This window comes from Tamandua tetradactyla, chromosome X (assembly GCF_023851605.1).
Source record: "Tamandua tetradactyla isolate mTamTet1 chromosome X, mTamTet1.pri, whole genome shotgun sequence".
NCBI classification, from domain to species: domain Eukaryota; kingdom Metazoa; phylum Chordata; class Mammalia; order Pilosa; family Myrmecophagidae; genus Tamandua; species Tamandua tetradactyla.
This window is the reverse complement of record NC_135353.1, coordinates 14124819-14196907: the sequence shown is the minus strand read 5'-3', so window position 1 is coordinate 14196907 and position 72089 is coordinate 14124819. Positions and strand designations below refer to the sequence as shown.

Genomic DNA, 72089 nt, shown 5'->3' with positions numbered 1-72089 from the left:
AAGGAAAAATTACACAAGAACTTACACTTTGGTTTTTAACATTCCTCCTGAAAAAGGGGGCACACGAACACTTTTGGCTCACTAATGCCCCATGCAGTCAAAGAAACAAGGAATTAATTCAGGTGGATTGACAGCAACTGTCAGAGAATTCAATTTACAAGGAAATTGTAAATTTAATTGTAAATTGTAATCTAGTTACAAAGAAATCTTAGGAAACTCATCAGTGTGGTAATATATAACTGAGAAGTGTTGGGGTCCCATTGATCAACAATATTCCTTGATCTACTAGATGCTTGATTTTTTTATAGATTCTGAGTGTACAGAGAAGAATGAGATAGGCTTTACCTTTCAGAAATTAGAGAGGGGGAAAATGTACAATTACATGATATGTGCATTAATGGATTATGTAAAAAGTGATATGTGAGCAAAGAAAGCTTCCCAAGATAGTTATCCCAAGGGGACATGACATGTGGTGGGTATTTTGGGATAATTAAGCATGCCAACAGGAGAGACACCATATGCAAGAGTTCTGTAAAAGCTTGATGTCTCTGTAGAAGCATGAGAAGATTGCTTGGGCAGAGTCAACCATTTTTCTACTTTCTATCTATCCAATAGTTGTGGACAGCATCTGCCCGCTGGTGCTAATAAAGTGCTGACTAACTACAAGTATTTTAAATAAATGAATGCCTGGTGTATTAATCAGGGTTCTCCAGAGAAACAGAACCAACAAAATTTATACAAAATAATATAATATTAAGGGATTTATTACAGGAAATGTCTCATGCAACTGTGGGATTGGCAAGTTCAAATTCTGTAGGGCAGGCTGCAAGTTGAACACTTGATGAAGATGATTTTGAATTCATCAAGAAAAGCCACAAGTTGGAAATGCCAATGAAAGTGATAGTGAATTGCCCAGGAGAAGAGTGCTGGATGAAGTGGACATAGAAATTCTTTCTGACTGTTGAAATCCTCAGTTCTTGCTTTATATGACCTCCAACTGATTGGAAGAGGTGACTTCTCTCATTGCTGACGGCAGTCTCCTTTGATGATTTAGATGTAATCAACCATAGATACAATCAACAAATAATTTATATCCATCTATGAAATACCCTCACAATAACAATCAGGTCAGTGCTTGCTTGACCAACCAACTAGACACCATAATGTAACCATGATGACACATGCAATAAACCATCACTCGTGGAAAACCTAAGTATAATTGAACTGAACCCTCCCATTGGGAGACTGACAATCTTGTACTTCCTCAATCTTATTGCAGCTGTCTGTGACTCTCCAGTAGCTCAGTAATACCCATTAGTCACAGCAACAGGAAAGGAGAAAATCCACAAGTTTTATGTGTCAGGATCAACATCCAGATTAAGATCCAGGTCATTTATACCTATGTTCCTTACTTCTGCATGGAGAAAATGTTAATGTATATCCAGAAAGACGTGCCCATAGTTCATGTTTAAGAACATATCACTCTAGGTATCAGTCTACCTAGAGTGTAGGTGTATATGCAAGTATGTGCATTTTTGTATACACACACAGGCATGTGTGGTATCTCTCTGAAACCCTCAGGCCACTCTGAGACTGTCAGGGGTTCCTGTGATTATATAATGAGTGAACATATGAGTTTGGTAAATAGGAGGTATACTGGTTTCACTTTCTTTAGACAGCTTGCTTCCCCAAAGCATGTCCCATGTGCATGTCCCATGCACTCTGGATATTGCTACTGCATATTATGGGAGTAGCCTGTTCCTCAGATAAATGAATCCTATCAAAAGCATTGACAGATGAATATTTGTCTCCTGTGGGTCTTTTTGTTTGGGTAACTAAAGCCATCTGGAGAAAACCTCTTATTCTGGGAGGGTCTGCATAACTCCTAGGTTATCTATATCCAAGTCATTTAACTAAGCAGTAGCACGATGGGAAAGCAAGCATCCAAAACATTTACATTCTTAACACAGTCTTGGCCCTGAACTACTGGTCCTGTAATTGACCTTTGATCCTACTTGCTTCTGACCTCATGTTTTTTTTTCCCTATTTATATGCTCATTTGGCCTCCTTCTGCTCTGTAACCTTTGGTTTCTTAGGTAACATCATGTCCAATCACCCTTGGACAGACTACAGGCTTCTATATAGGTTTATCTTGACAGGATTTGCCTGAGACATAAGCAAAAGTCTATTGATGAGTGGACATCACTTAAGTAGTGGAATGCCTAGCATATTAGTGATGGAATAGTTAGGGGGTGAAGGACAATTTGGCAGCATCTGACTTGACCCACACTGTGTGTGGCATCTGCTTGTGTGTAATGCCCTGCCTAGCCATTTGGTCCAGGGAAAAATTTCCTAGTGCAATCTACAGACACGATCCTCCAAAGTATGCAAAATAAAAAAAATATATATCTGGTTTCTTTATTCTCACTTCAAAATAGTCAGACCCCTAACACGGCAGCAGGACTTGCCAAGTCAAAATTCTGGTAGCATAAGTTGCCACCACATGAATCCTCATTCTCTGTCAGTTGAATATCTAAAACGTATATCCATCCTGATTTTCCCTCTCTAACTAGGAGGCTCCCTTCCCCAGATTGCCATTCCTGTTTCTGAATATTACAACTTGTGAGTCATCTTTAGCTTTTCTCTCAACTTTCCTCCCACACTCCATTAATCACCTGCTCCTGTCATTCTTTCTATTCTGAATCTTAGAAGATGAAAGGTCCTGTCTGATGATATTGCCACTTCCCTAGACTCAGTCTTCTTCACTACACACTGGTGTTCTGTGTTTCATGGCTCTGCTCAGCATACCTTGCATTTGCTTGTCAAATTAATTATAAGCTTCCCCTTTCAGGATCCATTCCCCTGCCCTAGAACCTCAGAGGCTTCTTTATTTTCTATTCAAAATCTTCATTCAACCTGACCTTCAAGCCTTTCTCCCAACAGTCTCCATCTTATATACCTTTTAATCCCAATAGAACAATGTATTGTAGAGTTCAGGCATCAGATGGAGGGAGTTACAGTATCAGCCCCATCTTTTATTAGCAGTTGGAACTTGAGAAATTTGCTGAAGCTGTGAGTGCCTTGGTTTCCTCATTGGAAAAAATAAGATGAAAAAAATACATAAATGGACTCTTGTGAGAATTAAATTGGATGATATATAAAAAGCACTCAGATAATTTGCGTGCATGTAAATGCTCAATAAATTATTATTTTGCCATTTGGATCACATCTTCAAATAAGCTGTGCTTGTTTATTCATTTTTTGTTTATCAGTTTGTTGTATTCATTTTGCTTTTGAAGTTGTCTATTTCCTTGATATTAGTTTTCAAGAAAAATAAAATTATTCAATTTCAGTTATATCCCTTAGCAGCCTCAGATCACTTTGGCACTCTTAGAGGGTAGTTTTAGGCAAGAAATATCTGGAGCTCTAGAATTTTTCATTCTAACACTTCTGGTCAATGAGATTGTTACATTAGACACTATTTAATGGCAGTCTCTAACTCACCAGTTCAGAGAAAAGCCATTCACTGCCTGTAGAACATCTCTATGAACAATTGATGCTGATTGGGTCATCAGTTGAATCAGTGACATGGAGAAACAGTTTTCAAACACAGGAAAATCCTTGAAGATCATGGTTGGGATACTCACTGAACATGAACATGATTTGCTAACCTACATCCTGTAAACTGTGAGGACCCAGTCACAGCACATTAAACATTTTGGCTTGGTTTTATCAAAGCTGGAAAATGCAACGGGATGTTCTGGTATGAGGATTGAACTTGAATCAGGAGACCAGGGATTGTTTTCATGATCTCTTAGCTATTAAAATGTCAGAGTGGTAATTTGAAGCTGCATGTACCAGCTTCAAAACATGTAAAAGGCTATGTTCTTCTAGTTCATTTCTGTGGGTGCAGACTGTTGTACGTGGGGCCTTTTGATTAGGTTGTTTTGATTGGGATGTGACCTATCATTCAGGGTTGGTCTTCACCCCTTTACTTCGATCAAGACCTCTATAAGAGGAAAAAGTCCATACAGAAAACCCCAAGAGAGCTCAGAGAAGCCCTAGAGAAGCTGTGAAACAAAGATGTACCCACAGAAGCTGAGAGAGGAGCCCACAGAAGCCAGAAGCTGAAGTCAACGAAACCCAAGAAAGAAGGACCAACAGACACCAGTCATTTGCCTTCCTATGTGACAGAGGTGTCCCAAGTGCCAGCTGCCTTTCTTCAGAGATGGTATCATTCTGTTGATGTCTTAATTTGGACCTTTTCATGGCCTTAGAACTGTAAATTCAAAGCTAATAAATCCCCATTGTAAAAACCAACCCGTTTCTTGTATATTGCATTCTGGCAGACTTAGAAAACCAAAACAGTCAGAAACAGTCAAGTTTCTCTACCTCTCTGATCTTCAGTTTCTAAATTGTAAAACATTGGAATTTGAAGTTGGTTGAATTATGTACCCAAGAAAAACATGTTCTTCATCTTAATCTATTCCTGTGAATATGAACCCATTGTAAATGGGTTCTTTTGAAGATGTTAATTTTGGTTAAGTTGTGGTCAACTGAATCAGGTAGGGCTTTAGTCTTGACTTCTGGAGTCCTTTATAAGTAGAATGAATTGGGACATAGAGGGAAATCACAGGAAGAGCTAGAAGCTGGAAGTCTGCTGTAACCCAGATGAGAAAGGAGAGAGAATTGTCTTTGTGATGTGAAGCAGGGATACAAGTCAAGAAACCTGGAGGATCACCAAGAAGCCTGAATCTGAATGTTACAGACCTGGGGGATAAAGTATCACCTTGCTGATGCCTTGATGTTGGACTTCTCCTCAACACACTGAGCCAACAAATTCCCATTGTTCAAACCCATCAATTTTGCGGTATTTGTCTTAGTTGGGGAACTAAAATAAGGTTGTACTAGAAGATACTAAAGTCTTTTGCTAGCCTATTATTTACTTCTTCAGATTTCAGGCAGCATACAAATTTGGGCTGCATATTTCACTTCTAGTGAGGAATGTTTGGTATGTTGGTGGAGCAGTACTAACGAGGCCAAGACTGTGGGATTGAATCACACTTAGGCTCAGGCTTCTATAAATGCTTTTATGGGCACAAATGGGAAAACATCAAGGACAATTCATAATGCAAAAATCATGTAATAGCTGTATGAGGATATACATATATAAGATATATCTGTATAGGGTCCATACTTTCATTCATTTATTAACTTATTCAAAAATTTTATAAAGCACATACATAGTGTTAGATAACATGCTGCATGCTCGAGACAAAAACGATGAATAAGACAAACACAGTTCTTCATTACACTCCAGTGCAAGAGACAAAAAATATATATGATAACAAATTCAATAAATGAAGGACACAGGGGTAATAATTCCAAACCTGTTCTAGTTTGCTAGCTGTTGGAATGCAACATACCAGAGACAGGTTGGCTTTTAATAAAAGGAGATTTATTTCATTAGTTCTTCAGAGAAAAGGCAGCTAACTTTCAACTGAGGTTTTTTCTTACATGGGAAGGCACAGGGTGATCTCTGCTGGCCTTCTCTCCAGGCCTCTGGGTTCCAACCACTTTCCCCAGGGTGACATCTTTCTGCATCTCCAAAGGCCTGGGCTGAGCTGTGAGTGCTGAGATGAGCTATGCTGAGCAGCTTGGGCTGTGCTACGTTGAGCTCTCTCATTTAAGCACCAGCCAATTAAATCAAACATCATTCATTGCAGCAGGCATGCCTCCTAGCCGACTGCAGATGTAATCAGCAACAGATGAGGTTCACATACCATTGGCTCATATCCACAGCAAGAGAACTGAGCTCCTTCACCTAGCCAAGTGGACAACTGAATCTAACTACCACAAAACCCTTTCCCTTATATTCTCTTATATTGTTTTCCAAACCCTCGCAAGTTGTGAATTATCTTTCCTGTTTACTGATGAAGAAATACTATATTTCTTATAGCTTGGGTTAGCTTTGGCACCAGAAATAGTACAGTATGGTATGGTTTTGAAGTGGTCCAAGAGAATTAATGCAGTTTTCCATATTAAGTTCAAAAATATGGGGCCAATTGAATTATTTAGATATAATTACTCATCAGACCACTTGCCTTTTCTCAAGCATATCTCCATTCCTAGGATGATAGCATTCAACTTACTGGACCCTTATTCAATTATTGAAGTCCTAACCATCTTTCCAAATTCAAGCCAAATATCACACTCCCATGGAAGATATCTATAATCACAATGAATTATTATTCCCTCTACCCTTCTACAGAAGATTGTGTGGATGTTAATTATAACACTGATTATATTCTGTCTTATGTTATAGTCATTTATGCCCCATGTTCTCTACTACTAGTCTGCAATTCCTTGAGGGAAAGGACTATTCTTTAGGTACCCTTGAATCCCACATAGTGTTTTTCAAATAGTAGATGTTCAGTAAAATAAATGCTTATTTAAGGATAAAGATTTATTCCTAAATGCTCCAGACACATTCGGATATTTTTCTTATTTTGTGGAAGACTGTTTTTCACTATCACCCATATTTGCTGTTAGAACTTATTTTTTAGTTTAAGAAAAAGAATCAGGACAAAATATAGCTGGAAAGTGGTCAGGTAATATGCTTTTGACAACTGAGTACAGAGAAAATAACTTTGACCAGGGAGCAGGTATAAAACCTGTAAAGGTATATGCCCCATCTACTACTCAGTGCAAAAGCAAATGCATGGCCTGAAGATGCTGGGACCCTGGTACAAGAGTTACACAATATTGAGCTTAGCTATCATGACTATCTGAACTGAGATTACAGAAAACTCAAACACTGGAAATTTTGACTCAGGTACTCCGATGCTCAGCCAAGATGCTGACATTTGTAAAGAGGAAAGAGATGGAACCAGAGCATAGGGGACTGTGACTGCTTTAATTATGAAAAAGGTATTCTTTTCCCTTTTTATAGCCAAGATGTAACATTTTAAATATATGACCTTGCAAAGGAAGAAACAGGTCACTTTTCACTTAATTCCTCCTTTTTCTGAACTAATGGAGATATACTTGGTGGGGATGGGGTGAGAGGTGGTAAGGTAGAACAGAGAAATAAGTTAGAGAAAGAAGGAAGATGAAAAGCCAAATATCCTGGATGTCAGCGCCAGGAAGATGACCACTTCCTGGGATATAAACTTAATCAGCAACCAGCTTAAACAAATGGTAATTTAATATTAATCCTAATGAAGTGTGTATACACATGAACACTTCCAGGGATAGGTATAAACAAGCACCTTCCCTAAAGATTTATTAAGCCTGTAGACTAGTAGACTAAAGCCAAGTCATAAAAGGAAATTTTAGCACTGTGACTTGATTAAAAAATATCTTTCTGAATTTCTTATCAAGTACATTGGTGTATAAATCTCAGAGGTAGTGTCCAAATAAGCCTTTTTTCTAGAGCAAGTGCTCACCTCCATCTTTTTATTTGGGTCAATTGGACAGTCAATTAAAATTAAAAGTGATTTTTCACTGTATACATTATTATTTTTATGAAGGTAATAACACTTAATTTGAATTGTATTGAATCATAATTTAACTCCAAAGTAGGGCCCAATACTTCCTAAAATAATAATTCAAAGTTCACATATTGTCACTAATATTCATACAATTGCGTGGAAATGACCTTATTTTAATATAGGAGCAATTTCGGAAACTGCAAAATTCTTTCACAGGAAAGAAATGATTTGGGGGACATGAACAAATTTTCACAAAATTACAATCAATCCCGTCTATTCAATGTGAGAAGTAAGCCCTGAGGCTGCCATGACTGTTTTCTGAGTTTAGGCTTCAGAGCTATTACACTGGACCCCAGTGTCTTTCTCTTCTTTCAGCCCCATTTTCACTGTGTTAATTCTGATCCCCATTTCCTGTAGATGAATCATGAAAAAGAGTGTGGACTTAGACATTCTGTAGCCAAGGTTTGCTTCAGTGAAGCAAGAACTAGCTTGGAAAAGTCTTCAGTCCACTTGACTCCTTGGGACCTACTTTGAAAGGTTCCATACATGCATGCACACACCACACATGCATAAATATACATACATACATGTATATACACGTGCCTATGTATATACACATGTATATATTCACATATACACATATATATACACACACATTTATATATTATATTTATTTTTTAAGAACCGAACTCCATATGTTCTACATGCATTATTTCTTTTACTTTTGAGTGTGAGGTACATATTACATCATTTCATTATACAAAAGAAGGAACTGAAGGTCAGAGAACTTCAGTAACATGTCTACAATTACACTAAATGAAGTCTGACTCCATTCTCTGGGCCCCTAATCACTGAGTTATATTAACCAGAACAGGATAAGAAAGAAGAAAGGCACATACATTTCCTATATAAAGGATATGATCAGAGGATATGGAATTTCTCCACAGAAAAAAATTGATGAAAAACACATTTGGTTCAGTTTCACTAGAGCACAGGGTAGGAGTAGGGGGGAAATATGTGATGGGAATGGCAAGGTAAACTTGGCTATATTGTGAAGTCTTTCAATGCCAGATTAAGGACTGCTTAAAAATAAACTTCTAGTTAGTCTTACCCACCTTTGTTTTTGCCTCTCTTATTTAATGAAGCATCAATACAACCCTGTTGCTCTTGACACTTGGAACAAAATATAATCAACCAAATTCTGGCCCAGGCCAACAATGGATGCCCACTTGTCTGACATGTTGTATCTAGAAATGACATGAACTAGAGAATCCAGCAGGGTTAAAAAGCTGTGCACAGGCAGGAGTGAACCCAAAGAAGTTTCTAGGATCTCTCACTGCATCTTTCAAGCTAAACCCCAATTAATCTTAGGAAGAAGCATAGCTCAAGTCTCTGTCCAAAAGTTGAAATTAATTCTGATTTGCACACTTATCACTATGTATTATGGTTTTACATGCCAGCTTTCTGCACATCTACCCAAGTTTTTGTTAAAATACATTGCAGGACAATCTGACAAATTTTACAAAATGGTGCACACTATATTTAAAAACAATTAGAACTGTTCTCTACAGTTGTATATCTTTTTATATCAAAGATAGAGGTCTAAGTCCCTAATATATATCTCAATTTCTGTGAATGAATGAACTCCCCTTAGGGATACAGGGTTGCCCTTATCAAGGTGTTTATTTATCTGATATATTTATAATTCAATTATACACATTGCATGTGTATATAACTATACCTCATTGACATACCCATCTCCATAAATATATATTTGAAGTGTAGTTTATCTATGCTATTTAAAAATGTGTTGCTATATATAATTCATTGCCATCTGTTCCTGTGGTTTCTATTTTATACTCTGAAAATTCTGGCTAAATTATGAAAATCTGAAAGAATTTTTGAGGCCTATATATGTTAAATTATAGCTTTGGCAGAGTGCATGACACAAGGAGGCCAAAAACAGAGCACTGGGCTAGGAAGGAGAGCATTAGGAAAATCTTGAATGACCCATGGCCTAACATTTGATTGCTTTTGGACAGATGCTTTAGCCCCTATGAACCTTAGTTTTCTTATATTTAAAATGAAAATAAAAGCTTCACAGTCCTGTGAATTAGGCAAATTTTATCAAAGGTGATCATTAGGAGAAAAGTTTAAACTTGCAAAGTGCCACATAGTAGCAGGTGATTATTATTATTAGCATGCTTAGAAGTCAATATAAAATAAGTAAGAGCAAATTCAGAATAATTAGAAAGAAAGAAGTTGTTCTAGTTTGCTAGCTGTCAGAATGCACATACCAGGAACAGAATGGCTTTTTTAAAAGGGGGAATTTAATGAGTTGCTAGTTTACAGTTCTAAGACCAAGAAAATGTCCCAATTAAAACAAGTCCATAGAAATGTCCAATCAAAGGCATCCAGGGCAAGATACCTTGGTTCAAGAAGGCCGATGAAGTTCAGGGTTTCTCTCTCAAGTGGAAGGGTACATGGCAAGCACAGTCAGTTTCTCTCTCAGCTGGAAGGACACATGGCAAACACGGCATCATCTGCTAGCTTCTTCTCTCCTGGCTTCTGGTTTCATGAAGCTCCCCGAAAGTGTTTTCCTTCTTCATCTCCAAAGGTCACTGGCTGGTGGACTCTGCTTCATGGTACTATAGCATTCTTTGCTCTCTCCAAATCTCTCATTCTCCAAAATATTACCTCTTTTATAGGACTCCAATAAACCAATCAAGATCCACCCAAATGGGTGGAGACATGTCATCCCCTAATCCGGTTTAACAACCACGCTTGACTAAATCCCATCATCCAGGGAGATGACATAATTACAGTTTCAAACATACAGTATTGAATAGAGATTATTCTACCTTTACGAAATGATATTTTGATTAAAACATGGCTTTTCTAGCAGGCATATTTCCTTTCAAACCAGCACAGGAGTCAAGGCCTTAGTGATGTCTAAGTTCATGTGTCAACTTGGCCAGGTGATAGTGCCTGGTTGTCTTCTCAAGCAAGCACTGGTCTATCTGTTGCTGTGAGGACATCTTGTGGACTTAAATCAAGAGCCTGTTGGTTGCACCCATGGCTGTTTACATCTGCAATTTGCTAAAGGGACTGTTTCCTGCAATGAGTAATGCTTAATCTAATCACCTGAAGGCTCTTAAGGAGAATTCAGAAGAGAGACTCACTCTGCTTCAGCCAACCAGCCTCTCTTGGGCAGTACGTTGAGGCCCTTCATTGGAGCTGCCAGCTCATGGCCTGCTTTTGGACTCTTCCAATCCCAGGATTGCATGAGACACTTTTATAAATCTAACATTTACAGATATCTCCTCTTGTTTATCTTTCCCTGAGAATCCTGACTAATACAGCCTTCTTCCAGAGGTTCTTTTAAAAAAATGAAAGATGGTTGAGAGACTTTCTCAAGACCTAGGGACATACTTCAGTTAAGTTCAGCAAATATTTGCAGAGGGCTTACTATCCATTCCATTCCTTTATTCAATCTACTGTTCTGGTTTCTTAGGGCTGCTATAACAAAATACCACACATTGGGGGAGGGGAGGCTTAAAACAATAGAGATTTGGTGTCCCACAGTTCCGGAGGTGAGAGGTCCAAAATAAAGTTTTTGGCAGGGCCATGCTCCCTCTTAAGACTTTAGGAGAGCATCTTTCCTTCCTTTTTTATTGCTAACTTCTGTTGGCTTCATATATTCCTTAGCTTTCCTTGCTTGTAGCTGCATGACTCAATTCTCTGTCCCTGTCCTCACATGGCCTTATTTTCTGTATGTTTCTGTGGTCCCTTCTTATAAGAATACCAGTCATTGGATTTAGAGCTCACCCTAAATCCAAGATGATTTAATCTCAAGATACTTAACTAGTTATATCTGCAAAGACCCCATTTCCAAATAAAGTTACTCTATGAGGTTCTAAATGGATATGAATATTTGGGGGATACTATTCAACCCACTACAAATGATAAGGAAAAGAAGTAAAGGATTCATTTTCTATCCTCAGGAGTTTCCAATCCAATCCATCAAAGAACACAAAGACATTCTAGAAGTGAAGGGAGTCTGGAAGGGTTCTGGGAACATGGAGGATTATTTAGCCAAATATGGGAGGAAGTATATTCTCAAAGTTACATATATAAGACAAAGTTGAGAAAGATCAGTGCAGCACGTCTTTGGGCCTATGTGTCCATCACACCTCCTTTCAGAACTGCCTTCCCGTCTACATGGCTGCTAAGAGGGAAGTTATTTTGTATAATGTGCCCCAGCCTCTGTCGACAGTTGATGATCCAGGAGTGGCACATCCATCAAGCTGGGGCAATCAGATGTTTTCCCAAGGATTTTTAAATGTTGGGGCCAGAGAGACATTTTCCTAGAGACCAGAGAGATGGATAAAGCTGGAAGATATAAACCTTTGAAACTTTTGGGTGCTGTGTTTTCTATCATACAGTGAAAAGGTGTGTAGTCATTTCAAACAAAGTGGGTGGCTTAAAACAACAGAACTTTGTTCTCTCACAGTTCCAGGGGCCATCATTTTTAAATAATAGTGTCAGAAGGATCGGTTCTTCTGGAAGCTCTGAGGGATAATTTTTTCTATTTCTCTGTCTAGCTTGTGGTGGTTGTTGGCAATTTTGGTGTTCCTTGGCTTGTAGGTACATTACCCTAACCTTGGCTGTCACCTTCAATGAAATTCTCTCTGTGTGCCTATGCACCTTTTCTGTCTCTTATAAAGACACTCTCATTGCATTTTGGGCCCAACCTAATCCAGCATGATCTCATATTGATCCTCACCTTAAATATATCTGCAAAGACCCCATCTCCAAATAAGGTAACATTCTGAGTTTCCAGGTGGACATGGGGTGTGGAGAGATTCTATTCAACACACCATAACTTTTTTTTGTGTTGAGAGAAAATGAGCCTAACAAATAGACTAAAAGTTAAGAGAGGTGAAAAAGAGCTCTGCTGGTGTTCACATCCTAGTACCAAGTGTTTTTCAGGCCCAACTGAATCCCTGCCATCTCCAAGGACTGAATGCCTGAGCTTTTCTTCTATTTTTGAGCCAATAATTATTCTTTCCACTGAAACTAATTTGAAATCGATGGTCACAAGTAACTTTCAGTAGTTTCAGGCAAGTGGAGTTTGATGTACAAGGCAGGTTATGGCAGTGAGGCTGAAGAGGCAAAGAGGGAGGCAGAGGCCAACTAGTGAAGGGTCTGTGTTGTTTTAAAAAGCTTACACTTTATGTAGTGGGCAATAAGAAGCCATTAAAGGGTTTAACCAGGGACCAGACATGATATGATTTTAGTTGAATTTTAGAAACTTTACCCTGACTTTTGAATGGAGAACTGATTGAGAGCAGAGGGAAAACGGCCTTTTTTTGGCCTATAATGATGCTAATATTTCGTCAATAATACTGTCTTTTGACCTACTGCTTCAACTTGGTCTTCCTTTAAGTAATTGCTTTAGAATCTGCTGCCACAAATCCTTTTTTTATCCACAAGGATTTATTTAACCTCTCTTTACAACTGTCCAGTCCCACTACTTATATGACCCAAACTATAATGCTATCTCATATGTCAATCAACTCATGCTTAGATTTTTCCTTGCCAGGATTTCCACATCTTCAGGGAGAGCTTTGGGTCTATTTTTTTTTTAACACTGCCACAACGTCAGTAGCTTTCTTAACACAGGGCAATTATTAGCCCTTGGAGATTTTGTCATTGAATATTTTAATCTTTTATCTGAAGTGTTTGCCATTTTATGCCAAGTGATCATTGATTTCAGTTAACAGCTCTACACAGTCTCAAAGTAAAAATATTTCATTGTTGTAACAGTTTTCTTATAAGTAGCTTGCAATCCATAGTTTTTGCCCAATTAACCAATTAAACTATTTTTTATAAGTAAAATAATAGTAAAGCTAATATAGCAATTAAAAAATCTTTACTGAGCACAAACTATTCACCAGTTTCTGTTGCTAGGTCATGGGGACACAGAACTAACTAACTATGACACAGACCCCACTCTTTCGATACTCATAAAAAGGGAGAATGTGCTTTTCTATGATAAATTTGTAATGTGCTAGACTATCATGAAGGTATATATACATTTACCACACTATGAGGGAAAAATATCAGGTTGTGATTAAATTCTTCTTGGAAATTTCAAGGTGTTTCCAATTGAACTGGGTCTTGAAATATGAGGAGGTAACTTCTGGATAATTGGTGATCGTGCCTTACATGGTACTGAATGGCTAGAGTGAAAATATCAGGGCAGTAGCTCAAATTCTAACTTCAATAAACTCTGGTATATAAGAGATTCTACATTTCTTTATTTTGTTAGAATTAATTTTGACTGCAAGCCTTCAGCCCACTATACAGATGAGAATTTTAACTAAAGTCGTTTTTTGATGCTCCTCCCCCAGAGTGGTACAAAACTGTACAGGGAATTATGTAGCAACCCAGCACTGGGGAGGCTCCTCTGGTTATTGGTCATTGATCTGGAAGCCCAATGTCCTGTTGTAGTCCATGTGGTCCTTTTAGGTCCAGTGGCTCTGCTGCTTTCATATCTTGGTTGGGGACAAGGTTGAATAGTTAACCTCAGAAGTAAACAACTACTTCACTTGGAAATTCTGCCTTCTCCTCAAGGCACAGCCAGGAAAGAGCCCCAGGCTCTGTCATTCATAAGACTGCAACCTCTTCTTTTTCTTTTTCATTCCAGGGAAATTTGTCTTCAGTTAGAGGGAAGGGGCTTCCTCACATTTACTCTCTCTCTCTCTACTCTCCTTATTAGAATCCTGTCATATTTTCCTCTATGAGCTTAATCTTTTGGGAAACAAAAGCCAGAAAGGAAGTTTTCCTGACAGCAACTTCTATTTTATGCTCAGCCACATTCCTCCCCTGAGGCAAAGAAGTAGACTGATATCTGTTTGAATAAAAACAAAGAAAAGGAGAAAATAAAGGGAGGAAAAACAGCTAATTTAATAGATTAAAAAATTATCCACAAAGCTAAAGAGTTTGCCATTTACTTTATGAACAAGAGAAAGCCAATCACAACATTTTAAGCAAACAAGTGACATATATGACACATTTCTTCAAAAAAGGTGATCTGACAATTGTGTACAGAGTGTTTAAGGAGCTGAGAAACTGGAGGCAAGGAACCAATTAAAAAGATATCATGATAGTTAACATTTCAAAAGAGTTCACAGGGGTCCATAAGTGAGAAAATGAAGGAATTGGAGAAGGGTAGTGGTCCTGGGGCTAAAAGATAAGGAAGGGTGTAAAACATACTTTTGATTAATGGAAACTATATCTAGATTCCAAAGAATGATGGTGATTTGAACAGAGGCTTTAAGTTCCCGCTTCTGTCCCACTTCACCCTATTTTGTTTGCACCTCACATAATTTGAGGTGTGTGTTCAAGTCCCAACCCTGGTTCTGAGAATTCATTTGTAAAGAGGACCTTTGAAGATATTATGAGTTAAGGTGTGCCCAAACTGAATGAGGATGGGCCTTCACTCAATATGGCTAAAGTCTGTATAAGCAGAAGAAATTAAATAGGGAAGAAGAAGCCACAGGGAATAGCCAGAAGCTGGAAGTCCACATATCTCAGAAGGGAAAGGAGACAACAACGCCATGTGTGTTGCCATGTGACAGAAAATCCAAGGAGCCCCAAAGACTGTCAGCCAGCCAGAAGATATTAGCCTTGGGAGCAAGCAAGTCTTATAGCCTCTGAAACCAAGAGCCAATAAATTCCTATGTTTAAGCCAACCCATTGCATGATATTTGTTTTAGGAGACAAAGAACTCAAAATTTAATACTTCATTTATCAAGTATTTATTGAGCTCCTACCAAAGGATAGTCACTGTGCTTGGCAAAAGGAATAAGGTGGGAAAACATATCAGAGTTTGTGACTATGAAAATATACCCACCACATACAATTACTGCTAAGTAGCTTTCAGTTAGACTTTGATTGAAGAACTCCAAATCAAGCCTTCTTCAGAAGGCAGTATGGGTGATAGGAAGCAGGAAGAGAAGGTATTAGCAAAACCTACTAGTACAACTACTACCTAATTTAGGGAGAAAAGGGTTGGAGTCAGGGGTGATCATGGGATAGAAGATAGGCAATTGTCTTAGACATGTCATGGCTGTTATGGATAGTCATCATCGGACCATACAGAACTCCAGCTAGTAGCAAGGGTTCCTCTCGAAATAACATCTGCTTGATATGAGGGTAAACATGAAATATTTTTTGGAACAGAAAACAGATATCCAACATAAAAATGGCTTGGATTTCTAAAGAAGAAATGGAACAAAGACCTCATTCAATGTTATGGCAGAAGAAAAGTCCCTTGAGCTGAGCAAAGACTGGAATTTCACAACTGAAAGGGTTTCCATGTACCAGGGAAAATTTATGATGTTAGACTTATCATGGTGAAAAATTAACTTCAAAGATAAAGGATGAATCCTATGAGCAGTGACACACACACACACACACACAAAGACATTACCCACAATGGGAGACAAATCAGGCTAAATATTTACTTCTCTAATATTTGAAGCCACGAGGCAATAAAACAATTATTAAAGATTTTGTGGACATGTTTGTGATAAAAACATTGTACTAAATCAAGATGATGTTGGCATGTGAAGTGAAAAGGAAGGCATTCTTGAATGTATAAAATCCCAGAAATTATAACAATAAGCAAACTTCCTGAATAAATATACATGAAAAATACTTTAAACAAATGGAGATATAAATCAAAATAAAGAATTCTAGAATCACATGTTTTGCTGATTTGAAGCTTTTTTGTACCCAGAAAAGCCATGTTCTTTTAATCCAGTCTTGTTGGGGAAGACTTATTGTGGGTGGGACCTTTTGATTAGATAGGGATATGACCCCACCCACTTAAAGTGGATCTTAATTAGCTTACCGTTGTCCTCTAAAAGGAGAACATTTTGGAAAAAGTTCACACACAGATGCTTGGAGATGCTGAGAGAGACATTTGAAACCAGAAGCCCAGAAAGGACAGCAGATGCCACCATGTGCCTTTCCATGTGACAGAGAAACCCCGGATTCAATGGGCCTTTCTTGAGTGAAGGTATCCTCTTGTTGGTGTATTAATTTGGACACTTTCACAGCCTTAGAATTGTAACTTGTAGCTTAATACATTCCCTGTATAAAAGACAATCCATTTATGGTATATTGCATTCCAGCAGCTTTAGCAAACCAAACACACATCATAATTAAAAAACAGTCCTTTAATAAAACCATTTTCTTTTTTATTACAGAATAATTTATATGTGGTAACATACACAAATATTAAGTGTACATGTTTATGAGTTTTTCCATATTTATATATGTGAGTAAACAACAGATGGGTCAAAATATAAAACATTTTTCATTCCCTCAAGATAATTCCTCGATATACCTTCCTAGGCAAATTATTCTCTGAGAAATTACCAAGATTCTGAGTTCTAACACCTCAAGATTAGTTTTGCCTGTCTTGACTCTTATGCATGGATTCCTACAATATGGACATTTTTGTGCTTGGCTTCTTTCATTCAATGAAATGTTTCTGAGAATTATCCATGTTATAGTGTGTATCAGTAGTTCACTCTTGGTTATTGCTGTGTGAAGTTCTCTTACATGAATATACTGCCATATATCAATTCTGTTGATAGACATAGTAATTGTTTCTAGTGCTCAGCTATTATGAAATGAGTTGTCATGAAATTCTTATACCAATTTTTGAGTGCACATATGCTCTCATTTTTTGAGGGTATATACCAGGAAATGAAATTATTGTGTCTCAGAGTATGAATATTTCTAATTATGTTAGGTAATGCCAAAGAAGCGATTATCTCAATTTACACCATTCCCATTACTGTATGCAGTGCATGCACTGTATGCAAGTTTACTTACTTGGTAGTGTCAGAATTTTCATTTTAATTAATCATATGGCTATGAAGAAATATGTCAGTAAGAATTTAATTTGCATTTCCCTGATGAGTGATGATGGCAAAAACCTTCACATGTTTAAAATGATTTGGTATCTTTTATTAAGAAAGATCTGATCAAGTGTTTTGGATACATTTTTACAGAATTGTTTGCCTTTCTCTTTTTCTGTTTGCCAACAGAAGCAGAGTTGTAGGAGTTCTTTATATAATCTGGATATGAATCTTTCATCAAAGAGGTAAGTTGCTAATATTTACTACTAGTTCAGTATAGTCTGTGGTTTTCCTTTCAGCTTTGTTAACAATATCTTTTGTTAAAAAGTTATTAATTTTGATGAAGTCCAAATTACTAGTTTTTTCTTTTAATTTTAAAATTAGTTTATCTTTAGTTGAAGAAATATGTCCATACCCAAGATTATGAAGTTATTCTCCTACATTTTCTTTCAGCAAATTTATAGTGTAAGTTTCTACAATTTGCTCTGTGATTCATCCCAAATTAATTATTGTGGTACATAGCTACCACTTTACCATGTAAATAGCAATTGTTCATTATTGTTTGTTTTTCATATAGCTAGCCAGTAGTTCCGGAACTATTTATTAAAAAGATCTTCTTTTGTCCAATGAGTTGTATTGGTACTTCTGTCAAAAATTCAAGTGACTCTGTGCTTATGTGCATGTATATATACATGCCACATGATCTTCTTTCTTAACTACTGTAGCTTTAAAGTAAGTATTGATATACATATAATTCCTCTTTTTATTTTTCTTCAAAATTGTCTCGGCTACTCATATTCCTTTGAATTGCCATATTTTCTAGCTCTCAATTGCAACATATTAAAAATCCATCCCTCAAGCTTAGTTGAATTAAAATAACAATAATTTATTTCACAAATAGATAATTTGCAATTTTAACAGGAATTTGGCAGAAATAGCTCTTGCATTCTTTATTTGTCATCAATTGCAGGGGCCTCAATGGGGCTAGTTGGAGTCACTCTCAATGTAGAAAGTTTTTCCCACAAGGGACATTTGGCAATGGATGGACAAATTTTTTATTGTCATTGGGTAGTATTCTGATATCTGGTGGACTGAAGCCAGGGATGCTACTAACCATCCCACCATGCACAGGATAGTACCTTATAACAAAGAATTATCCATCCCCAAAAGCCAGTAATACCAAAGTTGAAAAACCCTGGGCTACTACTTCCAAGTGGATTGACTCACATAGCTAGGTTGAAAAATTAGTGTTGGCTGCAGGCTGGGAGTTCAGTTAAGGTTGACTCAACCGGGGTCCCTGTTCCTCTCCTCAATGGTTTGCTCAGAATAGTATACCCTTCTGGTGGGTGTATAGTTGTTGGTCAGAAAGAGAGACACTTAAAGAGATATCAATCCACTCCAATATAGGTGTTGGGGTCACCAACAAAAGCACGATTCACACAGCACAGGATGGAATATTTTGCTCACATAGAAAAGAGACAAAACAAAGTCAGCTTTCCTAATAGGTATTGTTTCCCCATAGCCAGGAGGTCTCAATCCATGGTAGCAGCAGGGAGATGTTCTCTGCACATTGTATGTGTGGCACTGTGAGGGAACCCAACTCCCTTTCTTCCAGGGACAGATATACTACTAGGATGTGAGCTGGGTATCACAAAACATTCCCACTAGAGTCAAACTGTCTCCAATCAATGTTTACATATTCTTGGGACAATACGGGAAAAATATATCCTCAGTCTCTATCTAACACGGGTTTGTATTTTATCCCACCAGTTTACACACCTGGGCTGAGCACAGGACGTATTTGTGCATCCCAGGAAATGGTGGCAGGCTATGCTAGAAATGTCTGTACCACAGTAGTATATCCCATTGTAGTATTAATTTACCTTTATCTAAGGACAAATGATATTGAGCATCATTTCATATGCTTATTTGCCATCCATGCACTTTCTGTGGTGAAGTAGCTGAATCATTTGCTTATTTTTAATATAGTTAATATTTTTAATATGTTTATCTTAATACTGAGTTGGAAATATTTTTTATATGTCATAGACACAAGTCAATTGTCTGATATATGTTTTGTAAAGGATTTTCCAAGTCTGTGGTTTTCTTTTAATTTTCATAATAGTGTAATGCAAGAACATTTTTCATTTTGAAAAACAATCTATTGTTTAAAAAATATTTCTTGTTTTTTCTCTCTGACTGAAAAATCAAATAATCTAAGAATTTTTACTATGTTTTCTCCTAGACATTGTGTAGTTTCAGCTTTTATATTTAGCCCTATGATAGATTTTGGATTAATTTTTGTATGTGGAATAAGGAAATAGTCAAGGTTAATTTTTATGCATCTATATATGTAAAACACATTGAACACCAAATGGAAAAAAAAATGCAAGGAGGGCCACACAGACATAATCATAGTGAAGATGTTGAAAGCAGAAGTCAAATGGAAACCTTAAAGCAAGCAACAGAAGAAAAAAGACTTGTCACATATAAGGCATCCCAATAAGAAGAATAACAGGCTTTTCATCAACACTCTAAAACTGATGAGGAAGATGTAATATCATTCCTCAGCAGAAGAATGGAGGACAGAAAGCAGTGCAGTGACATATTCAAAGCACTGAAAAGTAACATCGTAACTATCAACCAAAAATCTTATATCTAGCAAAATTACCTTTCAAAAAGAGGAAGGAATAATCCATAGATAAACACAGCCTGAGGGAATTTTCTGCTAGCTGACCCACCTTATAAGAGATACCAATGGAACTGCTTCAGGCTGAAAGCAAGTGAACTCAGACAGTAATTAGAATCTATAGAAAAAGCCAGCAAGTGCCAAAAGTTAATTAGGTAGGTAATTATAAATGACATTAGAATTGCATGTTTATTTCTTTCTTTCTTTAACTGATTTTTAAAAAGCAAATGTGTGAAACACACTTTATATTAATTTGCAGGACTATAACATTTAGAAATGTAATATATTTAACTATGACAACAAAAGAAGGTGGTTGGTAATAAAGCTGTATTGGGGTAAGAAAGTGATACCAGGTAGTTCAAGGCAACAAGTGAAGAAACCCAGAAATGGCTCTTTAAATAAGTTTAATATAATGAACTCTATAAGATACACTTTTCTTCTTTTTTTCCCCTCAGCTTCTTTAAAGGGCAAAACACCGCACAAAGTAATAATTATAACAAAGTATTGCTGGTTTGTAACATATGTAAACATGTTACAATTACAAGAACAAGAAAGAGGGAAGAAATACAACTCTCTAAGAGTAACACTTCTATATCTAATTGAAATTAAATTGGTATAATCCAAAGTAGATTTTGATAATTTAGCGATAAATAATGTTAAGTTCTACAACCACCACCAAAAGAAAAACTACAAACATTAAAATGAAAAAATCATTAAAGGAATTCAAATGCTATCAAGAATATATTCACTCAGTGCAAAATAAAGCATTCAAGAGTAACTTAGTAACAAAAAGACATAAGACATAAGAAAACAAAAAGGAAAAGGGCAGATGTAAAATCCAACTGTATCAGTAAATGAACAAGAAAGGATTAAACAATCCAATCAGAAGGCAGATTGTCAGACCGGATAAAGAAAAGGAGATTCACCTATATGCTGACTATATCACATATACTTTATATTCAAATATATAAATAAGAACATGACTATTAACATATCAATATACAGTTATCCCTTCCACATGGTGGGGTTTAGGGATGCAGTGCCCCCATGACCTGGAAAATATGCATAAAATTGTTTGGGTTTCCTTTTGTACCAGAGAAAGGCTGAATTTTTTCTTTTCCTTTTATGGGGTATTTTTAGTACCTTACTTTAAAATTTGGGTTAAATACCCATATTCCTTAATTTTCAAGAGGCGGAAAATTAAGCAAATACCAAGAACTTTTTTGTAAAGTGGCTAGGATGAACTGGAACCAGTTTCCTGCCATTCCTAAGCCATGCCATAAAGACAATGTGTCATCATCAATGTTTACCAATAGGCAGCACACCCAGCCACCAATTGGGTCCACCTCTAGCAGCAGCTACGAGAATAAAGAAAAACCTGGAAGGCACCAAGGCCACCAAGATGTTAGAGCTGGTCAGACCACTCCCTGAGGGCCTACTGCACTCCTTCAGAAGACAGCATTGAGGAATCACAGGAAGAGAGGATGGGGGAGGCTGGGGAGGGGAAGGGGGGAGGATGACGGAAAGTGCATCAGGGCGTGGCTTCACCCAGAATCAGGAAAAGCCAAACTTTACCAAGTAATGATATCCCACTGACTTTCTGAGTTTCTAAACCTTTTCTCTGTCATCTGTTGGTCTTCACATGTCATCTGTGGCTTCTGCAAAACTTCCAAAAGATTCCCATTTAATTTCTTATGCCATGCAGTGATATATTGAACTGCAATTGGGAAAGTCTTGATGTGGAAGAGATAACTGGGCAGATAGGTTGAAAGTAATAACCTAACCACCCACCTGAAAACACTGGAAAGAAAAGCAAAGTAAACCTAAAAAAATCAGAGCAAAAGAAATAAAAGTAAGGGTTTCAATTAGTGAAACACAACTAAAATATCAATGTCACTAAAATTTGATTCTTTGAGAAGATCATCACAACTGAAAAAAACTTTATCATGCTTACTGTATAGAAAAAAGAGACAAAACTCAAATTGCTGTAATCAGGAATGAGAGATGGGCCATCTCTACCAAACTTACAGAAACAAAAAAGGGATGTGGAAGGGATAACTGTACATTAATATAGTAATAGTCATGCTTATATTTATATAGTTGAATATAAAATATATTTCCCATAGTCAGCATATAGTTTGATCTCATGCTTATGGACAAATTTCTAGAAAGACATAAATTACTGTAACAATGCAAGAAGGAACAATATATGAATAGATGTTTAACAAGCAAAGAGATTCAAATGTTAACTTAAAGACATCCCACAAATAAAATCCCAGGCCCAGATGATTCACTAGTAATTTCTACAAAAAATTTAAAGGAAAATTAATAGTAATTTTCACATACTCGTCAAAATTAGAAGACTACATCTCAACACATTCTATGAAGCCAATAATATCATGATATAAAAATCAAAGATATCAAAAGAAAAGCTAAAGACCACTATCCTTTCTGAATTTAGATGCAGAATCTTCAAGAAAACACTAACAAACTAAATCCAGCAATACATAAGAAGGATTATGCACCATGACCCAGAGGGATTTATCCCAGGAATGCAAGGTTGGTTTGATATATGAATATAGATCAATGTAATACACCATATTAAAAGAAAACAAAAAAAACATTTCTTGATAATCTCAATAGATGCAGAGAAATCATTTGATAAAAACCCAAGAACTTTCCATGATCTAGGAATAGAAAGAAATACATTCAACCCTGATAAAAAGGCATCTATAACAATCCTTTAGTTGTTACCATACTTTATACTTTAACTTTAGGAACAAGAACTAGACAAGAATGTCCATTCTCACCATTTAATTCAATATTTTACTAGAGGTTCTAGTTAGGGAAATTGGGCAAGAAACATAAAAGATATCCAGAATAGAAAGGAAGAAATAAAGCTATATTTGAAGGTGACATAAACTTGTATATAGATAGCTCTAAGGGATCTATTAAAAATTATTAGAGCTAATAAACCAGTTCATTAATGTGACAGAAATCAAGATCAACATAGAAAAAGTAATAATATTTTTATGCACTAGCAATTATCAATATGAAAAGTGAAATTAAGAAAATAATTTAATTCAAATTTCAGCAAAAGAAATTAAGAAAATAATTTAATTCAAATTTCAGCAAAAGAATAAACCCATAGGAATACATTTAGCAAAGAAGTATGAATCTTTTATTCTGGGAACTACAAAATATTGTTGAAAGAAATGAAAGGAGATCTATATAAGTGGAAAGATTTCCCTTCTCCCTGAGTTCAAAGACAATATTTTTAAGATAGTAACAATCTCCAAGTTTATACACAGATTCAACACAAACTCTATCAAGACCTCAACTTGATAGGATGTTATACAGAAATTCACAAACTGATCCTGAATTTATATGGAAATTCAAGGGACCCTGATAGCCAAAACAAGCTCTTGAAAAAGAACAAAGTTGGAGGATTCACATGTACTGATTTCAAAATTTACTAAAATTTGACAATAATTCATACAGTGTGGTACTGGCAGAAGAAGAGACACATGAATCAGTAGAATAGAACTTAAAGTCCTTAAATAAACTTTGACATTTACGGTCAACTGATTTTGTAAAGAATGCTAAGACAATTCAATGTGGGAAAGAATAATCTTTTCAACAATGGGTGCTATGGCAATTGGTTACGAAAATGTGAAAGAATGAAATTATACCACTTTGTTATTACATAAGAAAAAAAATATCGCAAAATTCAAAATACTCCTAAATAGTATAAACCTTGGTTTGTTTGTGTTAGGCACTGGTTTCTTAGATAGAACGCCAGAAGTGCAAACAAAGAAATAACACTTAGATAAGCCGAGCTCCAACAAAACTAAAAAAAAAAAAAAAAACTTTGAGCTGCACAGGATACCATTAGAGAGTGAAAAGACAATGCATAGAGCCCCCGATATGGCACCATTTCCCGAGGTGACCAGCCAGCTACATGGTGTCAGGTTGATTACACTGGACCATTCCCTTCATGGAAGGGGCAGCGATTTGTTCTAACTGGAATAGACACATACTCTGGATATGGGTTTGCTTTCCCTGCACGCAGTGCTTCTGCCAAAGCTACCATCTGTGGGCTTACAGAATGCCTTATCCATCGTCATGGTATTCCACATAGCATTGCTTCGGATCAAGGAACACACTTCACAGCAAATGAAGTGCAGGAATGGGCACATGCTCATGGAATTCTCTGGTCTTACCATGTTCCCCATCATCCAGAAGCAGCTGGATTGATAGAATGGTGGAATGGCCTTTTGAAAACTCAATTACGGTGCCAACTAGGTGGCAAAAACTTGAAAGGCTGGGGTAATGTTCTCCAGGAAGCTGTGTATGCTCTGAATCAGCATCTGCTGTATGGTGCTGTTTCTCCCAGAGCCAGGATCCATGGGTCCAGGAACCAAGGGGTGGAAATGGGTGTGGTGCAACTCACTACTACCCTTAGTGATCCACTAGGAAAATTTTTGCTTCCTGTCCCTGCTACCCTGAGTTCGGCTGGTCTACAGGTTTTAGTTCCAAAACGGGGTGTGCTTCCTCGAGGAGAAACAACAGTGATACCACTGAACTGGAAGTTAAGATTGCCACCTGGTCACTTTGGGCTACTTATGCCTCTGGATCAACACGCCAAGAAGGGGATTACATTATTGTCTGGGGTAATTGACCCTGACTATCAGAAGGAAGTAGGACTGCAACTACATAATGGAGGTAAAGAAGAATTTTCTTGGAATACAGGAGATCCCTTGGGGCGTCTATTAGTACTACCATGCCCTGTGATTAAAATCAATGGAAAACTGTAACAACACAATCCAGGCAGGACTACTAATGGCTCTGAAACTTCAGAAATGAAGGTTTGGGTCACCCCACCAGGCAAAGAACCATGGCCAGCTGAAGTGCTTGCTGAGGGGAAAGGGAACATGGAATGGGTAGTGGAAGAAGGTAGTGATAAATATGAACTTCGACCACGTGTTCAGTTGCAGAAACGAGGACTGTAATGCTGTTTTGTTCATATTATACTATTTAAATTGTAAGATATCAAGTTTAAGAATGCATGTTGCCCAAGGATTTGCACCCTATTCTGGAGAGATTTAATGTGTTTCCAGTTATATGCAGGAAAGTTGAGTATTGTCAGGTAAAAGAAAAAAAAATGTGTGCTTATTTGTTTTCATTTGGAAACTAAGTATGGTCTAAGGTGATATATACATATAGGTGCCAAGTTGACAAGGGCTGGACTGTCATGGTTAGGGACAGGTGTCAACTTGGCCAAGTTGTGGTACCTGTTTATCTGATTGGGCAAGCGCTGGCCTGTCTGTTGCAATGAGGACATTTCATAGGATTAGGTCATGATCACGTCAGCTACATCCACAGCTGATGCCATTTGTAATCAGTCAAAGGGGAGTGTCTTCTGCAATTAGTGATGCTAAATCTAATCATCAGAAGCCTTTTAAGGAGGACTGAGAGGAGACAGGTTCCATTCCTGCTTTGGCTGGTGAGCCTCTCCTGTGGAGTTCATCCAGGCCATCCATCGGAGTCATCGGCTTCGCAGCCTGCCCTGTGGATTTTGGACTCTGCGTTCCTACGGTCACGTGAGACACTTTCATAAATTTTATATTTGCAAGTGTTCCCTGTTGATTCTGTTTCTCTAGAGAACCCTAACTAACACAGAGTGGGAGAAAATATTTGCAAATATCATATTATTTGATAACGAACTAGTATCCAGAAATCTTTTACAAATTGATAATGAAAGCCAAATAATCCATTTAGAAATGGGCAAAATTCTGAGCAGACATTTCTTCAAAGAAAATATACAAATGGAAAATATGCTCTTATAAACTCATAACATATTAAATTCCTCTTTTAAAAGCCATTCCATTTCTGGTATATTGCGTTCTCGCAGCTTACTCACTAATACAAATGGTTTCTCTTTGTGGATTTTATTTGCATTTCCCTAATGGCTAATAATGTTGAAGCAGAGGTTACATCTCCATGGAAACCATCTAATCAAAGCTTACCATCCACCATTGGGTAGGTCACAACTACATAGAAACAATCAAAAACATTCCACCCAGCAATATTGAATGAGGATTAATGGACATGGCATTTCTGGGGTACATAATAGCTTCAAACTGGCACACAATGCACACAAATTTGAATGGTAATAATAATAATAATATCATAACAAGTATTGGCTGGAATGTTGAGAAATTGGAACCTTCATACATTTCTGGTGGCTATGAGAAATGGTACAGCTGCTTTGGAAAACAGTTTGGCAGTTCCTCAAAATGTTAAACAGAACTACTACTTGAGCAAGCAATGCCCAAGAGAAGTAATAATATATGTGCAAGGAAAGATGAGTCCACAAGTGTTCTTAGCAGCATTCTTTATAATAGCCAAAGATGGAAACAACCCAAGTATCCATCAACTTATAAATGGATAAATAAAATGTGATGTATCCATACAATGTAATATTATTAAGACATACAAATGTGGATTTAAATATTCTAATATGTATAATAGTCTCATCTAAAAGGTTTTATAAGTATGTGTGATTTCCAAAGTAATAAATAAAAAATAATAATAATTTTCAAAAGTAATGGAGCATCAGCTGTGGCCTCACTCTCTCTAAGCCCAACACTGCAAGTGAAATCATTCCCCTGACAGCTACGTGGGATATGACATCCAGGGGTGAAAGTCTCCCTGGCGGCCTGGGAGATGACTACCAAGGATGAGTCAGGCCCTGGCACTATGGGGTCTACAATTGTATCCTGACAAAAAGAGGGAAAAGAAGTGTAACTAGTAAAGTATCAGTGGCAGAGAGAGTTCAAATAGAGTTGAGAGGCTACTCTGGAAGTTGCTCCTACACAAGCTTCATTTAGACATTACTACCTATCATAACTTGGCAAACCCCAACCAGGACCATTCCAGGCAATCCTAAAGAACACCTAGGGCAATATATAAAATTCCCCAAGGGTTCTATGCCCTCGAGTAACATTTCCAAAACATACAACCTCCAGATGGGTCTCTGGACCAGATAATCATGAAATCTAAAGGGCTCAGCCTTTCCAGAATATCAGATACTTCCATCTCCCTACCTGATATTATTGACAGACCCTTCAAACATGAAAAAGTTAGAATGGCCATAGCCCAAACACCCCTAAAGAGATGGATATAAAGATCAAAGGTGATGGTGGAGTTATATAGAGAAGATAGGATTTAACAAATGAATGTGATTGCTGAATCATTAAATTGATATCTCTTTTAGTCTACAGTATTTTAGAGCAGCTAGAAGTAAAAACTAATTGTGGAATTGTAACCCATGCTAAACTCTGAAATATTTTTTACAGCTAATTGTGGTGCTGTGCTTTGAAATTTATTGCTTTTTTGTATGTATGTTATTTTTCACAAAATAGAAAAAAATTCTATTGTGATGATAAAAAAATATTTATTTCTTCTAGCCTCCTATATTCTGGAGCAGCTAGAAGGAAAAATCAGAGAGGATAATATGGTAGCCCATGACAAACTCTGGGATCTGTCCTGAAGCAACTTGTTGAAAAGTGCTTTAAAAACTAGTGCTTTTTTCTTTCTTTGCTTTGTATATGGGCTATATTATACTAATAAAAAAGTAGTGGAGGGCGGGCCACGGTGGCTCAGCAGGCAAGAATGGTTGCCTGCCATGCCAGAGGACCCGGGTTCGATTCCCGGTGCCTGCCCATGTGAAAAAAAAAAAAAGTAATGAAGCATTGCCGGATGTAATTTCGGCCCCGTTCCTCTAGCTCTCTGCCTAGCAACATATTCAAGCTATCCCATTGGATCTTTCTGCTCTCAGCTCACCCAATCCCTCGCTGCCACCCCTTAGCCTCCTCACCAACCATGCAGCTCGCCTCCTCTGGCCCCTCCCTATTTCCGCCTCGCCACTATATAAAGCTCTGTACTGCCGCTAATAAACGTTCTGGTGCGCGACGCCTTGCCAGCCCTATCAGTTCTCGGGACTCGTCTCGCGCGCCCTCCAGACCTTCGAGCCCCCGGAACCAGTCGGCTACCGAGTTCCCCCGCTGCGAGGAAGACCCCAGGCAGGAGCTAGGGAAAGCTCCCGCAATTGGCACCCGAACAGGGACCTCCCCACCGCTCGTCTTCTCTCCAGCCCCGTTCGCCACACTCGACAGGTAAGGGCCCCCGCCGTTGGCAACGGCCCCCGTTTCCTCTTCCTCGCCACTCCCCACACTTAAGCCCGGCGACCGGCCCCAAATAGCAACCTAGCAGCCTTACCCCGTCTTCCCCCCCTGGTCTCTTACCTGCGCTCGTCGCTCGCTGCTTGTTCCTGCCTTCAGGGCTCACGGCCCCCGTCCCGCTGCGCCCCGCAGGGGGCCTTGTCTGCGCAGCACCCCCATGGCGCGGAGGACTTTCCCATCGGCTCTGGTTCGGATGCCGGGTCCTTGTTCGGGCGGCTGGCCGGTGCGCTCGAGCTTGGCCCCCCTGGGCTGAGCAGTGTCGAGGCGGAACAAGATGGCGAACTTCCGCCTTCTTCCCCGGGTGAAAGCGGGAACTGCCTCTACCCCTCCCCCGCCGCCATTTTGCGTCGCTGCCCCGCCTTGTCCGCCATCTTATCATCCCACTGCCCCGCCCCGTCCGCCATCTTGTAATGGCACCACGCCCATTAACCCAGCCCCTTGGCCGTCCGCTACGCCTATAGAGAAGATAGGATTTAACAAATGAATGTGATTGCTGAATCATTAAATTGATATCTCTTTTAGTCTACAGTATTTTAGAGCAGCTAGAAGTAAAAACTAATTGTGGAATTGTAACCCATGCTAAACTCTGAAATATTTTTTACAGCTAATTGTGGTGCTGTGCTTTGAAATTTATTGCTTTTTTGTATGTATGTTATTTTTCACAAAATAGAAAAAAATTCTATTGTGATGATAAAAAAATATTTATTTCTTCTAGCCTCCTATATTCTGGAGCAGCTAGAAGGAAAAATCAGAGAGGATAATATGGTAGCCCATGAAAAACTCTGGGATCTGTCCTGAAGCAACTTGTTGAAAAGTGCTTTAAAAACTAGTGCTTTTTTCTTTCTTTGCTTTGTATATGGGCTATATTATACTAATAAAAAAGTAATGGAGGGCGGGCCACGGTGGCTCAGCAGGCAAGAATGCTTGCCTGCCATGCCAGAGGACCCGGGTTCAATTCCCGGTGCCTGCCCATGTAAAAAAAAAAAAAAAAGTAATGAAGCGTTATTCAGTTTAAAAATATCATGTACTAATGCATTATAAAGCATGTATGAAACGTTAAAAAAAATACCAAAATTGAAAGAGGTCAGTTACAAAGACGACATATTATGTGATCCACTTTGTAATAAAAACCCAGAACAGAAAAATCAATACAGACAGAAAGTAGCTCAGTGGTTGCCAAGAACTGTGGGGAGGGGAGACTTGTGACTGATGGCCAATGGGCCTTTTGCTGGAGGAAGGGAGCCAGAAATGTTTTTAAATTGATTGTGTTGATGACTGCACAACTTTATGAACATACAAAATATCGAAGAATTGTGCACTTTAAATGGTTGAAAAGAATGTTAGGTGAAGTATGTATTAATAAAACTTTTTAAAAGGGCGAAGCTGCTCACTCTCAACATGACCATCAAATTTCATTCTGTATGTTTTAGTCTGTGCTGGAGATAAGCATTATGATTCTATAAAGGAAGACACGGAATGTATCTATTATGTAATAGGGGAATGATGTAGTAAAGGAAAAATATCATTTAATTATGCAAAAAATCAAATAGTTTTCTTTAAAACATCCATTAAGAGTATGAACATATAAACAAACAAATAAAATGGTCAAACATTTCTTGATTTGAAGATATAGCATGCCCCAAGAGAGGAAAATTTAACTTTGCTAGGATGAAAATTCTTTCCAAAATTGTGAACTGCTACCTAAATTCCAATCAAAATACTAATGACATTTATTTGGCTCTTAACAGAATTATTCTAAAGTTCATGTGAGATTAGAAGTGAATTTCAATATTTTCTAATTATGCATTTTATATTAGTTTTTAAAATAAATATGTATTTTTGTACTATAGGAGTTTGGAAAGTTAAAATATGTTATATATGTTTAATTAGAAACTCAGAGGAAGGCAAAGAGAGAAATATATAAGCAGTATTTGAAATATTTGGCACGATCATATCTGTGAACTTTCCAAAACTCATGAAATACATAATTCTGCATACTCAAGAAACCAAAGGAACGTAAAACACGATCATTTTAACAATACACTTAAGAACATCACAGAAAATGAAAATTAAAAAAAAAGAACAAACTGAATTTTTTAATAACCAAACATGAAAAGAGAGAAGTCTTCAAAGGAGCAAAAATTTGACCAACTACCTAACCCTTTAAAAGAAAAATAGTAATGAGCTAACCTAAAATGTCTTTGCTCAACAACAACAAAAAAATCCTTCAAGAATAAAGATGAAATTAAGGCACTTTTGTACAAATAAAACCTAGTAGAATTCAACACCAGTATACTTGCATTACATAAATACTATAGGTTTATTCCTTAGACAGAAGGAAATGATTCCAAATATAAGGATAGAGATGAAGATAGGAATACAGAGAACCAACAAGTTTAAATATTTGGGTAAATCTAAATGAATTCTAAGTGTTTTCACCAATAATAACAATGTCTCAGGGCTTATAGACAATTGAGTAATAAACTAGGCATGGGTAGATGGGTATAAAGTATTCTAATGGTTCTAATATCTTCATGTAAGAGTTTCATAAGTATGTATGACTTCCAAACTGACAGATAAGGAAAAAAATAAATAACTAAAAAAATTGTAAATCCTTCTTAAGAAAAAGAATAAGACCAGTAGAAAAGAAAATTAGAGCAGGGAGGACGAATATAAATCACAGTGTAAGATAGAAGTTATATAACCCAATATATATATTGCATTACAAATAAATTTAATTAATTAAAATAATAAAACAATAAATATTCCAATTCAAAAACAAAGATTGCCAGTACCTTGTTATTGAAGTTATAAGAAGAACACCAAATTAAGTCCCAAGAAAAAGATGAAATTAATAAAATAGGCCACAGACTACATACCATATGGAGGATTACAATTCCAAAAAGTTGGTTTCTTTAACAGAATCATAAAATTAATAAACACCTGAAAAGAGTGTGTGAGAGCGAGCGAGCAAGGAAAAAGCACAAATAATCTATAAATATTAGGAAATTAAAGAGACAGGACCATGGATGCTTCGTACATTAAAAAAGTTGAAAGATGTTTTGAACAATTTCATAACAGTAAATCTGAAGGAAAAAAAAAAAAAACTCAGGGAAAATAAGACCTACTTCTAAAATTAACACAGGAAACAGAAAGCCTGCATAGTCATGTCACCATTGAAGACATTTAATGTATCATGAAAAGCATTTCCATAAGGGAAATGCTAACACCAGATGATTTCGTCAGGGAATTTCACCAAATAGAAAAGAAATAGCACAAATCGTGGATAAACTCTTACCTAAAATGACAAGTAGAAGAAGGAGGAGGAGGAAGAGCAGTAGCAGCAGAAACACTCCCACTTTATCTTATGTAACCAGCTTTAACTTGATATTCAAACCCAACAAAAACATCACAGGAAAGGGAAATTACTGGCTATTCTTGCAGAAAACATAGCTACAAGCATTCTAAAAGATATTAACAAACAGAACCCAGGATTAAATACATAAGATACAAAGTTGTGTTATTTCCAAGAATACAGTTAAACATTTAAAAATCAATGTAATTAATCTCATTAAAAATAAAGATCATATAATTACCTCAATTTATATGCAGAAAAAACATTTGAGGAATTCAGCTCTTATTTATGAAAAAAATGTCTTCGCAAACTAGAAATAGAAGGGGACATTCTTAATCTGATTGAGAGCAACTTTTAAAAATACAGCATATATGACACTATGCTGTGATGTTGATATCTTTCTCTTGATGTCGGAAAGAGTGCCCACTATTATCACTTCTATCAAAGATTTTATTCCAGTTTCTAGACAGTAGAGGAAAGTTAGAAAAAGAGAGTATATACATATTGGAAAGGAAGCAACTAAAATGCTTTATTTACAAATTAAAAAAAGTGTGCTTAAAGAAATCCTAAGAAGATAGAAATTCATGACTTGGGTTAATAAAAGAATTTAGCCAAATCACTGATTGGAACATCTCTATAACCAAAAACTTCAAAGAAATGAAATTTGAAAATTAGCACTTATAATAATATAAATATATCAAATATCTAATAACCTACTGTGCTGTTTTGAATCTGTTATGTACCCTACAAAGGTCATGTTCTTTTAATCCTAATCCAGGGACAGACCTATTGTTTAGCATGGAAACTTTTGCTTAGATTATTTTCTAGAGACTGACTCACTCAATTGTGGGTGTGATCATTTGATTAGATGGAATTGTGATTCCACCCATCCAAAGTGAGTTTTGATTAGTTTACTGGAGTCCTTTAAAAGGGGGAAATATTCTGGAGAAAGCTCAGGCACGGACATACAGAGATGTTTAGAGTACCTACAAAGATGCTTAGAGAGCTGTTAGAAACCAGGGTGCTGCAGGTATCACCATGTGCTTTCCCATGAGATGCTAAGCAAGCCAGAATCTGGAGAGACCAGATGCAGAGAAGGTAAGTGAGGGCCCACAGGTACCTTGAGAGGAAGTCATTGGAATCAGAAGCACAAAGCAATGAGCCAGGAGCAAGGACCTCAGTTGCCAATCACACGCTTTATCAGCTGACAGAGAAATCCAGGATGCCATTTGGCCTTTCTTGGGAGCCAAGATATCTTTCTCTGGATGCCACAGTTTGGGCATTTATATGGCCTTAGAGCTGTATACTTGTAATATAGTAAATCTCCTTTATAAAAGCTGATCCATTTCTGGTATATTGCAGTCTGACAGCTTTAGCACACTAAAACAGCTACCCCCCAAAAAATACCAAATAAATCTAACTAAATGTGTACAAGACCTGTATAGAGAAATCTCTAGACCATCGTTGGGAGCAATTACTGAAGATTTAAATAAATGGAAAGTACACCAGGTTGAATTTCATTCCCCAAAATTCATGTCCAAGAGGAACTTCAGAATGTGACCTTATCTGGAAATAGGATCTTTGAAGACATAGTTCACTCTGTTAAGATGAGGTCACCCTGGACTAGAGTGGGCCTTAAATCCAAATGACTGGTGTCTTTAAAGGAAAAGGGAAAGTTGGACACAGAGACACACATACAGAAAAATAACAGCCATCTGAAGGCGAAGGCAGAATTTGAGTGATGCTGTCACAAGCCAAGGCATGCCTAGGGCCACCAGAAGCTGGAACAAGCAAGGAAGGATTCACTCCTAGAGGCTTCAGAGGAAGCATGGCCCTGCCAATGCCTTGATTTCAGACTTCTAGACCTCAGAACTAAGAAAATATATATTTGTTGTTTTTAGGTATCCAGGGTATATTACTTTTTTTATGGCAGCCCTAGGGAACTAATACAAAGAAGTATACTCTATTTATGGATTAGAAGTAATAATGATTGTGAGGACGTCAGTTTTACACAAATTTATCTATAGATTTAATGTTATGCCAATAAAATTTAACTTTATCTATTACAGTGAACAGACTGATTGTAAAATGTATTTGTAAATGCAAAGTACAGGCATTTAAGGTGCTCTTAATGAATAGGGATGGGAGAACTTGTTTTACTGGTCATCAAAACTTCTATATAAAATGATAGTAATTAAGAATGCATGATATTATACCCATGAAATGTAATAGAGAGTACAGAAAGAGACCCATATACTTAGGATTCTTAGTTTATGATGAAGATGACACTTCAAAGTAGGAAGAAGAGTGCTATCTTTCAATTGAGACTATTAGATAATCATAAAGAAAACAAGTAGACTTAACCTTTACCTCACTCGATACACTAAAAAAAAATTCGGTTCCAGGTGGACTATATTTCTAATTGCAAAAGGCATATGTGGAGATCAAAGAGATAGAGATAGATAAATAGCATTGATAGCCCCAGAGTTAAACCAGAATGGAAAAAGATATTTTGAACACATATAATCAATATAGGACATGTACTCAGAATAGAAACTTCTCAAAGATCAATGAGATTAAGACTGTCAACACAGTCCTAAAATATACAAGAAACTTGACAGCACCTCACAAAAGACCATATCATAAATGCACAACAAATATAAAAGTGCTCAACCTCATTAGTGATTGGGAAATGGAAATTTAACTCACAATGAGATACTACTGTACATGTGCCAGAATGGAGGAAATGCCAAGACTAAAAAATGATGTGGAGCAAAAGACACTATCAAAGGCTGCTGTTGTATGTGCAAACTGGTGTAAACAAGTTGGAAAACATTTGAAATTCTCTCCTAAATGCCAATTATCTGTTAATTAACCCCCTCTTAGATATTTAATTTTTAAAAAGGCTACATATTTGCATCAAGAAATATGTTCATAGCTACGATATTTGTATTGTTTATAGCTACAATATTTTTAATAGCTAAATCTATAGATCACTTAAGTACCTATCAACAATACAATGGATGACTTGCATCTACTTTTACAGCAGAATAATTGTGAGGAAAATGAATCAGCATATAGCGACACTAATGTAAACATGATATTGAATAAAAGAAACCAGAAACAAAGTAAAAGAAAGATGTCATCCTATTTCTATAAAATGTAAAATTGGTGAGCCAAAATTATAGTCTTCAAGAATGTAGAAGGTAAAAATATAAAGAAAACGAAATGATTAACTCAAAATTTATGGGTATGGTGACCTTTATAGAGGACATGGGGGATTTTGATTGAGAATCAGCATATGGAGGGTCCTGGGTTGTTAGCACTGTTCTACTTTTTATCCTTGGTGGTACAGACATGGGTTATTTACTTTCTTTAAGCTGTACATGTTTTAGATCCATGTACTCTTCCAAATGTGTGTTTCATTCCACAATAAGCAAATCTTAAAATAAAATCGGTAGAACAAAGAATAGATGTTCCAGCATATTATCTAAATGTTTAAAAGTAGCGGAAGAATCAAATATAATTTAACCAGTAACATTCATGGAAAATAAAGATAGGAGGCAGTTTGTAGCACAAGTAAACAATTTATCTTTCAAGTAGGATAATGCTTATACTGTTTAAAGCTTATATACCAATAAACACATGTATAAACCTAGAATTTAGAATGGTGACTGTAACCACCATAAATGGAGGGCAAAGGTAGAAGGACCTTTACTTCTCACCGAAGACTATTACATACCATTTGTTTTTAACTCTCTGCGTACATCACTTAATAATAGCGAATATAGTAGGAATCTGTGGATTCTTATATTGCTAGCTTCAAAGCACCAGAGAAAGGATTCTGGGAAATATTTACATTAGTGAATTGTATAGTTGATAGACTTTTCTTAACTTTTGAAAATTTAATTAAGGAGATAAGGAAGAACCAAATCCCTGTTTTTACACCTGAACTTGAGAAATAAGCGCTAGAACCCGAGAGACACTAACATGAGCTGTTCTCCCAGCATCTCACCATATGTTCCAACAATGTGGGTCCCAACACCCGTTTTCTGGCCATGTCTCTAACAGGCAGGCACACCTCAATGAATGGGGAGGTATATATTTCCCCTCCTAGCTCCATGTTTCTTTCCTTATTCAGAACTACTCAATGTTAGCCCATGTCACTATTGTTTTTCTGTTTCTGCTCTCACAGCCCCTTTAGACTCTGCTACTAGATAACCCTCGTATCATTCCAACTCAACAGCCTTGCTTTACAGATATGAACCTTGGGATGTGCTAGAAGGAATATTTTATTTATCATTCAAGCAGCACCCTTCTGAGGGTGAAAGGGGTTACTATTAATAACTACACTGGGGTGACAGGCAACATTATTTTTTATACCATGCCTGCCTAGATCCTTGATCAGTTGTTGCTAAAAAAAAATCAATTATGTTAGTATTTTTAGTTTGCAATGCACATTCATATCGGCTTGAAACGCATTTCCCTTCTGAATTTGTGAACAGGGTTCCATGCACATTACTATTATTTTCAAGCCAGAATCCATGAATAGGGCTTCCCAATTCTATCTTTTGATTCTGTTTCATAAACAAACATTTTTTTTTCAAAAGAGATTCAGAAGCTATGAGTAGTTAAACAACTCACTGGGAAAACTAAGCAAGGAAAGACTTATCTACAAATGCTGGACGACCTTGTCTATTTGAAAAAGTAGCAGGGCATACTAGCCTGATGTAAGACACTTATTTATAAATTATGATTATTTTTGAGACCAGAAACAACATATCTCAGATGTCTAACTAAAAGACAGCTAAGACATTTAAGGGCATGCAAAATGGTGGCACTCCTGCTTACTTGTAGCATCTAGTAAAAATGCTATTCATGTAGGTCATGGTATATTGCTTAGTCCTTTAAACAGGATATAAACTAAAAAGTTACTCATAATGTTTTATTAATATTTATTCATATAAATACACACAAATATACACAGCTGCACACAAAAATAACAGTGGCTGAGAATAAATGGAAGCTTCTTTTTCATGTATGCCAAAGCCAGAACTGGTAGGGTTAATCTACTTCATGAAATTGTTATGATTGGATACTATTCCATTATATCAGGTCCTCAAACCTATCTGTCTTTTTATTCTGCCTTTCCTGGCATGTTATCCCTCTCTACCTTCTGAAATAGCGCCAAAATGATTCTCTACTTGAAGTCCCATGAACTAAAGGAGGAAATATGAAGGCAAAGTTAAACCCCCCCTTCCCTTTAATAGCACAATCCTGAAGTTGCAACTTCAACTTATGTCCCATTGATCAGAACTTGGTGGCTTGGTTGAACTAGATACAAAGGAGGCTGGGAAATGTAGTCTTTCTCTTGCGGCCAAGACCCACATAAAAAATTCACTATGTTGGGAAAAAGGGGTGATGAATATTAAGGGGACAGATGTCCTTCTCTTCCAATGCATCCTTCCCTGCATTTACTGTATATAGTATGAATAAGTATTAATAATGCTGATTCATGTTTCCCAAGAGCTTAAAGTCTAGAAAAGAATAAAATATGCAGACTTTTGTGCATGGCCCACGGTAGAATGTGGTAACAAATTCTCAAGGAAGAAGCCAAAAAGAATACATGAGGACATGGAGCTAAGAAGAAGAAATCAGTTTGGGGTCTGTAATTAGGTAGACCTTATGCAATTGAAATTATTTGAGTTAGGGGCTAAGAAAAAATCACTACTAATTATCAATAGATGGAGATTGGAAAGAGAATTTCAAGGAGAAAACAGCAAGAGAAAAGTTACTTTAATGGAGAAATACAGGGGAACTTAACTTGGCTGGATGTAGTTTTCATACATCTATCCAGCATGACTATATTTGTTCTGAACACTTATTCATTCATTCTTTTATGCATCAAATACTATTGTATTAGTCAAGGTTCTCTAGAGAAATAGAATCAACAGGGAACACTCACAAATATAAAATTTATAAAAGTGTCTCATGTGACCGTGGAAACGCAGAGTTCAACATCCGCAGGGCAGGCTGTGAAGTCGACGATTCTGATGGAGGTTCTGGATGAACTCCATAGGAGACGCTCACTCGCTGAAGCAGAAAGAGAGCCTGTCTCTTCTGAATCCTCCTTAAAAGGCTTCCGATCATTAGATTAAGTATCACTCATTGCAGAAGACAACCCCCTTTAGCTGATTACAAATGGAATCAGCTGTGGATACAGTTGACATGATCATGATGTAATTCTAGAAAATGTCCTCATCACAACAGACAGGCCAGCACTTGCCCAACCAGACAAACAGGTACCACCACTTGGCCAAGTTGACACATGAACCTGACCATGACAATTATTGACCACCTAATATTTGCTAGACTGTGCACTCATTCGTGCTAGGAATGATAACATAATCTCTGCTATCATGAGGCTAATGTGACAGTGTGGAAAACAAACAATAAATAGATAGTCACAAAATAAAATTATCACAATTGTTATGTAGAGTATCATGATGCGATATACTGAAGACTGAATTTAGATTAGGTAGCTAGTCACTCAGGGAAGATGTCTTTGTGGACGTGATATTTGATGGGAGACTGTAAGAATGAGTAAAATAAGGTGATGGCATGTAAATTAATGAAGAGTGTTCCAGGCAGAAATACAAGGATATGTAAAGGTTATGTATTGGGTAATAGTGTAGAATGTCAAAGGAACTGAAAGGCATGTGCAGGAGGTATTGGAGTAGTAGGCAGGTGTCAAATCATGTGCAGTGTTCCAGGCCATGGTCTGGATTGATTGGTTTATTGTAAGGCCAATGTGAAGCCATTGAAGGTTTATTAGTAAGAAAGTGATATGAGTTCATTCATTGTGTTAAGAAAATCACTCTGACAGCAGGGTGGGGAGGGTATCTACAATGTTCCAGGAGGGTGGGGCTGAAAACAGGAAAAGATGGTTGAAGTCAGATAAGGGAAGGACTTGGAAACCATGTGTAGAAGTATACACTTTATTCTGTAGTTGGTAGGGAAACCCTGACTACATAAATTTGATTTGATGTTGTCTTAGTTTGTCTTAGTTTGCTACAGATTGGGTGATTTAAAACAACAGAAATTTACTGTCTCACAGTTCAAAAGCCTAAACATCTATGATCAAGGCATCAGAAGGGCCATGCCCTCTCTGAAGTCTCTAGGCTCCTAGAAGTGGCTCGCTGGCAATCCATCATGTTCTCTGGCTCGTAGCATAGCTCATTTTCTGCTTCTGTCATGAGGCTATCTTATCTGTCTATCCTCAAAAAGATGAGTATCATATTGGATTAAGACCCACCTTAATCCAGTCTGGTCTCATCTCAGCTAATAACTTCTTAAAAATTCTATTTCCATGCAGAATCACATTCATGAGACCAGAGATTAGAACTTGAGCATATGTTGGGGTGGGGACACAATTCAATCCATAACAATTGTTCTTATCTCTTTTCTCCCACACTCCAAAGTCAAAGATTTAAACCCCATTTTTCCCCCTCAAAAATTCCAGAGACTCATGTTTAGATAGAACCTTGATCCAATGGGCATTTTCAAACATTACCCTGATGATGGTTTGCATGCCAAAGAGAATGAGTCAGAATTGACCCACTTCATGACTTTGTAAGGGTGAAGGTATCTTCAAGGTGGACTGAACACAAGGCAGCAGAATACTTTCAGGCAGGGGATCAAGACAAATGACTAGCTGCTGGAAGATATTGAACGGCAAATCAACTTAATTCACTACTAAGAAAGCAGAAGGCTATAAAGGAAAGAGTATCTGCTCTTTGGCTACATTTTTGCATGTTGCGAAATGAAAGAGGCGACAGCACTTAGGTATCAGAGATCTGATTAATATGAGCTCTTGCAATTTTACAAGATAAATAAACTGGTTTCTATCATTACTGCCTCCATACCTACTTTTATGTCATTTTTTTAAATTTTGAAATATCTAGCCATATACTTAAAGGGGACTTAATCTTGAAATTAACATTCAGCAATTCCCTTATTGAAAATCCATACATGCAATAGTGTTAAGTTCTGGGGGCTTTGTTTCTTATCTGGTGGCATAAATTCCCTCTGTCTTCCTCCTTCCTATCCCCATACACACAGGAGGTGAAGTGAGAGCACAAGGAAAAGAATTATATGAACTCCCAACTCCTGGTCTCAATAGTTGGTCCTGCTTTGAGATAGTTACTTGTTCCTTCAGTAAATTAAGTGCTTAAGCACCCAGTAGAGTTAGTGCCTGTAAGTTCTGGGAAAACCCTATGGTAGTACTCAGGAAAGAGGAAAAACCTCATTCCCAAACACCCGGTGGATCTCTCCTGACTATACAGGACTCATGGACAACAAGCTGGATTGGTACTCAGAAGAGTAGACAAACCCCTGGAATGAAGGTTTCCGCCCATGTCTAACTGAAAACAGGGCCCTTCCTACATTTTATCAAGTGCTTTAGAATAAGGTTTATAGAAACATCTCTTACAGTCAGCTTTGAATTTTTGTCACTAACTATTCAAAGTGGCACAGGTTGGCATCAATAAACCCATAAAATCCAGAGCTCTAGGAAAGACAAAACAATTCAAAGAGTACATGCCAGAAAGGCTGGGCTAAGTAAGGTACCAGAACTAAAACTTTTCCGTTTCGTGGGAAACCCCCTTGCACAATCTGTGCCTATAAAGGAATAAGATGCTCCACAAATCTCACAAGAACATTCTTGGTCCTTTTTATAACATCTCAAGAAAATTGTTGTATTTATAAACATCTCAAGAAAATACGTAAGGGGCCATTTCTCTTTGACATTTCATACATAAAAAGTACGTGTGTGAGATTTGTGTGCTTGTAGCATATGTGTGCATCTAGTATCGTAGGGAGAAACAGAGCATGCCTAGATGTTTTTAAATGAATGTAGTCCTAACACATGCATTTAATAATAATAATAATAATATAATATGGTGATTAGTTTCATAATAATATAAAGCAATATCATAATAATGCAGGTTTATCATGAGACAGTATGAGTTCATTTCCATACGATGGATTGTGAAAAAAGGAAAACAAAGAAACAGGTAAACTTTATTTTTAGTTGATGGTTAAAGTGAGCATTTACTTAAAAAGCACAGTAGTTTTAATTTAGGGACATTAGAACATTATTAAAGTTCACTATTTCATTCTTTTCTACTTAAACTTGTTTTTCTTTTCTTCTAACATGAGGATTTCACAAGTGAATATAGCCTATTTTGAGTATTGCATAATACCCAAGCTTTTTATGTGTTGGTAAATAGGTCTTTTTTAATATACCTTAATGAATAATTTCAGCTTCTCAATTCAATAGCTTCTGCTATCTAAATATGCCATCTATTTGTTCCTTTTGATTTTTTTTGAGAAAATTGCTCAGGTTTGGTTTCCTAGGAAATAGTTGTCTGTCATGGAGGAATGAATTTGGACTGATTAGCTGCTTTACCTATTTGTTCTATCATTTTGTCACAGGATCAAACATTCTGCTGTGCAAAACATTATGGAGTTATTGAGGAACTGTACTCATTTATTCGATAGATATCAGAATGGCATGGCAGCAAAATGGCTAAACTAAGAGCTAGACAGAGATGGGAATTCAGTACTGATTTGTCCACTTACGGGTTGTGTGATCTTAAGCAAGGTGCCTGAACTGGCTTGCACATCAGTTTATTTTCTGTAAAATAGGGGGAAATATTCCTGCTGGGCTGGCCTCTAGCAGTTGTTCATGAGATGATGGATGTGATAGTACCATAGTCATAGGAAAATATTAATATAGTAACTCACTTAACACAGTGTGTTAGACCTTGAGCATGCAAAAATGAGAACCCCACTGCTAGTCCATGTAGCTAATAGTCTAGGGAGGCAGCCAGTCCTGTAAATACAAGAGTTATAAATACTGTGGGCTGGGGGTGAAAGGGTATTTCAGTGGTAGAATTCTCGCCTGCCATGCGGGAGACCTGAGTTCAATTCCCGGCCCATGGACTTCCCCCACAAAAAACAACACTGTGCATACTCTAAGCAGTAGATATCACTTCCTAGGGCACAACGAAGAGGAGGGGCAGGGCAGAGAGAGTCAGGAAGGTTCTATGAAGGTTGTTAACTATTGAGCCAAGTCTTGGTATTTAAGTTAAAGTAAGGGTTTGCACGGCCAATAAAATAGAGTAAAATATTCTAAGCTGAGGGGATAAAATAAGGAAAACTAGGAAGTAGCTTAGTATGGGAGGGGCAATAACAAGCAGCCTGGTGCTTCTGGAGCACAAAAAGTGAGGCAATGAGGATCTAGAGCTGGAAACGGGCCAGAGCTTGAGGCTTTTCAAACCACAGTAAGAAACTTGGACTTTAGTCTACAGGAAATAGGGAGCCTTGCTTTAGGAGCCCCTTCCAGAGGGTCACATAGGATCCTTTATTGTCCTCTGGCTATGCACTTATTTTGGGTATATTGTAATCAACTATTTACTTGTTCTCTAACTGGATAGCGAGCTCCTCTCTTGAAACTTACAATGTTCAGCAGGTAGGAGATGTTCAGCAAATGCTCATTTAATAACTGAATTAAGTAAAAATTTGAACCGGGGAGTACCATGGTATAAATTTTCATGTTAAATTTTTCCTCCTGGGAACACTGGTCAAGGGCAGAGGATATGAAAGAAATAATGATGGTTCCATGTTTTTGTATCTTCCTCCTAATATTGGGCAGTTGATAGTTGACATTTATTGGATTACCTCAGCCATGCAAGTGGCAAGCCATAAAGAAAATGCCAATGTGTTCACTGAATATGCAAAGTAGAGCAATAATTTTCATGGAGGAAGGAAGTAATAGAAAATTAAGAAAGGCAATAGTGTTCCTATTTAGTAAAGAGCTTTTTTTGAAAAAAATTTAACAACCCTGCAATCCTTTATTATAGATCTTAGATTTCATGGAGCTTTTGTTACAAACCAATATTATAGCAAAGGGTGTTTTCTTTTTTGTGGGGGTTCTTGTTAGATTTGTGGAAATCTGGTTGCTTAGAGGTGTTATAGAACTTTATGCAGCCTCTTACTTTCAATCAAGGCCTCATTATGACATTAAATGGATTATCAATATCATATTTTCAACCATGACTATTTCATTGATAGATTTTCATGTCATATTTAAATATCTATCAGCAAGTCAAAAAATCCAGTGAATAAAGCATCTCATCTATAGCTTAGGTTGAGGAACATGCTATATGGACACAATTTTTGAGTTTAGGAAACGACAACTTTGTAGGAGCCAGGCCAATTGGTACTATCTAAGCAATGCAGCTGCCTTAATTAAAAACACCACCTTTACATACACACCATAAGTATCATAATATTATGATTTTTAATTGAGGTATAGGAAGAAAGTACATTCATTTTTACTTTATATTATTCTATTTTTGCTTGGAAACACTTATTTCCTTGAAATTGCCTGGTTGTAAATCTGTGCCCAGAGAAAGATTTGCAAAAAGAAAATCTTGTTTAATACTTGGGCATTAAACAAATGGAGATTATTATTTGAAGAGAAAGGAGAAGCATTTTTGATATGCATTGTATTGTATCTTTTGTCTCTTAAATGGATACTCTTGCTAAGTCATAGTTCCCAAAGACTCTTGGTCCTAAATTTATAACTGCTTTATTCTGTAGAAATCTAAATGTTGTTTTGGGGGAGAGGGGAGAAGGAAGTGGGGGGAGAGAGAGAGAGAGAAAGAAAGAGGGAGAGTGGAAGGTGAGAGAGAGAGGAGAGAGAGGGGGTAGGGGAGTGGGAGAGAGAGACACATACAGAAAGATAGAGAGAGAACTGTGCTATTAATGTAAGGATTTGATCCACAGTCTTGACAGTTCAGTGTAGTATGGCCAAAGGTAGCTGCTGAAAACTAAAAAGTACATATAATCTCATTTATGTCACAATCATTAGAGCATATATTACAGGATGGCCCACAATCCTTTATTCCCTACATTATTGAAGTTTGATATCATCCTTCTATTTTGGCAGCCTAAAATTTTGACAGCCTGAAATGCACACTATGTCTTTAACTTGGTCTCTGTACTCTCATCCCAGTTTTTGATGGTGAAGACAGCTGACAAATCCTTAGCTGGGGGCTGCCTGAATCTGATACCATAATGTCAAAATTTGGCATCATGGGCTCTGGTTTATGTCATGCCTATTACATATTCTTCTGCTGATATTAGAAGTGATGGCTATCCAAGAGATCATTTATCTACTGTAAACTTTTCATGTTCAAGTCCCCCTGAATTCATTCTAATACTATTCTTAAATTGAAATGCCTAACATTTTCTCATGGTTTTGCAGAGCTAGGAATTTATCTGAATTTTAAAAATCTAGATGTACATATTTGCTTTAATTTCTTTCTGCGTCCTACAAGTTGGAGGAACTTGAAAGATAACTCCAAACTCTTAAGGTATCCATGGAATAATTGGCTGAATCAAAGCATTCCCTGGAAGTTTGCCTTGGGATATTTGCTTGCCATAGAATTTCCCAATTCTAAACCCAAACAACCCCATTCAATCAGAGAAGAGACTGGTTTTACTTCAGTCAAGTTGTTCCATGTGGACAGGGTTGTATTGGAACAGCATGCTTTAAGTGGAAGCAGCATGAGATCATGGCTAAGAGTGAGGTTTTCGGAGTGAGAGAATATTTAAACACTAGATCTACCACTAATTAGCTCTGGGAATTTAGGCAAGAAAATAGACTTCTCTGAGCCTTAGTGTACTGATTTGTGATTAGAGCCAATAAATATCTTCTTCTCAGGGGTTGTACAGATTAATGATAAAATACATGTAAAGTACCTTCACATTAATACAAAGTAGGTGCTCGATATATGGTAATTATTATTGATAATGTGACTATTTTCATATCAATACTGTATTAATATATTGACAACCATAATCCTCCTACCATTTCTGAGGGGGAAAATGATTTTTTTTCTTCTACATATAATATGTCTTTTATTAGGTTGCCATTTTTGATAGCAATTTATGTAATATATTCTGGCAATATTTACCCATTGTTATTATACAGGATATTTACTGTCCATAATTGGCTTCTGTAGTCAGATGGAGAGAATTTAGAGTTCTTCATTATGGGACTTTACAAATAGTAGAAATCAGTATTCAGAATGTCATGTGGTGTTGACATTCTCAGTACTTTAAATTCATTACAATGTGTTTTTCTGTTTCACTCTGTTTTTAGAGGCCAGATTGAAGCAAAACATTTCTACCTGAAATTAATTCAATTTTGCCTTTTTCTTATAAAAACATCTAAAAATCCTAGCTGCCTCTGATGTTTTGAGCCTAGTTATCAAGGGGTTGGACAGCCCAAACGCCTCTCCCATTGCAAATTCAGACTTGATGTCATTACATTTAAATGGTTACCAGTGCCCTATGACATTGTAATTAGCCAGGGACTATTAGTGTTGATAATCAAGCAGCCTACCAAGAAGTAAATTATACTCATGCCTTTGAAACTGTCACAGTTTCACACCATCAGATAAATATTACCATATATTTTTTTCTCCACTGCCCCCCCTTCAGCAATATTATATCCAAGCATAAAACGGATGAGATCATTGAAGGTAAATAGAGGATTACTTCTGTCTGAAGATATATTTCAGTGAGTATTATTTGGTAATAAATAAAACCAGTCCTCGATAATAAACTCCCACTATTTATTTAGCAGACTGCCTGGAACAGAATAAGCTTATTGTAGGGAGTTATGGTATATGCACATTTGTATTTATACACGTTTTCTAAAAACATAAGAATTTTATTCTATTTCTGATGGAGTTAGTTAGAAACAAGAATAAGCAAGGATAAAGGGAAGAGAGGGTAAGCAAGATCTTCCATAAGGAAGGTTTATGATACAGAAATTAAATCTAAACTTTAGAAAAACATTTAACTATCTGTTAGCAGGGAAGAAGCTGTATAAAGGATAAGAGGGTTGCAATGGACAGAGTATTATAGAGAAGAGAGTAATCAACAAGTTATAATATTAAAAACCACTGAATGGAAGATTAGTTGGTTTTTGTAGAAAGGAAGATGCAATTCCAGAAAAAATTATTACTAATAGTGGATGGTAAATGGACATTAGATGCAGCCTCTATATTATCATTCACTTGAGTGATTTAAAATCCTATTGGTCTTCTTTGTATTTAACGTATGACCCTTGTTTTATTTCAATGAATCTGACTTCCAAGTGTGTATTCCATTATTATGATAGTCACTGGAGTTCCAAGGTCCCGGGAATGACTTATAAGATTAGATAAGATTTTGTCTTCTACTTATCTTCTGGAGGACCCAGGGGAAAACATGTATAAGGCATGGCCTCTTTGCTTTATACAGTAGGAGTCAGACACGAGGGAATTCCCTCCCAATGATCTATTCACAATGGGAAAACTCTCCCAAAGGAAGATTTTTTCTCCTTAATTTTGCACATTTCCCAGATGGTGACATCTAATAGAGTAAAACCATTTTGCTCTTTCCTCCCATCTCCCAAAAATAAGGTCCCTTAACATGATGCAATTCTTCATTATACAACCCAACCACACTCACACTCACCCCTCCCTAAGAGAAGATCTAAATTTTCCTGAATTATTTTTTCCATTTTCAAGACAGGATCTCTCGGTATTTCACATTCTACCCCTAGTACTCTTGTGACTCTTCCACTATGTTCTTCAAATCATGTACTAATGTGTAAAGATAATCACCACCAGTAAACCCCATCTCAATAGTGGGGAAATGGAGACCAAAAAGAAGGGAGTATAGAAAATGGTTAATCTGGTAGATGTACTTTGGGTCAAATGGGCTCAAACAGAACTGTTTCCCAGATTCCCCCTCTCTACTTAATCTCAGTTCCATGGGCTACAAGGGACTTCTTGTATGTGATTTGGAAGACAGAAATGCATATGCCATGTTCTTTTACTGCTCAGAGAGGTAAAGCAAAAAGCCATTATTGCAGCTTTTTTGCATGTGTGGTAGCATTTGGGCTTACAGCTCCTCCAGCTCCGACTACATCTCCTTCAGTTTCTCCAACTCCTAGGCCTGAGTATGTTTAGCTTCATGGTGAAGGGCACTGGTTTCTCCTGGAGGACACCCCCATAAGGGAATTTGGAGGCTTGGAAGCAATGAGGAACCAATGTGGATTCCAGTTCATCCTTATGAGTTCCAACTTATCCTTGTAGGTTCCAGTTTGGTCTTGCTTTGTCCATTTCACCTCTCATTTGTTCTTGTTAACTTCAGGCTCTACAATAATTCTCAGAAGAAACAGACTCCTGTACATTGTTTAAGCTAATAAATTTACTAATAAATACTAATAAAATTACTATATATATGTGTGTGTGTATATATAATTTAAAATGCATTCTAAAATGTCAAAATCTGTTCAGAAATGAACATTTTTATTTAAACTATATGATTATTTACACAGAAAACCCGAGAAAATCTAAACGCATAAGAAGATAGGTACAAAAATGACAGAAGAGTTTATAATAGCAAAAATAAATTAGAAACAACCTATAGGGTACTCAGGAAAATTAATAATTTTAATTGTAATAAATTCACTCATTGGCATATTACACATAACTGAAGATTAAACACGGATGGTTTTCATAATCTTAAGAAAAAAGTCAAGTTACAGAAGGATCCAGATATTATATTCCATGTATATAAAATGTAAAGCATGAAATCAATGGCATATATTGTTTGTACATGTGCAGTAAACATACAGAGGCATAGATTGGAACACAAATAAATTCAGTATAGTAATTACCTCTGGGAGGGAGGTGTAGTGAGCCTGGAAGGTTACCTCGGGACCTTAAATAGTACTGATAATATTTTATTTTATTTCTTAATCTGAGTAGTGGGAAGACAATTATTATAATTTATAATTTCAAAGATACCTGAAATATCTCATAAAAATACAAGGCTTCCCTGCAACTAGAGTCTTATTGGTGAGATTCACATGGGCTGAAAATATTTTTACTTATCAGAAGTGTTTTGAGAGGCTTTTATGCACATCTCTTCCCCAAACCTGCTTGTCATGTCCTCAAATTTTTTTTTTTTTTATTACATGGGCAGGCACCGGAACTCAAACCCAGGTCCTCTGGCATGGCCGGCAAGCATTCTTGCCTGCTGAGCCACCGTGGCCCACCCACGTCCTCAAATCTTGTTGTCCCAAGTCCATGGCCACTTGACCAGGGCAGACATTAGTCACATTCTGTGATTTGGTATCCATGACATTCCATGGATCATGTCTTTTTGTTCTCTGCATTCCCTGATTCCACAACAAATAATCCATGGACATGTATTCTGGTATGGGAGAAACAACACTATAAATTGGTTTCTAATTCAGATTATATAGTATTCCATAGGGTAGAATTCCAAACTTTAAAGCCATCTCTCTTCTGGTTCCTTATTTGAGTCTTCCATTAGCCAGTTTAGCATTTCATAAGAACAGCTGCTTCTGTGTTATGGATACCCAAGAACGCTAGTGAATTCCATAGGCAACAGCCCATGTTTCACAGTTCTGGGTTTCTTTGGTGCCAACGTTATGTTGGAGAGCATCATAGGTCATTAAGGTAATTTTTGTATGTTTAAGACATGATAGGTAGGGTAATTCTAGGTAAATCCAGAATAAAACCCATTCCAATGTGGGTATCATAGCGTCATGATGATAGGAGGAATTCAGAAAAAAATAATATGGCTCCAGGTAGATGGCTGGTTTGTTGTACCAAAAAAGAGTCAGAATATTGGGCTCTGCTGTTAGCAGTTTGGGCACTCAGAAGTTGTAGTAGCCAGGTCACTTTGATAAGGGGAAGACTATGTGGTTTAGCCCATAAGTAACCTCAATCCTAAGCATTAGGTCCTCTCTGGTCATGAACAAGAAGGAAGAGGCTGTGGATGCTCCCAATATCAAGAGATTGGGTTATTTTCCCCATCTTGTTATTGAGACTCCTCTGTACTGTTGACCTTTGATGAGTCTTGGCATGGGCAGAGACTTCATCTTTACACTGTGTGCCCATCCGAAGAGGTTCATTCGTATATCTCTTTTGCAGAAATTCTTGTCACCAGTCCTCTAATCTTATATTTTATAATTCCTGATCAGCTAGCCAATGCCTATGATTTTATATATTTATTTCTCTCTCCTTCTAGGGAAACTGAACAGATTTACGGTTTGAGGTTATGCCTACTGGGAGGATTACCTTCACCTGTGTTTCAAGACACCCCTTGATGAGGGTGTAACATCATCACAGTCCATTTCCTGCTAGTGCTAGAATACAGTTCAGTTCCATCTCTAAAGACATATGTCTTCCTTAGTAAACTGGCCATTAGGAACTACTCAGGAGGCATAGGTGTTGGGGTTGAGGAATTTGGTGTCATATTGAAGGAGTGGTCACACTGGAATAGATGTTCTCTTTCTCTTGCAACTTATTTTTACCTACTGGATATGCTAAAGACTGGTTTTATATATCATTATTCCAGCTGATGGTAGCTTGATCATTATCAGGCCTGATATCATCACTTAGAGATTGGATAGTACATAGTTTATAGGGGGATGATTGGATTACAGAGTCATATAATGCCCCCAGGTCAGATTTTCAATCTCCCTCAAACCCCAGTAACATGTCAGGACATTTTAAATGAAAGAACAGTTAATTGATGAAGGAGTAATGACCCTGCCCAAATTTCAAGAAGCGTCTACTCTTGAATAGGGTTTGGTTTCATTTCCATACAGCATCCACACTTCTGGATTCATTGCATCTGAACGGTCAGACCTCTATTTAGTGAAGCAAGTGCTGTTTACTCAGAATCTGTTAACAGAGTAATTTTTTTTAGAAAAAAAGTCCTCTTGGTGATGTTTTTAAAGGCATGTGCATACTTGTGCATGCGTGTGTTCATGTGGTGTTGGTAAGAATGGGGCAGAATCAAGCAGCATAGGTTGACATCATTGTGTGAAGCCCAAACACTGTTTGCTAAAGCTATTTCAGAGCAAACAAAAGTTAAACATAGCCTCCTTGTGGATAACATGTGAATAGCTGATGCTGGCTTTTTTTGAACATGAGGCAGGGAGGGAGCTGGTGGGGGAGAGTAAGTGAAGGAAGCAGATAGTAAACTATTTTTTTATATATATATATATTTCCAAATTTCCACAGCATCTGCCCTAGTCTTATACATTTTTACTGACTGTAACAGAAAAAGCTGAATTTTAGACTTGCCAGACTTCTAATGGGGAATGTACACAATCAGCCTTTCATTAAGAAAGAATATAAAGAGAGAAAAACGTGGCTTCATGTACCAAAGCAAAGTTAAGTTACAAAAGCAATGAAGCCAGGTGATTAACAGAAATTGACACATTTTTGTGACAAACAAAAGAAGCTGGGAAGTAGAAGAGGGAGTGGGGTGTTTTCCTACTGTGGTATATTTGATTGATTCCAGCCTGTTCCTTCTTGTGAATGTAGCGTCTTCATTATATCAATTTATAAATTAATTTCCCTAATACAGAGCTAAGCAGCTTAACTTTTATTCCACCTTTACTAGAATGTAAGAGCTTGCATCATTAGATTTCCTGTGAAAGCATGTGGCAAAACAATGTCACAACCTAAAAACCAACTGTCAATGTGAGGAGCCACAGGCTAGAAACCTCACATCAGCTCCATTCCTTAGTGATAAAACTGGCAGGTGTGCAGAAGGACAGCCATTATCACCCCAAAGTGGACTCACTTCCCAATGTAGGATAACCAGTTTGCTTTATTTTCACTGGTGTAAAGGTGGCAGTGTGCATTTTGGTTTGACTTTTGTTTTGTCTGGCTTTTTACAATGACCAAGGGAAGGAAAAGAATGGGGAAAAAAGCCCGTTGTTAGTAGTGATGGGTTCCATTGCTGCTCAGGGCAAACTTCTTCTGCCTTTCAAGGCTATCAGTGCAGTGATTCTTCTACGAAAGAAGTTGGCCTCAGTGCACAAGTCACAGGAAAATTACTGTGGAGTCTTTTGCATGTTTGAGATATGCCATTCTGGAGAAAGGAATCACCAGTGAAAGGGGTTGGGGATTCTTCCATCTGACTTCACGTTACAGAATAAACCAAAGCCTGAAAATGATTGGAATAAACAGTTTGTCACCAGGCAAAGAGACAGTGCAGAGTAGAGAAGGCTGCCTTTGGACATGTGCAAGCTCTAATAATGGCAACCTTGAAGAAGTTTTACTAACGACTAATCATGCTATCATTTGGATTGTGACTGCTTCTCCTTCTGTCTTTACGTTCTGTCACCTGTCCTCTCTTTTCATTTTTTTCTTTTGTTTGTTACATTCCCTTTAACTGTCTTCTTGGCATTTACAGTCAATTTAATTCCTCCCGTTAGAGTGCTTAAGCTCCCAGTTCTCAGGGAGCTTAATCTCAGGGATTAAATATTAAATTCTGGTTGAAGCAGCGGTTTCAGGGGATGGAAAAAAACATGGACTTTGCAGACACACTAGTTGGCTTTGATTGGTCTACTACTAACTGGTGGGATGCTCTTGGTGAGAGAGTGAGAAGGTGTTCTGTAAATTGACTAAACCTCGTTTCTTCATCTTTGAGTTAGAGCTAAAAACATCTGTCTCAGTTCTCTCCGGCACACTTCCATATGTTTTTTCAGCCTGACCGCCTTCCTAGAATACCTTTGCTCTACGTTCACACTTAACGAACCCTTAAATGAGCCACTTGTTAAATCTCAATCAAACACGTCTCCTTTAAGAAGACTTCCTAAAACCCGCACTTTGGGATGGGGTGTGCTGTTTCTGTGCTCCCATAGCATGAAACAGCTACCTTGCTATTTTAGCACTTCAAATAGCCAAACAGAATTATATGGCTATCTCTGTCTGGGCTAAGGCTCTCTCAAGATAGAAGCTATGCCTTCTTATTCTTGGGACTCAGCATCTACTACAGTACCTATTCCAGGCTAGCTGCTAAATAATGGTAGAACTGGAGTATTCTTTGAACTATGATTCATTACAAAGATTTTACATTACAAAGACATTTTATATAAAACATCCAGTATGCCTGACACAGAATAGGTCTGTACTTTCTGCTATAAACTAATTTACAAAATCCTAATGATAATTCAATGAGAAGAGATTATTTCACAGACTGCTTTTTCTCCTTGGAATAAGGTTAATGACATACTAAATGGCCTTGAGGCTTAACTCAGGTTCAGCTGCCCCCACACAAATGAGTGCAGGCCACTGCTTGGCACTCTTGCATGGTGCAGAGTGGGCATAAATTAACTAGCTGCTGAATAGATGATGAAGAAAATATCATGTCCCCTGTGAAGCCCTTAGTAGTTGTTCTTGGCATATATCGAAACTTCTTTCCCTGGGATCTCACGTAATTTTTCTTATACTTTTGTTACAGTGCTTTGCAGATTATGCATGTCTGTTATCCCTAACAAACTATTTGGTAGCCCCAAGCAAATGCAGTTCCATGGGTGTCATTTATTCTCAGCACGTAGCACAGTGTCTGATAGAGTACATGGTCAATAAACATTTATAGAAAGATGAAAAAAGGAGGGAGGAAGAAAAACAGAGGATCAGACAGACAGAAGAGACACTGTTGTTTGCACTGGATTTTACTCATGTTAACTGGTCTAATATCCCAGAATAATATTCCAGAATTTTCCTTCTAGTTCTTCCTCTCATCCATTGCACTTAAACTCAGGTAAGTCTAACTTTTTAAGGAGGTATAAAATGCACCCACTACATAACCATTATCTAATTTAATCCATGAATTGCCCATTAGACCCTGGAATAGAATGATCCAAGTTTCTAATTAGTGGAATATGACAACACTTTTTTCTTATAAGTATGTAAATCAGCTATTATAGATTTCTACCTGATAATGCTTGACTTAAGCTAATATTTACATAGAATGCTCCTATTCCATTCATGCTTGGTAGAGGGAATTGTAGCTCAATGAAGCTTAGTCATGTGTCGGTATTGGCAGAAACTCAAGCAATTAACTAACCTTCTGCTGATACTTTGCCAAGCAAGTAACACATCTGGAATAGCTGTTGATGAAAATTTCTAAACTTGATGTGCCTGTTTGAAAGTATTATGTACCCTAGAAAAGCATATTTTAATCCTGACTCAATATTGTAGGGTGGAAACTTTTGATTATATTATCTCCGTGGAGATTTGGCACACCCAATTGTGGGTGTGGCCTTCTGATTAGATGGAGATGTGACCCCACACATTCCAAGTGGGTCTTGATTAGTTTACTGTAATCTGTTAAAAGAGGAAACATTTTGGAGAGTAGCAGAGCTGACAGGCAGAGCCAATATAGACATTTGGAGATAGAGACAGAAATAGTCCGGATGTCGAGCAAGGACTCAAAGAAATAGCCAGAACCTGAAGAGAAGAAATCTCCAGCAGATGCTAAGCTAAGAGATGAAACCCAGAGTTTTGTCCCAGAACAGCTAAGTGAATGCCCACAGACGCTTAGAGAGGAAACCACTAGCATCAGAAACTAGAAGCAACAGAACAGGGAAGCAATAGAACAAGGAACAAGGACCAGCAGATGCCAGCAAGTGCCTTTCCAGATCATCCTAACTTGAGTCAAGGTATCTTCCTTTGAATGACTAGTTAAGACATATTTATGGCCTTAGTACTGTAAACTTGCAACTTACTAAATTCCCTTTTTAAAAAAGCCATTTGATTTCTGGCATATTCCAGTCTGGCAGCTTAACAAACTAATACACTTGAAAAGAAAGGGGAGAAGTCCAATAATGCCTTGCTGCTTCCAGTGCCCTTTCCTAGTCCATAAGTGGTTCCATTGACAGAGATATTCAGTTAGTTTTGTAGAGCTTCATATATCTGCATCTATTATCGGCAGAAACTAAGATAAATGAGACCTGGAGAGCTTCTAGGGTTGAGTAGGAGTCCTTAAGAACAGCTAACTGTGGAGGAGACTCACTTAAAGCTAATAGGGAGGCAGGAGGAGACTCACTTAAAGCTAATAGGGAGGCAGGAAATATGCAGTCATTCTCGTTGCTGCTTTTGAGCCAGAGCACTGGCCTTACTTAGCATAGTGGGACTCATTGGCATCTCATATTATAACATGGGAAATTACAAAGAGCTTCACAGTGAGGAGATATATCTCATGGCCTTATGAAATTTGATGTGGCAATAAATAAACACTATAATATCCAGTCATACAAACTAGCTGTAATCAAGATGCATGGAAGAAGTTAAACTGATGGAATGGTCAATGAGTTGAAATTATTGCCTGGAGAATAAAGTGGTAAATCAAAGAATCAAGAAAGAGTAAGATAGGGAGAAAGTAGAGGGATGAAAAGAGCAGCAGTAACTCTGAGATCAATAATCAGACATGGCCTAAGTAAATGAGAGAGGGGAGGAGATAATGTGCCATTCAAAGTTGAAAGTACTTGAATTTTCTATTTTAGAAGAGGAGATATTCTAGGTGATTATCAGAACCAAGATGTGGCCACAGGACTGGGTACCTGAAGTAGAGTGGAACTGAATATGAGGAAATAAAAAGGGTTAAGAATTTTGAGACCATAATTGAATGGTTCCTTTGAGTGATGATAGAACAACAGCTAGATTAAGAATAGGCCCAAATTTCTGTGGTGAGTATGGGGGAGATTTACAGGTGGTTTGTCAGTAACAGAAACAAATAGAAGCAACTGTTGGACAACTGCATTCACATCAATGGAGCAGGGGATTTTAAGCATAGAGGAGTAAGGAGACAATAAACAAGACAGACAACAACTCTATCTCCTAAACCTGGGGCAATTGAAGGATGGGACAAGGAACAGACTCTACTTCACCTAGTTGCTGGGAAGGCACCAGTTTTGATTAAAGCAAGAAAGTCAAAGAAAACATCATAAGGAGTTTTGGAAGTAAAGAAACGGAGAGTAAAGGAGAAGCAGCACAGAACAAAATACTTAGAATCAGTTGAGGGACATGTTCTCTATTTTGGGAGATGACCCAGGATGAAAGGTTGTGAGGCATTATAAACTAGTAGAATGCAAGTATACTACATGGTTGTTCCCCTAGGGTCCAAGGAGATAGCAAGACTTGAGTGTTTCTAAAGGGAGTCAGGAGTGATATGAATTCAGGGTCATTCTACTTTAATTCAAGGCCAAGTATGTAGCCAATGGGGTTAACTGGCTCCCAATATCCTCATCATTTGTTGGAAATAGCTGCCTTACCCTGAGAGTAATTTTTTTTTAATGGACAAACTGTTAAAATAAGCAGCCTTTCCGTTTTCATTATCTGTAAAATGGTAACAAAAAAATTATCTGTCTTATGGGATTGTGGTGAGAGTTAAAGTATATACAACAGGCCTGATACTTGGAGAATACTGTATAAATGTCAGAAGGTAAAACCAGCCTCCCTCCCCCAAATTCTCAGTAACTACTATTGCTAACATTTCTGTTTGTGGTCTTCCTCAATGGAGGCAATTGCTTCCATAAGTTATCTGAATTAATGGTGATGCTTGGTCAAATTTTTTTTGCTCCATTCAATACTTTAATGGTAATTAAATGAGTGTTTTTTATTTATTGGTAGAAAAACAAAACAAAACATAAGCAAACTGATCAGTTTGGTGTCCCTCAGAACAATTGTACTAGTTTTAACCACAGATTGAAAGAGTCAGAAGATTGTTGGCATAAAGTGTCATTTCTTTGATTTGAGGATGACAATGTTAACTTTAGAAAGAAGATGGAAAGCAATAGCACAATCTACCACTTAAGCGTAAATACTTAAGTAATGTTTAATAATGTCTGAGATTTATGGGAATGTATTGAAGAAGGTGGAAACATCAAGAAATCCCTTTGCTTTGAGGACCTTTAAATAACTGTATTAATTTTCTATTGCTACATGACAAATGACCAATAATTTGGTGGTTTAAAACGGCACACATTTTCAATCATTTGTTTTCTAAGAGTCAGGGATCTCCTTGGTCCTCTGCTTAGAGTCTCCCAAGGCTATTTTGTCTTCTGAGGCTTACAGTCCACTTCCAAGCTCATTCAGTTTGCTGCCAGAATTAATTTCTTTACAACTGTAGAGTTCATAGCAGCTTGCATCCTCAAAGCCAGCAGGAGAAATTCTCTGAGCTCAGGGAAGACTTAAACCCTCTTTATAAGGACTCACCTGATCAGATTAGGCCTACCTAGGACAATCTTCTTTTGATTAATTCAGAGTCACCTGATTAGGGGCTTAATTATATCTTCAAAATCCCTTCTCTTTTGCTATATAATATAACAGACTCCTGGAAATAATGTCCCATCTTATTCACAGAGTCTATCCTTACCCAAGGGAGAGGATTATTCAGGGCATGTAAACCAGAGGCTGAGAACCGGAGGGGCATCTTAAAATTGTGCCTGCAACAATGCCCAAACAACAGAATTCCAGGCTATCCGTAAATAACTACTCACTTGTGATGGGAAGAGGAAATTGTTCCCTACTATATCCCCCTTGGCTGCCTGTTCCTGCATTCACATTCTACAGATTTTTTCTGGCCTGCTTTATTTTATTTTTCTTTCATCATCACCTTCAGCAGCCATTTTAGACTGTTTTTCTCCCTAATTGCCCATCCATGAAATTTTAATAACACAAATATACTGAATATCATTTTACGTGCTATATGTATATCTGAGCTTTTTATGCCTAAACATAGTAAAATTTCCCCCACTCCCAGGACCGACTTTCATTCCTTCAGGGATGATATAGCCCCCATTGAGAATGCCTGTTCTATGAGATCAACTGCATATAAATACGTAAATAATCCCAGTGCCCCATTCTTCCTTTCAATTTTGCTCTCCAACCCTGATATTGGCCCCAAGTTCTGCTCTCCACAATTCTGTAGTGCTGTCATAAAGTTTTAATTCAAAAGAAAAAACTAGTGTGGTTTACTGCTGAGTATGATTCAAGTAACCTGTGTTCCAATCATGGCTCTCCAACTAATTTTCAATATGGCCTTTGACAAGCCAAGCAATCTTTAGGTGATGCCATTTCTTCCTTATACCAAAAGGGCACCATGTTGTGAGGTGGAACTTGGATAGAATATAGGAAATTAGTTTGACATGCCAAAAGTCCTGGTTAAAAGAAGAAAGATGATTATTTACAATTTTTTAAATGATAGATGAGAAAACAAAAAAAAAAGTTTCCATTCCGGGAGCAGCTCTTTAGAGATAAAAAGACGTGAAATGCTCCTTAATGGGTGTTGGGAGTTCTCAGTTGAATTCTGTCAGGGAGCTTTATGTGGGTGCAGGACCAAGGACACCATAAAAACAATGACTGAACTTCTGTACTCATCCAAAGTTCACAGGATCTTGGACTGCTTGCTTTTTTAGTATGCTATCACCTTCCAGCCATTAGGACAGATTGACCATCTGGAACATTCTTTCTCAGCCATCACATGCTTGTATTTATGTTACAAAACAAGGGGGGATCCCTGGTGCAACTAATTGACTATCATCCTACATATCAGTATGTGCTAATTATTTCAAATACACTGCAAGCACACGGCGATTAAAAGGTTCTTTGCAAGATGGCAACTAAAACAAGGCTTGTCCCTTTCATCATACTCTGGGTTCTGCTGTCACAATTTGAAAATTTACAAGTATGAGCCAAATTCTAATGTGCCAGAACTAAATTTGTTTACTTTACCTTCAACCTGACAGTCTGAAATTTCCACCAGGCAAGAGCACATGAACAATGACATTTGACACTATATCCTACACCAAGGCTTACTGGAGGAGTGAAAAGTCTAAATTAAGGTTTGTCTGAAGAGCTAAGTTAGTTTTAATTAATATCATGCTTTGGGGATTAAATTTCATGTTTTATATATCATTGTTAAAAATGTGCCTACATTTATTTTACCACAGATCTCTGCTCACCACTTGAAAGCACCTCTACTATTATGTTTGAATGGTGACATATAATAATCTGTATGCCCTGGTGAAACTAACATTATGTTTCCAGATTCAACTAGAATGATCGTTGTAAGTATATTTCCTCAACATAATTTTGTGCTCAGATACTTAGTTTCTTAAATAGCAAATGGGAAAATTATGTCATTGTTTCATTGAAAGTGTCACATATGTTACTCTTGAGTTGGACACAAAGAATTATCATTTCCATAGTTGTACAGCATCAAAGCTGGGGGGACTAGTGTTCAAAAGCATTAGACGAAGATTTCTAAACATTTAGAGAGCAGAATCCATCCCCAGCACATTTAAACTGAACTTTTATTTACAAACCACTGTCGTTTGCAAATGAGGCAGAAATTTCAGCCCCAAACACTTATTTATCTCTATCTACATTTGTGGAAAGCAACTGTTGAGCTAAAGACAAATAGGTCTGCTTAGAAGGGTCCAGTGAGGCTGGAGTAAGCCATGAAGTTAGCTTCAGGAAAAATCTGTTTACCTGTCCTTACCCTACAAATACCTCCTCCCATCTACCTTTGATCATCTTTGCACTAACCTCTAAAACCTTCTGAGATATCTGATACATCTGCATAAGTAACCTCATTCAGATCCTTTCATCAGAAGGTGGAAACAGGGGCAAGTTGGAGGATAGGTGAATGAAGATCTTGAGAAAAGCATAATTCCACTCTTACATGATTTTTATGATATTCCTAAAATTGGTCCTTCAATGGAACATGGGAACAATGCCTAATATGGCCCTCTTTGCGTTTAATCACTTGTCCACACATCCTGCTCATCCATCAGACTCTAACTCAAAGATTACAAGCAACTCTGGCCCCCACTCCCTTGGGTCACCACCATACCTACATTTTAAGTATTCCTTTAGCCCATACTGCAATCATGTTTATACTTCCAGTTCATGTTTATGAAAGCTGAGAATAACTCTGTAGTAGAAGCAGTACCTTAGTCATCTTCATTCCACTCACCCCTCCTTAGTGCCTGGCACATAGCATGCAATCAGTTGAATAAATTAATGAATAAATTGTCCCCATAATACTGGGGACATAATCTTATCCCAGCCACCATCTCTATTTGAATAGGTCATGTGTTTGGTGTATAGATGCATGTGTAGTGACTGGGCTGTAAAATATGAACACAGATTTGTGGAAATGCTGCGAGGCTAGCAGAGAATTGGTATTTCATTATTATTTACCCTTGAAGGTAAACAGACTATTTCAACTACCTCTACAATCTAATTGCATTCATTCCCAAACTATACTGACCATCTATCATGTGCTTGAAACTATTTTTTTAAATTTGGGGCCCAGTAGTGAAAAAAAGAAAAGAAGGGCCCTACCAACATGGCGTTTATATTCTAGCAGGTAATAATTTATTCGTCCTTCTTTTTGGACCAAGCACTGTAGTAAGCACTTGTTTACATTATCTCCTTTAAGATTAAACATCATTTTGTGAAGTAGCTAAACTGATTGCTCTCATTTTTGCAGAGGTGGGGTGGCTGGCATTGAGCTATAAAGAGGTATATATAATATTGCATCAGGTTCTAAAATAGTTTTCATGGTTTAAACTCCAGAGATTTTTAAAATTCTAATTTTTGTAATTTTGGCTACTCGGTGGTTGCAGCATTCCTAGTGTTAACAGTGAGTAGAGTTCTCTGACTTGTGAACATTAGATCAATATTCTTCATAGCATGCATAGTAAAGAAAGATTCCCACAACAAGAAGAAGCAATTTCAGAGAGTATATGTGTCGAAGTCTATCTGTCTTCTCAAGGAGAAAGCTATTACCAATAAATAGCAATGTCCAATAACATGTTATAAATAATTTAAATAACATAATAATAGAGGAAATATAGCAAATTCATCCTTGTCTTCTATTAGTGTTCATCATGTTAAACCTAGTATGATCTTATTTTTAGGTTAAAATAAAATCTTGGGCTGGTTTGAAACTATTTTGTACCCCAGAAAAGCCATGTTCATTCAATCCTAATAAAATATTGTAGGGTGGAAGTTTTGATAAAGTTATTTCCATGGAGATATGATCTATCCAATTGTGGGTGGGACTTTTTGATTAGAAGGTTTCCATGGAGATGTGTCTCTGCCCATTCAATGTGCATCTTAATCTACCTGCTGGAATCCTTTAAAAGGGAACTATTTTGGAAAAAACTCAGAGCTGACACAGACAGAGATGTTTGGAGATAAAGGAAGAAAATTCCCCCGGGGAAGCTGTTCAAAACCAGAAGCCAAAGGACCAGCAAACTCCAGCCACATGTCTTCCCAGCTGACAGAGGTGTTCTGGACACCATTGGCCTTTCTTGAGTCAGGTATTTTTCTCTGGATGCCTTGGTTTGGACATTTTTATAGCCTTGGAACTGTAAACTTGTAACTTAATAAGCCCCTTTTATAAAATCCAGCCCGTTTCTGGTATATTGTATTATTATACAATTTCTGGAATACTGAATTATTATATTGCAGCATTAGCAAACTAAAACAAATCTCAACTGTTTTTTTTTAAACATACCCAATTCAGAGCATCCATATCTTTCGTCAACTATTTTCATAGCGTGCATTATACAGAGATATCTCTGGAATTTATACTTGTTTGCCACAATGATGACATTACTTTAAAATGATTAACAAAATTCAAGTTTACTAGCTTAAGAGAAAAAAGGAATTGAATATAAAACTCACAAAAACAATCATATAAGGTACATCCCCAAATAATTTACCTACATTCAAATATACTAGCACCATTATTTCTAAACAAATACCAGGGTATGATAATCAAATTTTTCATCTAAATTTTCTAAATTTTTGTGGCAAAACAGCCAGAGATATCTGTATGTTTTTATTTTACATTCTATTACCCTCATGTCCCTGGCCTTCCTGATCGCTTCTCATCTTTTACCTTTCTCTCTCAGCGGGAATTTACCATCCTCTTTGTATATTCCAATTGCACTTTGCTTGCATTTCTGTTAGAGGTCTTATTTTACCTTGCTTGGTATTTGAAGAGTTAGTTGTTTTCACATCTGCCTCTCCCATTAATTTATAATGTCCTTCAAGGACAGCCCTTAGCACAGAGATCTTTGCCAAAAGTTTTCCTCACCACTTTTTACAGAACCAGGGGTTGATTTGGGGTCCTTATAGTTTCGTTAAAGACTCCAAAGCACCTCCCTACTTTAAAGCTACATCCTTTTTGAACAAATTCTAAGAATTGAAACTTGCAATCGTTCAAATTCTCTGTAACACCAGCCTCAATATGTCCATGAACCAAAATGGAAGGTGTTGGCTTCAGGATGAGGGGCACGGACTTTGGGACAGACAGCTTGGGTTCAAAATCCTGCTCCATCACTCACTACTCCTGAAAACTTGAGCCAGTTACTCAGCTTCCTGAAGTAAATTTTTTTCTTCATCCATTCAATGGGATAATAACATTACTTCTGTGGAAAGATTTTTTGAGGTCTAAATGAGATGACGCATATGAAGCAATCAGCACAGTGCTTGGCACACGGTAAATCCACCATTGACATCATCCCCTGATCTGGTTTTTATTGTCTCCATATTTCTAGACTTAGGCTTCTTTGAACTTAGTTCTTCAGAATTTCACTGTTCTACCCACATTTGCTCAGCTTCCATACCAAAGGCTATAGTGGTTTTAAGTAGGGTTGTCAAAATACAGGGAGCCCAAGTAAACCTGAGTTTCAGAAAAACATGAGTAACTTTTAGTATAAATATAGCCCATGTGACATTTCGGACATATTTGAAATCTAATTTAACTGGAGACTCTGCTTTTTTATGTGATAAACCTGGCATCCTTAGTACAGAAACTACTACCAATCAACAGCAGCCTACTGATCAACAGCAATCCCTGGCTTCAAGGCCTCAGAGATGAACCAAGGTTTGCAGAGTTTGCATTTTAATTGCTTCCCCATTCACTCAATTTTAAGTATTAGCAATTAATCAAGAATGAGCATAGGGGCCTGGGCTGGCACAGAAAAGCTGGCCAGCTTTATATGGTTTTAATATGATTTGAGCTTTCCAGTTTTGGAAGAGCTGGAATATTTCAGAAGTGCAATTTCTGGCTTAAGCACCAAATGTCCGATTCTACATTTTTTGCCCTTAAAATATTTTTGACCAATTATATAGAGTGACTTACAATTCATGCCTGCATATTCTAAAATCTATGACTAAGAAAACGAGGTTGTATCAGCATGCAAACCATAAAAAATAGCCAAAATCAGTACAAAACTTTGTCTAAGCACTAAGTTTTGCTTCCATAGTCAATAACTTGTGCAAATAAAGTTTCCCTTTCTATCTAGTCGTTCTTGGTGTGACATGGAACTTTAACGTTCCCTGTGTGAAGCACATCTTGGGCTAGGCCCAGAGAAGCAATATAACTATACAGAGCAAAAACTATCCCTAACCTCATCCTTATTTTGTATATCCAGAGATTTTAAATAAGGATTTTTCCAGAATATTCTGTGAGTTGTTATGAATACTTAACAGATGGCTGTACTGTAAAATCTATGAAATATGGATGCATTCTGGAGACTAAGTAATTATCTCAAAGTCTATCCATCTATCTAATCTTCTAATTGTGCAAAACTAAATATATTTTTAACATTATTTATTGTAAAATACAACATATATACCGAAAAAGGGATGCATTTCAAAGTACATTTTAACAAGTAGTCATAGAACAGATTTCAAAGTATGGTATGGGTTACAATTCCACAATTTCAGGTACTTCCTTCTAGCTTCTCTAAAACACAGGAGACTGAAAAGAAATATCAACATAATGATTTAGTAGTCATACTCATTCATTAAATCCAATCTTCTCTGTTACAAATCCTTCTCATTTGATCCTTCTCCCAACCTTTAGGGATAATGATATGCTAATTTGAACTTTTTTCTTCTTGAAAAAAGGTGTCAACAATATGGGATGGGGAATGGAACTGGTTGATGTTCTTGGAGACACTGGCACCTCCGTGTTTCAGGACTTATTAGGTTTCTGAAAAATAAATTTGTAGTGTGCAACTTTTGTAGGATCTCAGATAGAGCCCTGGATGTTCTTTATAGTTAACAGAAATGATGTTGCTTGAGGTTTGGAGAACCATGGCAATTTGTAATATCTAGCTGAACCTTGCATAAGAATAGCCTTCAGAATAGCCTCTTGACTCTATTTGAGCTCTCTCAGCCACTGATACCTTATTCTGTTGCATTTTCTTTTTTCCCTTTTGGTCAGGTAGGCATTATCAATCCCATAGTAGACACATATTTTTGTTGTTGTTACACAAAAGTACATAGCAGCTTTATTTATAATAGCCCCAAACTGGACCCAAATGTCCATTAACAGATGATTGGAAAAACAAGCTGTGGAGAAGTCCTGCAATGGGATACTACTCAGAAATAAAAAAAGGATATCGACATATGAAACAACATGGATAAATCTCAGAATAATTCCTGCTAAATATATAAGAAGTCAGAGAAAATACAGTACATACTGTATGATTCCATTTACATAAAATTCTAAAAATTGCAAACTAATCTATTATGACAGAAATTAGATCAGTTATTTCCTACATAGGTGGCAACTTAGGGAGGTAGAGAGAGAACAGGGGGCACACAAGAAAACTTTTGGGAGATTATGCGCCTTGCTGCAGACTATTAACTGGTCAAGTTAGAAGATTTGAATTCAGTAATCAAAGACCCACAGAGATATTTGACCACCAAAGGCATAGGGAGGTGATAGATGTAAAATATTTAAGTGAAAAAGGAAATTGTATTGTTTTGTTTTAATTATTTCGTTTTTTGATATATATTATATTTTCACATATCATCCAAAGTGTATAATCAATGGTTCACAATATCATCATATAGCTGTGCATTTATCATCACAATTGACTTTTCTTTTGTAGGCATGTTATTTTGAAGAGATTTTATTTGTGATAAAATGAATTATTTTGATACTTAATATTACTACAAACAATACTCTCTACTCAGCATGTTTGTGGAAATTAATATTACTACAAACAGTAGTTTCTACTCAGCATATTCACATGGCCCATATGATTCTCACTCCCTTAATTCATTGAGGCCTCAGCTCACAAGTTATCTTCTCAGAGAGGTCTTTCCTTAAAACTTTATGATAAATAGCCCCTTACATCCCTGTCTAGCCCATTATCCTGCTTTGTTGTTTTAGGTGTTTTTCTTTTAACTATTTACTTGACAAAGTATCCCATTTTATTCTAAATGTCATTTCCTTCCACTAGAATGTAATTTTCACATAGACAGGAGTTTTGTCTCTCCTGTTCATAGTCATGACTCCGTATCTAGAACACTGCTAAGCACATGAGTGTTTTTGAATGACAACATAAAAAAATGGAGTAATAATAGCAGCTGATATTTATTGAATGCTTACTACATGCTATGTACTGTGCAAAATTGTTTATATATGATAGGACAAACAGACTTATTTTTAATACACATCTCTCTAGCTTACAAGAATCGACCCTGGTGACAAGGATCTTTATTTTCTCTAAGCAGTGATAATTTGATCAGTGTTAGAAGTTCAGTATTGAAAGAACTTTATGGCTTTAAAGTGTTTTACATAAGAAAAAGAGAGAAAGATCTTTGAAGATCCAAGACCTAGTATTGGGACTTGGGGAGAAGAGAGGCAAGATTACGATTAGGGGCCACGTGCAAAAAGGGAAAACACAGTGCCTGGAGATAGAAGAGGGGCTAGCAGAAAGATATGGGAGTTTTAAAGTAAAAATTTGCCATCACTTATATAAATCACTCTATTTCTTCAATCAAATGTTCTGTAAATTGTTTATTTCTTTATTGATGCCTGTGAATTTCCTTTGAGGGAATAAAGAGAAGTGCTATGGTCTGTTTCATGGTTGGCATAGGAAGACAACAGACTGCCCACACAGATCACTCACAGGCATAAATAGAATCAAAGAATCTGAGAGTCAGGATTCAGCGTGGAGTCTGACCTCCCACCTAATACAGAATTACCTCCAACACACTCTTCAAAGATGGTTTCTGTCTGAACATTTCTATTGAGGGCAGGCACATTTCACCAGTAAGCCTGCCCTATGGTTTTTGAACAGCTCCGTTGTGCCCCCATTAAGTTCTCTTTTATAACTGATCTGAAATCTGTTTCTCTATAACTTATTGAGTGGTTCTGTCTTGGCCTTTGAAAAAACAGAGTCTCTGCCCACTCTTTCCTACTTGTCATATGTTTTTCAGCTCATTGAAAATGGCTATATGCCTGGTGATAACTCAACAATATTCATTGAATAAAATAAAAGATTAGCCATCATGGTATCATGCCCTCTAGTCTTTTGTAAGACTCTAATCATCTCTCTCTGTGGGGACTCTTTTGGTGTGTTTTGCAAATAACAATAACAATAAACACAGTCTCATAATATCAAGGAAAGCTCTATACTCTAGTGCCACCTTTAAAGGGAAGTAAACGAGTCAGAGAGCAATAGGCTTTGTTCAAAGTCATAATGGCAGATTAGCGGCTGTGTGCAAAGCAGATATTATGAGTTATGACACTTTGTCCATTTAAATAACCACTCGAAACGTCTGATGGGACATGGCACATAGACCAAAATATCAAACAAGGGAAAAATTAGTCCCTTGACACACTTTGGCAGATGGAAAGGAATAAAGATATTCAATAATGATACCAACCTTTCTCAGTTTCCTGGAAGATCCCCAAAGAACATAAGCTGCATTTCTCTTTCCAGCATCAGTTTTAAGCACTACTCTCTTTCTTAAAATACGTTAGCATTTGGATTTAACAGCTTTCAATTCCCAAAAGACCATATCCACGTCTGATTGTATATTAAAGGACTCAGCCTTTTATTCATATAAGAGCTGTAATTAGAAAGCGTTAATCATAATGATATGTGAAGAAAAAGGGGAGGGTACATGATCTCCAAGAAAGTAATACGAATACTAATGCCCTTGCTGAGTACTAACTCACAGCAGGCATAAAGAAGTCCATAACACTGTCAAAATATTGTTTGTCATTAAGTCAGGCAACCAATATGCTCAAAAAGGGTTAGGCTCACTTAGACGATGGGAGTATTTGCTTAAATCCATGAACAGTTAACTGTCCTTTATCATTCTGATCAGACAAACCTCGCAGAGTCTTTTTCTAGGAAAAAAGCGAATCAGACTGCAGAATCAACCTCAGTGCAATAAGGAAGAGTTTCACCAAGGGTTTTACAGACAACCAAGAGGAGGAAACAGTGAGGCACTGTTTATTCACTTTCAGGGTAAAGGGGGTTTCATCAGAAACAAGACACAGCCTCAACCTTTGGCATTAAAGGGAATGTGTCTTCATCTTTCCACCTGCAAAGAGGTGGGAATTATTTAACTGTACCTAAATTATTAGTGTGAGTAGCCAAATCCAGGGTCTTATTCCAAATAGAAGCTGGCTTCCACAGTCAGATGGTGACATGGCACCCATCCATTGCATCAACAGATTTGCCTAGAAAAAGATTCTAGAAATCAGTGTATGGGAATGCCAAACATGTGAAAAGGATGCTGGGAGAGACAACACTGTAAAGAGAGGAGAGGAAAGGATGAGGAAGGGAGTTGAGGGAAAACATCATTCCAATTCATCTTGCTTTCTCTACTCTCTCTTTCTACCTGAAGTGTAGCAGAATACTGTAATGTTCTATTTTTTTCTTCTTGCCTTCAGGCTCACCCGACTTCAAGACATCTTTCACACTCTTGTCATAGAACTCTTTCTTGATCATAAATATGATCTTTATTAAAGTGGTTCACCATTGTCCACAGGACAAAGTTCAAGTGTAATAATGTGGCATGGAAAATCCCTTATAAACTGGGACTAACTGGTGTCTAGTAGCATTTCTGGCTACTCTCCTCATTGCCCTCTCCTATGATCAACACACATACCCTGTACTTTTAACCATGTGAAACTTCTTTCTATCTGCCAAATTTTCTATGTTGTTTCACAATTTCGTGTGTTTAAACTAGGTTGCACTAGTTCTTTGCTTTCCTACATGTCTAGTAATTTCTACTCAAGCTAGCAGTAATGTTACCTGTCCAGTATATTCTCAGACATTCGTGACTGAGTTGCTCCCACTTATTGGAGCTCTTGTCACATTGCATTTTAATTACCTATGTGTGTATTAACATTCCTGCCAGACTTTACACACCTTGAATAGAAATATAGTGTCAGCTTCAATGTCTGCACTAATTTTGTTTGGCATGGGAATGGGACTCATTAATGATCATTGGAATGAACTGTATTTGTGCATTTATTTCAGTAGGTTATTTCTTTCAGAATATTGGCAAAGTCTCCTTCTGAATGGAGATGGTTTTAAACTAGATTGTTCCCTAGGCAGATAAAAAGAAGTCATAGCTGTGTGGGGCATGGGAATATGGAAAGATGTTAAATTCAATGTCTAACATATTGATTTTGAGGTGACAGGTAAAGATAGCCCAACACTCTATTAAGACCATGGGACAAGAGCACATATAAGCTTTTGAAGCTTGAGACCTAGATGGGAATGTTTCATTTAACCTAGAATGCATTTTAGACAGACTGGCTCTCATTTGATTCAATTACTATCTTACAAAGTCCAAAACAAATTAAATGTATAATAAATAATATATACATGCATCTAAAATTACGAAGCTAGAAAATATAAACTTAATAATTTCTGTTACTCAACAGGAAGGTTTATTTGCAAGCTATATTATTGTAGTCAAAACCAAAATCACCTCTTGTCCCTGAAAACTACTCCCCTCTATTACCAATGTTCTACTAAGGGAATTGATACTTATTTTTAATTTTCTATGAAAGACAATGCCTTTCCCTACTCCAGATTCATATACCTGATTTTGAAAAATTCTTGTGGATTTTTGGGGTCTGGGGGATATATCAAGAGTGTTTGGAAGATAATGTTGTCAAACCCTTAGAAAAATGGATAAGTGGGCGGACAATGGTGGCTCGATGGCAGAGTTCTCACCTGCCATGCCAGAGACCTGGGTTCGATGAATTCCTACAAGATACATTTTTGAGATAAAGACTGATCTATAGAAAAATGGAATACTGTGGTGGTCATGGAGAAAGACTATCTATTTGACTTATAACATGGTTAATAGGGAAAACTCACAAACAAGGAGGAGTAAAACTATCTGGGAGAAATAAATGTGATTAGAATTTAAAGTTTAATGAAAGAAGGTTTTGTTTTCCTGTCACCAAAAAAAAAAAGAGAGAGAGAAAAAACAAAACAGAAATATCTTAAAAGCTTAAATAACTGAATTAAAAAATACTGAGACCTGTGCCACTACCCTTCCAGCAGTTTACGCTGATCACCAGTGCTTTGCAGCCAACATAAATGACATAAATAAATTTTCAACACTATGCTGTCCTTTCTGAATGTGGTAGATAAAGAGAGAGGTGGTCACACTGATTAATGTGCAATCAATTAACCCTGCTTAATCTGGTTTAGGAGACATGTATGTGTTTTCAATAATTTTGTAAAATCACAGAAGTCTTCAGAGAATACAGAGAAAAGGAGCCTGCTTAGGATAGGAATTAGACATCATGCATCACATGTAGATATAAGTGACTTTTCTGTGAATTTTCTAAAAATTTGGTTAGCTACAAAATGGCAGGAAGAAAATTTAAGAAATTCTGTGAAATGATCATAATGAAAATGTATACTTAAACATTTACATTGTAAATATAGTGGAGCTGATATGCAAGTATAAAACAACCATTTGTTCCTGGGGATCTTAAATTCACAATATAGGATTAAGTATCCATCATCCTCTTTGTTAGATTACTGATGTCTCAATAGGTTTCTGAAATTCTCTCCTGAAAGAAACAATGATGTGAAAAGCTCCAGGAAACTATCTGCTCTTACAGCCCCCTGAGAAAAGATTTCTAACCACTTCGGATCATATGGTCCTGACAGTTGCTTTATAAATGATTCTTCCACTTGACAGTAGGGTAGTTACCTCTCAGTTGTCTCCCTTGAGGTATAGGCTGAGTTTGTCTCTGCGTCTCTGTTTCTTTCTCTTATTTAATTGTGATTCAGGTATTGTATCATTCATTTTTCCTTCATTCATTCCCTTATTCTAATAATTATTAAAGGTCTAAGGCATGTGCTTGAGATTCAGTGGTGAACTCTACCAAGCCCTTGTTTTCACGCCATTCGTATTGGTGGGGAAGAATACAATGAATGTCAACTACGTTGGTTCCTACAACCACAATTCTATGGTCTTAATGCTAGGCTGGCTAAGAAACAGTAGGGAGCATTCTTAGTAAAACAGACTCTTAGATCACTAGGTCTAGTATCAAATCCAGGAATTCATAGTGGAAAACAAACAAACAAAAACCATCTAAGTGTGCTTTCGGGTACACAGCCAAGATTGGAACCACTGGATCTAGTTACATTGAAGGCATTTGATTTTGTGGGAGAAAGAAATAAAACCAGGTGTTCATCCTGCTCCATGAGGGAAGCTGAGGACCAGCACAGCTGGTGTAGACTTCACACCAGGTGGAAAGTGGGGGTGGTTAGAGAAATGAGTGAACAGAGCTTATCTAACTAGACATGGTAGCTTCATGGAGTCCAAAGTGTCAGTGTTTGAAAGTCACCTAGAACAGATCAAAATTAGTAAATTCAAAAAACATATGCAGAGTTTGCTTTTAAAATGACAGAAGGTTCTGAGACAACTATCAGGAGCTGAAAGGCAGGATCTGAGAGAGAGAGAAGACAAGAATATGAAGCAGAAGGTTGGAACAGGCAAGATGGAAGGAAAGAAGGAGAAATTTCAAATGATTAGGGACTTGAATTTTGCATACCTAGTTAAGTCTCTTTGCAAAGTACAGTGAAAATGTAAATCTCTTTGTTGTTAAACCCAGGGTCAAAAGCCAGGCACCATTCTTACTATCGCAGCATATTAAATATTTTCTACAGCCTTCTTGGGTATTTCTGATATGGACAGTTTAGATGCCACTATTCACAATCTACAACTCAAGAAATAGAGGACGACTATTTGACAAAAGGGCTCAGACTAGAAACACGTGTCCTGACTTGAAGGGCAAAGCTGATCTTGGAAACACGGTTTAGTGTCTGTTTCATTTGTTGGCTCTGTTCACCAAACTAAAATAATTATTGAATAGTCAAGAGTTCCCAGGCCTCTGCATGCCATACTTCCCATGTATTAACTAATTTAATCTTCACAACAGCCTTAGTGGTAAGTAGTTATTATCCCCACATTAGGGGTGAGGAAACAGGTCAGTGCAACGGGGAGGTGGCAGAGCCAAGACTCTGTCCTAGAGTTGTCTGACTCCAGAGCTTATGTGCTGGAATTACCTCAGATTCATTCTATTTCCAATTATATAGAAAACAAAATCTATTTCTTTCCCCCTTGTAATTCTGAACTCTACTCCCTCACTTTCTTACCTGGAGATAATATATTTAATGCTAAAAAATAGTACTGAAGTTGTGAAACGATATACTTTGTTGGATATTGTCTTGAAATAAAGACAACATTGATGATTTTGACCTTAAAGTTGTGTATTAGCCCATTCATGTAAGTATAAGTAATCAAGAGTCAGATACTTATACTTCATTGCAGCTGGAGATACATCTCATTGGAAGGATATCCTTTCCTGAATGTTTCTTTTTGCCTGTGTATAATTTGGAAATCTTTCTTCCTCCATTAAGGCTTCCCAAATTGAAAATAATAATTCCTTACAGATGTTCAATACCTTGGAGCTATTTTTCAAGGTTCTTTCCTATAATGCATATCATTTAATCATCCAACAATCCCTCTAAGCTGAGAGGGTTCATCATTATATCTTCATTTCATAGCTAGGAAACCAAAAACTCAGACACACAAACTTAAATAAATTAAGCAGAAATGGGCTAAAGCAAGTTATATCAGTTAGTGGCAAAACTGGAATTAAAGTTCTCTGTTCTAGCTCTTTATCCTAGTCTTTCCTCTCAGGGGAAGGAAACAAAATTAGAGCTGTTGACATTAATATTGATAATGATTAAGGGTCATTTAAATGATGATTTAGTGAAAATTAGTTGAGCATTTCTAAATTCTTATATCATAATGGCTTAATACTGGCTTAACACTTACCAAACGAATAATCAAAGTTGAGAGGCTTTCATAATATAATTTGTCAATATGGTAGTATTTTATACCTGTGGGTCATTATTCATCTAACGTGCAGATTGTGTATTTTTAAAATTAATAAGAGAGAATTGTTTCTTTCTTTGGTATTAGTTTATGGTGTTGCCGTTATATAGCAAGTGTAGTCTGATCATAAAGCAGATGGTAGCTTTTTGTTGTCACTGTTTGGAGCAGAAAAAATTTACAGTTGGATGTACTTTTTTTTAGCTTTGTAGAAATTATATCATCAGATCCTTTAATGAGTGAATTTTGAGCTGTAGATACGGGAAATATTATATTTATAACTGTGTGGATGTTATCAATACTAACACAATATGGTACTGTTTTGTTCTTGTAAAATAAAACTAGGTTGATACCAAAGCCCAGAAATGAACATATTCATTCTTGTTTGAGTTTATTTTTTTATTGAAACACCTTAAGATCTAAGTATACACATTCACATAAAAATAAAATAATATCTTTTATTTGTAATGGTGTCATGAAAAAATGCTAGTAGCATTTTTGGTATTTTAAGATCTCTTAATTTAGAATGTGAATGTGAAAACACGAATCAAGTTTTCTAATTTCAGCATTTAATCATGTAACATTTTAAGAAGAGACAGGGATGTTTCACCTTAAAGTCTATAGCATTTGTGGTGGAATACTCAGCACAGTAACATGTACAGCTCTCTCAAGTGAACCCAGGCCTTAATGCATGGGCATGGAATTTTCTAGGCATTCTTTTCCACAGATAAATATACCAGAACTAAAACAACTGATTATATAATACAGCATTTCCTGAAACTAAGGATAAGTTCTTATGTAAAATAATATTCACTGGTTTATGCTCATGAGATTGATGAATACCCGTTGTGTGGCAATGCAATGTATGATTAACCAAGTTCAAAATGGCAATTACCATATGCCTTTATACATTTTCCTCTTGGGAGGCCAATAAATGAGTAACAAAGGAATTTTTAAACGACAAAACCTACAGCAACAAGCAGACTGGGAAGAGGACCACCAAAAGAGAATTGATTTCAAGGAGAAGCTAGAAGATGGAAAGCAGATAGAATACTATGACATGAAGCAGAGGATACCACAGTCTAGAATATAGGTTGAGGACCCACATGCAATGAAAAAAAAGCCCTCTACCTTGCAGAATTCCTAAGGCTGTGAATTAGAAATACCAGGTTTGAAGGAG

The 72089-nt window shown here is 37.0% G+C and overlaps 1 long non-coding RNA gene across 1 annotated transcript; it reads left to right on the top strand.

Moving 5' to 3' along the window:
• Positions 1-28106: 28106 nt before the first annotated feature.
• LOC143670224 (uncharacterized) lies at positions 28107-57755 on the top strand. Its single transcript, XR_013169300.1, has 3 exons — positions 28107-28303; positions 57439-57534; positions 57643-57755. It is a non-coding gene; the product is annotated as an uncharacterized LOC143670224 (long non-coding RNA).
• Positions 57756-72089: the final 14334 nt, after the last annotated feature.